This window comes from Emys orbicularis, chromosome 4 (genome assembly GCF_028017835.1).
Source record: "Emys orbicularis isolate rEmyOrb1 chromosome 4, rEmyOrb1.hap1, whole genome shotgun sequence".
Lineage (NCBI taxonomy): Eukaryota > Metazoa > Chordata > Testudines > Emydidae > Emys > Emys orbicularis.
This window is the reverse complement of record NC_088686.1, coordinates 155144355-155200753: the sequence shown is the minus strand read 5'-3', so window position 1 is coordinate 155200753 and position 56399 is coordinate 155144355. Positions and strand designations below refer to the sequence as shown.

The 56399-nt window shown below is 52.4% G+C and overlaps 1 protein-coding gene across 1 annotated transcript; it reads left to right on the top strand.

Moving 5' to 3' along the window:
* The first annotated feature begins 8043 nt into the window (after positions 1-8043).
* On the top strand, positions 8044-41373 carry LOC135877343 (integrin alpha-D-like). Its single transcript, XM_065402770.1, has 30 exons — positions 8044-8095; positions 13117-13231; positions 13376-13479; positions 13687-13751; positions 14413-14527; positions 14981-15111; positions 15370-15515; positions 16398-16551; positions 18484-18634; positions 18983-19056; positions 19420-19549; positions 19705-19853; positions 22191-22331; positions 22635-22841; positions 23264-23394; positions 31930-32087; positions 32256-32410; positions 32569-32700; positions 33254-33327; positions 34772-34913; positions 35321-35434; positions 36826-36905; positions 37067-37150; positions 37306-37384; positions 37626-37733; positions 37971-38054; positions 40353-40466; positions 40678-40770; positions 40948-41058; positions 41251-41373. Exons 1-30 carry the CDS (start codon positions 8059-8061, stop codon positions 41371-41373), a joined length of 3501 nt encoding a protein of 1166 aa, XP_065258842.1. The 5' UTR covers positions 8044-8058.
* The last annotated feature ends 15026 nt before the right edge of the window (positions 41374-56399 follow it).

The window sequence follows — 56399 nt, the reverse complement described above, 5'->3', positions numbered from 1 at the left end:
GAGTAAAGCCTCTCTCTGCTTTCTGAGCTAAAGGGCCGGGTCTGGGGTGTTTAAATGGCCCAAATCCCATTGTAGAGCTCTGCTCCTATTGCAGAAGAGTTGTCTGTGGCGGTGCCAGTGTTGCAAACCCATTGTGTAGGCTGGGTGAGACGTTCCAGTGGCCAGCAGAACGCGACGTAGCCTTCTCAGAGTTGGAAAAAGGCTCCTGTGACTGCTCCTGTCTGGGCCGACCCAGATTTCAACCCCCCTTTCATATTGGACACAGATGGCTCGAGGGCACCATTGACACACAGCACTGGGGAAGGCTGGAGCTTATTACAGCCAAAGTCCAAGTTTGCCAGAGAGAAATGATGGCACCAGCCCAAGGCAGCTCCTGGCAGTGGTAAAATCTATAGAACATTTTCAGCACGGTTTGGATGGGAGGACGTTTATGATCAGGTCAGAGCATGCGTCTCTGAAATGGCTCTTTAGAGTCAGGAATCCTGAGGGGCTGTGTGGTTAGCAGCACTGCACCGCTAAGATTTCACAATCCCACACAGGGCTGGGCGCATGTTTAGAGGGCGTTGCTGAGATGTGAATGGCAAGCACTGCCCTACACAGAGAGCAAGGAACTGGTGCTCGAGGAGGATGAGTGACATTAGGAAGAAGTGGCTGTCTCCTCTCTTCCCCATAACTTGCAGAAATGCAAATGTTCTTGACTCACCTGTTGGACCCGTGAAGGTTGGCGTTGCAGGAGTGGACTCCAGAACAACAAAAAGATTCCCAAATAGAGGACCTTGATATCAGCAGAGACTGGAAAATCATTCGGCAAACACAGCCACCGTGGAGGATAGCTTTTACTGTAGTAAGGCGAGGGGATGCTGTCTGCTCACAGCAGGAACACTCCCATCTCCAATGCAATATTTTGTAAGATCAAATCTGAGTTGGTGTGAAAAACATCCCGACAGAAAGTTGCTGTGTCAATATAGAAATACTTAAGACTGTATCATTGGTAATTTGCTAAATTATGGCTTTTCTGAGAGGGGAGGGTATTGTTCTGGGTTGGATAAACCCTAATTCAAACTGCCCTTCATTCAGGATACAAGTAAGAAACGAACCACCAAGCTCCTTTATGAAATGGCGAGCTGAAACCATAGGAGCTACTGCTCAAAATGCAGGTCATGAAAGAAAGGCCAGTCATAAACTGAGCTGTGGGCGGGGGAGGGGTTTTCTAGGTGCTCTGTGTGTGAACAAAAGGAAACAGAAGTCAGCAAGGAAACACTAGCCACAGAAGCACTGAAAGCCTGACCCTGACTAAAAGGTGAGAGAGGTTTTGGGCAGAGTGCTAGCTAGAAAGGGGGTGGGGTGAGGGTTGGTTGGGAGCAAAGAAACTGTCTCCTGCTGTTTGATTCCTGCTGTGTTCAGGGAAACAGGATTTTGTATGTTCTTTGTAAAAAAAACAGGATTGCATCAAAGGAATACCTGACTCCATCATCAATGTAACCTTCTAATGGAAAAAAACCCACAAGACCCTGAATATTGACTAGCCCCTCCATTCAAAGGAGACAACGCTATTTACAAACGTGCCCTAAGGAAGGGCTAATAGCTGCCATCAAGTGGGTCTTTGATTCATTGGCAAAGCTGATAGGAGTGTTAAGCACCTTTCTTTCAGACTAAACTGAGGGAGCAATGAAATGTCCCTTTATGTAGTGAGAGCTGGAAATGGGAAGCCACTGCCCAAGCCAGTAAGCGACAAGGGAAGGCCACTCAGAAGTTTAAACCATGAGGACTGAGGGACTTTAATACCCAGAAAGAAACTGGAGTCCCACAAGGATCAACTCTGTCCAGTCCTTTTCAATATCTACATGCAACTGCTAGGTGAAATGATCAGATGGACTCAAGTGCAAGCAATATGCAGATGAGATACAGCTCTACAAACCCTTGCCCACATACCAACACACCACTACCACCAAAAATGGCCCGTGCTTGGACGAGATCAACTCATGGTTAAGAACAGCTGGCTGAAGCTGAACCCAAGCAAGACAAGGGGTGTTGCTGGTAGGCAGAGGAAAGTACTTTGAAGAGTTCACAGCCCTGGTGCAGTCTCCTCCAGTTGGACAAGTGCACTCACAATCGGTCAGTTCAGTCCATAGTCTAGGAATACTCTTGGGTTCCCTGTTGATGCTGATCTGTCACATAGCAGCATCTGTGAGTCACCTTTTCTACCATCTCTGGTTGGCTAGAACACTCCGTCCCACCCTGGTGGACAGAAACCTGGCCTCTGTTATACACCTATTCACCATCTCTCAGCTGCATTACAGTAATGTGATGGACCGTCACCTGGGCATGAAGCCATAGGTGTTTAGGAAAACCCAACTAGTCCAGAACACTGCAGAACATCACTTCCCCAGTATGGGATACTACGTCTGAATTTAACCTGTGCTGTGCTCTCTACACTGGCTTCCCTGAGAATAGACTCAAGTTTGAGTCCTCAGGTTTTTATCTTCAGGATGCTCCGTTGCCTAGGTGAAGGATATCCATGAGATCCGGGTGAGATCCCAGTCAAGTGGCCACTCATTAGCATACCTGAGGCTGCGGGGATGGATCAATCCACTTTGCGTTGTGGAAAGCACCCGCAGGGAAGAGAGGAGGCTGGAAAGTTCTCCATCAGACTCCCTGGCACCTGCCCCCACAGCTGGGGCATCAGTCTCTCAGGAGGATACATCTCAAAACTGCCCTAGACTATAAAGGAGAGGGGCAAATCCCCAAGGGATTACTAAAATGCCAAAGGAGCTGAGCAAGTTTGACTTTGTGGGAGATCCTGACTAGGGGGTGGGCAGCCGTCTAGCGGGAAGGACGTGTGGTAAGAATCTTACTTTGAACCAAGACTGTAGTTTTGTTAAACCTGAGTCACTAGAAAGGGGGTTTCACTTCATTTGCTTGTAATCATTTCTTACTTTATCCCTGACCCCTGAACTCACTTAAAACCTCGCTCATTTTGATGAAATAAACTTGTTTTGCTTTTAGTCTAAATCAGCCATGTGCTGGGTTTGCCTAGAAGTGAATATTCAGTCCAGTTAAAGGACCAAACTGCTGGGCTTTTGTCTCTTTAAAGAAGCCATGGTCTGTATCATAGGTGCCAACTCCACGGGTGCTAAAAATAAAAGTGGGTGCTCAGCACCCATCCACCGATCAGCTGTTTGGTGGCAGGGGGCGAAGTGAGGCTGGGGCATGCTCAGGGGAGGGGACGGGAAGAGTCGGGGTGGGGTGGAGCATCCACCTGGGAAGAAGAAAGTCGGCACCTGTGGTCTGTATTACTCCTCTGACTGTCCCAGGACGGGGCTGGACATTTCAAGGCGGAAGGTTTTGGGGAATTCGGGACTGGGGGTATGCTGGGGTCACTTGGCTAGCGGTGACCCCGGCTGGTGGAGACCAGGGCGTGGCTGTATTGTAACCCGCAGGGGGCTGGAGTCAGAGCTGCTGGCTGGGAGCATCCGGACAGGGAGCTATGGCAGTGGAGCGTTTTAAGGCTCTCGCGGTTACAGGACAAGCGACGACACAACTTCTCGCTGGTCTGAATTGCAGCCCAGAAGATGCCAACAGCCTGTGCTTATTGACAGGCGACTTTCCCATCGAATATGGTGGCTCTTGTCCAGTTCAGAATGCTGGGATCCAACTGCCATGAGACTGATAGAGTCTTTCTTCCATACTGGATAACCATTTGCACCATTTCTTCTGCTTTTATGCAGTCACAGTCTCAGTCTCTTTGCCGGGGGGGGGGAGGGGCTCTCTTCTGAGTGCTCTCCCGGGGTGTGTGTGTGTGTGTGTGTGTGTGTTTGTCTTTGGAATTCTCCAGCTTGCGTCTAATCCAGATAGTAAACATTGTCTGTTGCCACAGGTGTCCATTGTTCTCATGTTGATTGGATCCGCTCTCAGCCTCTCCCGTCTCCTGTGGCGGGTTTCACTCCCGGTAGATTGGGGACACAATAGTGTAGCTATCCCATAGCTCTAAAATTGCTTCCTATACAAACAACTCACAACAATTGGCAAATTCTTACCTTTCAGCAGAGACTTCCAAGACCCCTTTCGGTGAGATGTTCTGACATTGGACATCAGGGGCTTTGTCTTATATATGCAACTATACCCCCGGTCGTCGTCCCCCAAAAAAGTGTCCTGATTTTTCACACTTGCTATCTGGTCACCCTAGGGGTAATATAGGTGCCTGGGTGTCTCTGTCTTACAGCTGTTCCGGAACTCCTGTCAGTCACAGGCCAGGTGGCTCCTTTCCCTTCCTGGCTGCAGAGTGTCCTCTGGGCCGGGCAGGGTCTCCTCTGAAGCCGCTGCAGCTGGGACCGTGCAGGGAAATGCAGAGGCCAGAGCCACCAGGAACCATTTTCCTCCCAGCAACCCCACTACCCTAGCTCCTTTCCTGGGGCCTTCCCTACCTGGTGTTCCAGCACTTCTTTCTTTAACACTCCAGCACTGGGTAAATGGAACTCAGGGTGCTCCGGTCCGGGGAGTCCTGTGTTCCTACCCCTTTCTATGGCACTGCCTTTATCCCAGCTGGGTCAGTGTCCATGTGATCCCTTATCCTGAAAACCCTGAAAACCCTCTGTAAAGCCTGCCCCTGCTTTACAGAGCCTTCTCACCCAAACACCGGCTTTGTGTAGAGGGCACCATGTACATATAGATTTTTAGATCTGTCAGGGTGTAGGGGAGGGGGGATTGATCTCAGAAAGGTGTCGGTCCTGCACATCTTGCAAATCTACAGCCTAAAAAGGATGTGAAATTGATGTGTTAATTTCTCAGCTCAGCCCCCTCACTCTGACTCAAAGGCTGGGCATGAGAAAGCTAGGTTTTTAATTAGATTGTGGATGGATATGACTCGGGTGTGAGAGAGAGACGGGGAGAGCTAGAGATATCCCAGTTAGCATTAGGTCTCTGTGCATCCTCACTATAAACCTTATTTATCCTCCCCCACCCCGCTCCAAATTGTCTCCTGCTCTGTCTTGAAACCACTTTGTGCCTCTCTCCCAGGTGAAAGTGGCTCCCTGTCATACCAGGCACTGCACGGAGCCCGGCCGAGAGCTGGGGACCCCCATGGGGCTGGGAACTGCACGGAGTCCGGCCGAGAGCTGGGGACCCCCGTGGGGCTGGGGTGCTGCCTGGAGCCTGGCCGAGAGCTGGGGACCCCCGTGGGGCTGGGAACTGCACGGAGCCCGGCCGAGAGCTGGGGACCCCCGTGGGGCTGGGAACTGCACGGAGCCCGGCCGAGAGCTGGGGACCCCCGTGGGGCTGGGGTGCTGCCTGGAGCCTGGCCGAGAGCTGGGGACCCCCGTGGGGCTGGGAACTGCACGGAGCCCGGCCGAGAGCTGGGGACCCCCGTGGGGCTGGGGTGCTGCATAGAGCCCGACTAAGGTCCAGGTCCAAACTGTGTGGGTGCTGCGCGGACACACAGTGAGAGACGACCATTGCCCTAAAGAATTCCGTCTAAGTAGACAAAGGAAGGCTTTTTATCCTTAGTTGGGGAAAACTGAGCCCCAGAGAGATTCAGTAACTTGTGCGATCTCATACAGGGAGTCCGTAGCAGAGCCAGGAGCAGAACCTATGTTCCTGAGTCCAGTTTAATTCCTGAACCACAAGCCCAGCCTATCTCTGTAGTGGGCTCGCTGGTCTGTCAAATTTAATCGAGACACAAGCAACAGAAATATGCAGCTACGGTGGTCAGTAGGGGATGATGCCGTTTTTATAGGGGTATCTGGAAACACCATATAGGATTCTGGTGCAGGAAGAGAATTCTCTGTTGCTCTAGGATGGACCCCAAAACGCCCACAGGACAGTGACCCTTTCCCATTCAGGCCTGTGTCCTGCTCTTCAAACACGGTGTGCCCAGGTTTTGGATTGTATCTTTGACAGATGCTCTGAGACAATGTAGACAGCCCCATTCACAGGAAAAGATGGGTTTGAATAGTGCCTGAGCTAGAAGTTTTCCCTGCACATTTCCTGCTTTGGGGGATTTTCCCCAATACTGTGTCCCACCCCAAAGGCAGCTGAAGGAGCTCCAGGGGAGGGATCGCTATACAAATGGTCAGCCTGGAAAGCGCATTGTTGTTGTTGTGTGGGTTTCGGGGCACTAGGAAATGCATGAGGGTCCTGTTGTGTGTTTTTTTGAATGGGGAACAGGGTCCTGGCTCTGTGTCTGTTTTTTCCAATTCTCCTTCTGCCGTGGCTGGTGCTGGATCACACGTCACAGGCTGGGGGGCCAAATGGCCTGTGAGGCTGGGTTACAGATAAGCAGGGCTGGCTTCAGGGAAAATGGTGCCCTCGGTGAACTTGTACTTGGGTTCCCTTCCTTGGAGTTGGAGAACAGCAGCGTGGGGCGCAGTGTGCGAGGCCCAGCTTCTGGCCCCAGATCCCAGCCAGGCTGCATAGGAGTTTCTGAGGCTGGGGGTTCCCCCGACCATTCTCCCCCGACCATCTAGCCGGAGAAGAGCGGTTGTGCAATGTCCACTCGTGCCCACGGGAAACGGGGACACGGGCCGGCCTGCTCGCTCTGCAGGGGGCAGCTGTCACCTGTGCCTCCCTGCCAGGCTGGTAGCTCCGGGAAGTTCCGCCCACCCCCCACCTGGCTGGCCAGGGGCTCCAGCCCTGGGCTCACCCGCACTCATCCCCTCTCTGGCAGCCCAGACCTGCCAGCTTGTGGCACTTGGACGGCACCCACCCTCCCCAATCACGGCACCCTGGGCGGTCACCCAACCACAAGGCCGGCACTGCTGGTAAGAATTGGAGAAATTAGAAGCCTCGTTGACTCTCCTGTCTGCTTTCCTCTGGACCACAGAGTGAATGGGCATCAGCCGTCTCTGTAGTGGGGCCCGGGGGCTGTTTATACAAGATCACTAGCCTGGTGCTGAGATGCAGCTGCCTCTGGGGTGGGGCACAGGGGCTGTTTATACAGGGATTCCTTGCCTGGCGCTGAGATGCAGCCACCTCCAGGGTGGGTACAGGGACTGGTTAGCTGTCATCCAGCAATGCAACTTAGAAGAAGTGAAGCTGACACTAGTGTAAACCCACCCCACTCCCTGAGTTTCCTCCATCATGGCCCTGGCCTTTCAGAGCCCTGCTTCACTCCTGTCAGCTGCCACAGGATGCAGCTGCCACGGGGCTGGGGTACGAGCTCCCCACTGGTGCAGATGAGTTGGGAGCCCACCGGGGTTCGCTCCTGCGGGAACGGCTGTGAGGGAACATTTGTCCAGTGGTCACCACTGGGAGTAAGAAAAGTGTGTCGTTGTGTCAGTGCAGGGGTGTGTGAGTTGGTGTCTGTGTGGTGTTTTTGTGTGTGTGTCTGTCTGTCTGTGGAGCATTGGATTGTGACTGTCCCTGTCTGGTTGTCTCCGTGTCATATTGTGTGTGTGTGTTTGGGTGACTTAGTGTTGTTTTGTGTGTGTGATTTGTGTGTCTCAATATTGTCACGTGTCTGTCTCTGTCTCAGAGTAGTCTGTGTGTGTGTCTGTCTGTCTGTTTAGCTGTGTGTGTCTCTCACTGCAGTTGCGTGTCTAATTGTGTATCTGTCTATCTCAGTGTAGTTGTGTGTCTGTCTGTCTCAGAGAAGGGGTGTTTGTCTGTCTGGTTGTGTGTCTGTTTGTCTCAGGGTAGGTGTGTTCGCAGTATTTTCCCCAAGAATTGAAATTAGAGGGGTGTTTGAATTTACAAAGTGTGCGGGGGGATGGAAAATGACTAAATTAGCAACATCACATGTAACTAGTTGACCACTGGTGGGGGTGGAGAAGAAGGGTATGGGGGAGTTCAGGGTGTTCGTGGTTGGTCTTTTTTGTTTTTTTGTCAGTCTCTATGTAGCTGCGTGTGTGTCTGACTAGTTGGGTGTCTCAGTGTACTTGACTTTCTCTTGTCTCTATTCTTTTCCCTCCCTATAACACCTCTGAGTCCCCACCTCCACCCCCATCAGTGTTTCTCTCTTTTCAATATCACTTCTCTTTCCTCTGCACTCTGCTGCCTCCTCTCCAGGCAGCATCCTTGAACCTCTCACTTCCCGCTCCACACACACCCCTCACCCAGCACAGGATGGACCCCCTGCCTCTGCTCCTCTACCTGTGCACAGGTAAGTGCCAGCCAGAGGGACTGGGAAAAGCTGGGCTCCTCCACATGGGTGCCCAGCGAGTACCCCTCTGGCAGGGAGATGGGAGCAGCTGGACGGTTGGGACTCCTGGGTTCTATCCCTGGCTGGCTCTGGGGGGTGGAGAGGTGGGTCTGGTGGGTTACAGCGGGGGGCCTGTGTCTCAGGAGTCCTAGGTTCTCTCCCTAGATTTGGGAGAGGAATGGGGCTATAGTGGCTTAGAGGAGGTGGGGGGCTGATAATCAGGACTCCTGGGTTCAGTTCCCTCTGTGTTCTGTTCCCCCAGACTCTCTGGGATGGGAGTGGGTCACAGATGCGACTCCCCTTCTCTGTGGGGTGTTTGTGCTCGGTAGGATGTGGGGGGAGGGTCTGGCAGGTGTGAAGTGGATGCAGTGTTTGCAATTGCACAATCCTGCTGTAAAACCACAGCCGCTTCCCCCTGCTTCAATGTCACGTCTCTCCTGTCTGTGTGGCCTGGACCCATCAGGGAATGGAGGGGGGCCGACTTTGGGGTGGCTGAGAGTGAGGGGGATGAGCTGGGAAGGGGGGACAAACTGGAAGATGGGGTCTGAAAAGGGATGAAGGGAAGAATGGGGGAGGCCACCTCAGCTCCTTCCCCAACCTCAGCTCCTTGGTCCCCAGGCCCCATCCCCCCAGCTCCACAATTCTGCACCCCACTTTGCCCCATATCTGCTCCTCCTAATGTTCTGGGGGTCTTTAGTACCTCCCAGGCCTGGAGGGGGCAGCTCCCAGGGGATTCTCGGGGAGAGATGGCCACAGTGTGTTAGGGATTCACTGTTGCCACTGATGGGCTGTTTGGTGTTTCTTGTGTGACATGAGTTTGGTGGGTCTCAGCTGTGGCTCCCACGGCACAAGCTTACCAGGCCACCCTGCATTAACTGATAGACTCGGCAGAGAGACCGAGAACTGCCTGGGCCAAGGAGCTCCCAGTGTGATGCTGCGGCCAATCCTTGGATGCGTAAGAAGGGGAAACTGGAGTAGGAGCAGAGAGGTTATTTTACCTCTGTATTTGCCAGTGGTGCGAGTGCTGCTGGAATCCTGTGGCCAGCTCTGGTGCCCTCAGTTGAAGAAGGATGTTGATGAATTGGAGAGGGCTCGGAGAACAGCCATGGGAATGATCAAAGCATTAGAAAACCTGCCTGATAGATTGAACTCCTTGAGTCTATCACTATTTAGATTAACAAAGCGAAGGCAAAGTGGTGCTGATCTCAGTCTATAAGTACCTGCGTGGGGAACAAATATTTGATGATGGGCTCTTCAGTCTAGCAGAGGAAGGTCTAACAGGATCCAATGGCTGGAGGCTGAAGCAAGGCAAATTCAGACTGGAAATGAGGTGTAACATTTCTGACAGTGACAGTAATTAACCACTGGAACAATTTACCAGGGGTCGTGGTGGATTCCCCATCACTGGCAATTTTACATCAAGGTTGGATCTTTTTCTAAATGTTCCAGGCTAGTTCAAACAGGGATTAATTCAGAGAAGCTCCCTGGCTCGTGTTACACAGGAAGTCAGGCTAGATGAACACAGCGGTTCCTTCCGGCGTTCTATTCTGTAATTCTATGAAGGCCGATCTGCCCCTGCGACCCTATAGAAACTCCCCTTCCCCCTATGAATCTGGGTCAGCAAGAGATAAATCAAGGGCTTCATTCACCAGTGCTAAACGCACTCATTATATTTATTCTTCACATGGAAGTTTCTGCTGCTATGCATATGAATGCATGAAACGTTTTGCATAAAATGGCCCTCCAGGGCTAGACACAAGGGAAACTTGAATGATCTGGTGGGGAGGGGCTGGGAGTCAGGACTCCTGGGTTCTATCCCCAGCGCTGGGAGGGGAGTGGGGTCTGGTGCTCAGTCTCAGAAAGGTTTTGGAATGAACTTGCTGAGGCTACAGTAATGATGAGACTTTACAGAGGATAATTAAGGCTATTACTGTTGGGTGGTCAGGACATTCCAGATCATCTCCACATTTTCAGTTCAAGGCAGAACTGTCTGTTGGTGATGGCAGAGGAAATAGAATAGTAGCGCCGAAGATGTTACAAGCTGACATGCTCACAGGAGGACATGAAGGACACTTGGACCTGGAGAAATGTCAATGCAGAGCCGGAGAGAGACAGTAATGGCCACAAATGAACAGTGAGATAGCGAAATTGTTAAAATGTGTGCAACCGGCCCCCAATGCCAACCTAAACAGGGTAAAAGAGGCTATGTTGGTAAGCAATGAACAGTTAAGGGCATAATCTAAAGTTGGTGTGAATCTATTTGCATATGCCGGTGAGGGCTCTGTTTTGACACTGGATTATAATTCTCATTCTCTGCAGAATATTAAAAAATACTACACCAAAAACATGGTATAATACATATGAAATCGATATTTTGCAGGCATAAAATCCCTGAAGTTATTTGCCCGGCACTGAGATGCAGCCACCTATGGGGTGGGGCATGGGAGCTGTTTGTACAAGGATTCCCTCACCCACCGGCACTGAGATGTGGCCACTTGTTGGGTCTCTCTGGGAGTGGATGGGGGGGAGGTGTGACTCTCCCTCTCCGTGGGGCACATATGCTTGGTAAGATGTGGGCTGGGGCTGCGGTTGGTGGGCAGGAAGTGGACATGGTTGGCACAGTCCTGCTGTAAAGCCACCACAGCTTCTTCCTGATTCAAAGTCACATCTCCGCTGTCTGTGAAGCTGGGACCTCTCAGGGCATGGGGGGAGGTCACACGTTGTGGTGGCTGAGAATAAGGTTGACAGACTTGAGGCTGGAACTGGGGAGTTTGAGGCACATTGGGAGACAGGTCCTAAAAAGGGATGAAGGGAAGATCGGGGGAGCCTGCCCCCGCCCTCTGAGCACCCCCTTTGTCCAACCAGCCCCACAATTTTCCAACCTCATCTCCCAGCCCCAGAATTCTACACCCCACCTTGCCCCACATCTGCTCCTCCTACAAATCTGGAGGGTCTTTACCTCCTCCCAGCCTGAAGGGGGCAGCTCCAAGGGGACTCTCCTTCCCAAGTCTGGGCTTGCAGGAATGGAGAGGGCAGAAGGGCCAGGGGAGAGGAGAGCTGAGCCACCCTGAGAGATTATTACACTCCCTACTTCTCTCCCACAATTCCTCTCAGCCCAGCTTGCCTCCTGCGGCAGCCCTGATTGGCTACCAGGAGGTGGAGGAGGTGGGGAAGATCAGCGAATTGTAGAGGGGTTTCCCCACTCACCCACTTCTCCCAGCCAGTCCCGCGGGCAGAGGTGGGGAGTTAGTTAGCTACCCTATGCATGAGGGATTCAGTGTTGCCATGCACTGCCTGTTTCTCATGTGACAGGAGTTTGCGGGTCTCAGCTTGCATGAACAAGGGAATCTTGGGCAGGAAGAGAGAGGTTACAGTAGAACCTCAGATTTACGAACACCAGAGTTACGAACTGATCAGTCAACCACATATCTCATTTAAACCAGAAGTACGCACCCACACAGCATCAGAGGCCAATAATAAAAAGCTAATACAGCACAGTGCTGTGTTAAACATAAACTTCAAAAAATATAAAGGGGAAGCTGCATTTTTCTTCTGCATAGTAAAGTTTCAAAGCTGTATTATGTCAATATTCAGTTGTAAACTTTTGAAAGAACAACCATAATGTTTTGTTCGAGTTACGAACATTTCAGAGTTACGAACAACCTCCATTCCCGAGGTGTTCGTAACTCTGAGGTTCTATTGCATTTTACCTCTGTATTTGGCCCTGGTGCAACCCCTGCTGGAATAGTGAGTCCAGTTCTGGTGCCCACAATTCACAAAGGATGTTGATAAATTGGAGAGGGGTCAGAGAAGTGCCATGAGGCTAACGAAAGGATTGGAAAACCTGCCTCATAGTGATAGACTCAAGGAGATCAGTCTAGTTAAGGGAAGGTTAAGGGGTGACTTGACCCCAGTCTATGAGTACTTATGAGGAGGACAAATATTTAATATTGGTCTCTTCAATCTAGCAGATAAAGGGCTAACACGATCCAATGGCTGAAAGTTGATGTTAGACAAGCAAAGGCCATGTCTACACTAGCGAGTGTACAGCGGCACAGCTGTGCCGATGCAGCTACACCGATGTAAGATCACTCGTGTAGCTACTCTATGTCGACAGGAAAGAGCTCTCCGGTCAATGTAATTAAACAACCTCAACGAGCTGTGGTAGCTCTGTTGGTGGGAGAAGCTCTCTATCGACATAGCGTTCTGCACAATACCACTTATGCCAGTGAAACTTATGTCACTCGGGGGTGTGGTTTTTTCAGACCCTTGAGTGACATAAGTTTTGCCACCGTAAGTGGTAGTGCAGACATAGCCTGTGACTGCAAATAAAGACTACATTTTTAACAGGAAGCATAATTCAACATTGACCAATCACATACAGTTTGCCAAGAGTTGTGGATTCTCCATCACTGGATATTTTAAATCGTGATTGGACGTTTTTCTGAAAGATCTGCCATAGTTCAATCAGGAATGTTAATGCAGGGAAGTTCTCTGGCCTGTGTTATCCAGGAGGTCAGACTAGACAATCACAATGGTCCCTTCTGGCCTTGGAATCTCTCAGTCTATGAAGTCTGATCTGACCCTTCTACCCCTACAGGAAGTGCACCCGCTACAGATCAGCATCAGAAAAGCGGATGGAGATAAATCTAGGGCTTCATTCACCAGCGCTAGCTCCACTCATGATATTTATTTTTACGTGGGTGTGTCTGGTGCTATGCAAATGAATACAGGGAATGATTTGCATAATATAGCCCTTGAGGGCTAACGAACAGGGAGCAGGTGGTGAGGAGCTGGGAGTCAGGATGCCTGGGTTCTATCCCTGGCTTTGGGAGAGGAGTGGGATTTGGTGGGTTAGAGCGGGCGGGGTGTGTGTGTGTGGAATTCAGTCCCGTAGCCAAAAGGAGCTGGCCCTTCAGACCCAACTACTGGCCTGTTCTCCATAGGGGGAGCTCTAACTGGTGACTGTTTAACCCCTGCAGTGCTGGCACCGAGCCGTGGATTCAGTGTGGAGGTGGAGGAACCCATCACCTTCCAGGAGGCAGCAGCGGGCTTTGGGCAGAGTGTGGTGCAGTTCGGGAGTGCCAGCGCTGGGGGGTAAGGGCCGAACGTGGGCTCAGGGCCCCATATGACTCATGCCCAACGCTGAGGGGCTTGTCTGGCTGGGCTGCCCCTCCTGGGACCCACTCCTCTCGGTGTGATGGGGCATCTCCCTAGCCCCCCTCTTCTGTCTCCCTGCAGGCTAATTGTTGGGGCCCCGCTGCAGATGGGAGACGTGAATGATACCGGCAAAGTCTACAAGTGCGACCCGGGCTCCAGACGCTGCCAGGAGATCCCCATCCAGAGTAGGGGCACCCTGTGCTATGGGGTGCAGCAATAGGATTGGGGTGGGAGTCAGGACTCCTGGGTTCTGTCCCCAGCGGTGGGGTGGGGTGGGGTCTAGTGGTTAGAGCTGGGGGAGCTGGGAGTCAGGAATCCTCGGTTCTATCCTCCACTCTGGGACAGGAGTGGAGTTTATTTGCTCAGCCTGGTGTGCTTCTCTCCCCTGTCAGGGCCCCCCAATGCCATGAACATGTCCCTCGGTTTGTCTCTGGCTGCCCGAGGCTCCAAGTTCCTGGTAGGTACCACACTCAGGGGAAATGGGTGCTGGGACTGGGGTCCGACATTAGTTCCCTCAGCATTCCAAGGGACAGCTCCCCCCACAAATCCCACTACACATGGATGATAGTAACTGGGCGGTGTCAGGTGACAATTGGGTGATGTCACCATGACTATACGATAATTGTGCAAGGGCTGTTGGTAACTCCTGTAACTGGAGCGGGGGGGAAGGGGGGGTGCAAAAGGATGCAGTAGGGAATGGTGGTAGCCAGGTATCCTTACTTTGGCAACAGTGACCATGAGATGATGTTGTGAGGGATGGAGGCAACTGGCTGATGTTGCCATGGTGACAGTGACTGGACAGAAGCAGGAAGCTGACCATAGCAGGAAGCATTGTAACTGGATTGTCACCATGGCAGCGACTGTGCCTGAACATAGCAGGGAGCATGGCAACCAGGTGTCATTGACATGGCAACAGTGACTGGCTCCTGCCATAGCAGGGAGCGTGGGAACCAGGTGATGCCCCCGTGTGGGTCCCGTCTGCCCCAAGTGGGTCCCCTGCCCTGGCAGGGCCTTTCTCTGCATATCCATGGGGGGGAGCAGACCCCTGGATCTATCCCCCACCCTCAGTGCTCTGTTCAGAGGGGCACCTACTGACCCCGTGCCTTCTCGTGCCCGAGGTGTGCGGCCCCACGGTGCACCGGGCCTGCGGGGAGAACATGTACGTCAATGGCTACTGCTTCCTCCTGGACCAGAGCCTCCAGCAGCGCCAGCGCATCCCGGACACCCAGCCAGGTGAGGGGTGACACAGGGTGTGTGTGTGGGATCTACACTCTGGGGTCACGGGTGCGTACAAGGGCCATGGGAAGGTGGAGGGGATATGGGTCTAGATGGGCCCATGGGCCTGATATGGATTGAGACACCAGGTTAGGTGGGCCCATTGGTTTGATTCAGGATGTCAGTAGGAGCTGGGAGCCAAGACTCCTGGGTTCTGTCACAGGGGAAGGGGGTGGGGTGTATTTTTTTCATCCCAGTGCATGTCATGGTCTATGCTCAGGACCCCTCAATGGCAGGGATGGGATGATATTGCGACAGAAGGGCCCATTGGTCTGATCCGGGGTTGCAGGGAGGGGGCAGGATACCAGGTTAGATGGATCCATTGGTCTGGTCTAGCTCTTTCTACTGGGTTTTCTCCATGTTTGTGGCGTTGAGTCAGGAGTCGGACGTATTTTTTCCTGTCCCTCTCAGAGTGCCCCAAACATGTCACAGACATAGCGCTCCTCGTCGACAGTTCGGGCAGCATCGCACCTGTGGACTTTAGAAAGATGAAGACGTTTCTCTCTGAGATCATGAAGCGTTTCCGCAGCACCGACACGCAGGTAACGGGCAGAGGCTGAACCCTGACTATTTACCCTGCCCCTTGCAGTCAGTGCTGATCCCAATGCCCCAGTGCGGCGCTAGAGGGCGCTGTGATGCAGGGGGAGCAGTAAAGATTTTGCATCCAAAACCAGGAAAAAATTCCAACAGAACCAGCTACGTCCCAACTGCCTCAGCCCTTAACTGAGTCTGATTCTTGCTTTTCTTACTCTGCACCCCTTGGGTTGTTTTTCTCTCTTCTCCCCTGCCTCCCCTTGCAGTTCGCCCTCATGCAGTACTCCAATAAATTTGAATTTCACTTCGACTTCATGGAGTACAGGAGAAGTCACAACCCCGATCACCTTGTCCAGGGGGTTGAGCAGCTTCATGGAACGACGTACACGGCCACAGCCATCCGGAAAGTGGTGTAGGTATTGCCCTGCTCCCCGTGCTGACTCTACAGAGAATGGGCTGTAAGGATAGGTGAGCTAAGCGATAGGGACTCAGGACCCCAGGGTTCAGGGCCGGTGCAAGGAAGTTTCGCGCCCTAGGCAAAACTTCCACCTTGCGCCCCCCCCCAGCCCTGCGGCAATTCCCCACACCCCCCTCCACCCTGAGGCACCCCCCCCCCATGGCAACTCCCCCCCTGGGGAGCCATGTGGCAGCTCCCCACCCCAGCTCACCTCTGCTCCGCCTCCTCCCCGAGCATGCCGCCCCCACTGTAATTCTCCTCCTCTCCCAGGCTTGCGGCGCCAAACAGCTGATTGGCGCTGCAAGCCTGGGAGGGGAGGAGAAGTGGAGCAGCGACTGCACGCTCGGGGATGGGGCGTAGGAACGCTGTTAAAAAAAAATTGGAGGCACCGCTTTTTGGCACCCCCAAATCTTGGCGCCCTAGGCAATTGCCTAGTTTGCCTTAATGGTAGCACCGGCCCTGCCTGGGTTCTATCCCCAGCTGTGGGAAGGGACTGGGGACTAGTGGTTAGAGCAGGGGGGCTGGGCATCAGGACTCCTGGGCTCTGTCCCCACTCCGGGAGGTGGGTGGGCACTAGTAGGTTAGAGTGGGGAGGGAGATGCTGGAAGCAAGAACTCCAGGGGTCTATTGCCAGCTCTGAACTTCTGTTGCTGTGTGACTTTAAGCAAGTCACAGCCTCGCCGTGTGCCTCAGTTTCTCCATTGGTTAAATGGCGGCAATGAGAGTGGCCTCCTTTGTAAAGGACTTTGAGATCGGCAATGCCAAAGCAGTGGATGAGCACTAGGTGTTATTATGTATCAATAACCCTCCTATGCCTTCCCCACCCCCCTTTTCCAGGCGGGAGCTGTTCACCTCTGGGAGAGGCGCTCGGGATGAGGCCACCAAGGTTCTCATTGTGATCACAGATGGGGAAAAATACAATGACCCACTTTCTTATTCAGACGCCATACCTGAGGCTGAGAGAGCTGGGATCATCCGCTACGCCATCGGGGTGAGCTGCGGCTGTGCGGAGAACTAGTATGGATCTGAGCCCGTGTCCAAGGACAGGGGATGGGGAGGGGGTTCCCATCACATAAGGGAGAAGAACTGACCCCCTGGGTTGTAACTGGGCCAACGTGTGACATTATAGGAGAGCTGGAGCGGCACTTTCTAGTAAAAGGTTGGGTTTTCTGACTGCCCTACAGTCCATGTGCTGACTCAGGTTGCCATGAATTTTGGTATTCCTCGTGGGGATGCAGGTTAGGATTAGTGGTCTGAATTTGGGATCATTTGAACAAGGGGTTTCTGAGATACAGCCCCCCCCCCCCCAAGTTAAACAGCAAAGTCACCCGTTCTTATAAAGTCTTTTTTGCGCAGCCCCGGGGCTCAAACAGCTCTGATCCTCCCCAAACTGGTGTCAGTCACTTGACATTTATCTCCCTTAAACTGCTGAGCCAAAGAGATTGAAATGGGCATCAGCAGCAATACAAAGGGCAAGTTTACATGACACACTTAAGTCAACTTAAGTTACGTTGTCACACAGCCACCACAGTAATTAAGAACATAAGAATGGCCATACTGGGTCAGACCAAAGGTCCATCCAGCCCAGTATCCTGTCTTCTGACAGTGGCCAATGCCAGGTGCCCCAGAGGGAGTGAACCTAACAGGTAATGATCAAGTGATCGCTCTCCTGCCATCCATCTCCACCCTCTGACAAACAGAGGCTAGGGACACCATTCCTTACCCATCCTGGCTAATAGCCATTAATGGACTTAACCTCCATGAATTTATCTAGTTCTCTTTTAAACCCTGTTATAGTCCTAGCCTTCACAACCTCCTCAGGCAAGGAGTTCCACAGGTGACTGTGCACTGTGTGAAGAATCATTTTTTCATGTCCACACTCACCTCCTCCTGTCAGCGATGTGCGTCCTCACCAGGAGCGCGTGTACTGACTTAACTGTCAGTGTCAGGCATGGGGGGGCACTGACAGCCGGCGCCCCCAGGCGATATAAGCAACGCAGTGCCTATACGGATACTGCACCAACCTGTCTCCATTCAGCTAAGCACACTGGCTCTGGCAGAAGTGGAGTTATGAAGTTGGTGTGGTGGACATGTTACATGAGTGGGAGCTACATTTTAGCGAGGCTGCTTACAGAGTTAGGTCGACGTCAGCCTTACATCAACAAACTCGGGTTTAGAGTCATAGATTCCCAGGCCAAAAGGGACTTTTGCAATCATCTAGTCTGAGTTCCCATGTAGCACAGGCCAGAGAACTGCCCCAAATAATCCCCGATGGAACCAGAGCCGATCTCTTAGAAAACCAGCCAGTCTTGAGATAAAAATTGCCAGGGATGGAGAATCCACCACAGCCCGTGGTGAGCTGCTCCAATGGTTAATTCCCCTCACGGTTAAACCTGACACCTTCTTTCCAAATTGAATGCGTCTAAATTCCGCTTCCAGCCATTGGACCTTGCTCGACCTTTGTCTGCTGCTTACTTTGGGCCCAGCAACCGGGAGGTGCCTGACTCCACCACTGATCTGATGGCACACAACCCACCCAGACCAGCGCAGTGATCCCATCCCTTCACCCCTAGCCCTAAGGCGTCCCCCAGAGACAGTGCAGCACTCACCCCTCACTGCGCCCTGGAGAGTGCTGCACTGTCCAGGGCCCCAGAGCGCTGACAATCCCCATGGCAAGAAGCCCCCTATGCCCCGCTGCTGATACAACCGACACAACTCGGTGCTGAAATGAGTCAGGCTCCATAACTCCAGGCTCCAGCGGCCGCCTCACCCTCCACTCACTGGAGCAGCTTATGACGCTGGCTGAGCCGTGTCTCTCTAGGGCCCAGCACGGCTCGGGGCAGGTGGATGTTGGTCCAGGGCTCCCGGCTGTGACTGATGGCAATGCCCTGGTCTCCCCTGTATCTCCCTCTACTCCATTAAGGTCAGCGAGGCCTTCTCCAGTGATACTGCCCAACAGGAGCTCCAGGAGATCGCCTCTGAGCCCACCGACGAGCACGTCTTCCGGGTGGACAGTTTTGACGCCCTCCAGGGCATCCAGAGCCAGCTGCAGGAGAAGATCTTTGCCATCGAAGGTACCAGGGTCGCCCTGGGGCTCTTGAAATGGGTTTTCAAGGCAGAGATGGGACGGGGAGCTGCTGGGAATCCAGAGCTCAAATAGGTCCCAAATATTCTCTTTCCCCATCTAACATGTATCCATTAATCTATCTCCATAAATGCCCCTGATGCTTTTCTCATCCGGGGGCCCCCGGGCAGGGGCCTGGCTGGCTCAAGGGGTTGAGGAATGGGATACAGGGCCTTTTCTCTAGGGGGTGCTGGATCCAATCCAGCCTCGAGGTGGGGAGAAGGGCTGGCTCAGGGAATGGGACACGGGGCCTTTTACTGTCTATGATGGTCTTTCCCATGTCTGTCTCTGCCCCCAGGCACCCAGTCCCAGAGCGGCAGCTCCTTCCAGCTGGAGATGTCGCAGGAAGGATTCAGCTCCCTGCTGTCCCCTGTGAGTGATGCCTGGACCTAGGGTGTGTCCCACGCTGCCGTGCGTTGGGGCCCTGACAGCGCTTTCAAGCTAAGAAGGAGCTGGTTGGCTTAGTACTTGCAGGGGAGACAACCCTTTACTAGTCCAGAGTGCTGTGGGAGCTGTGAAGGGGCACCCTCCCCTCCCACTCAGGGCAGGCACTAGGGGGGCTGTATGTGCAGCGGGGGCCAGTAGGAGCCCAGTAGGGGGTGCTCACTCCCCTGGCCATCAGCACCAACCCCAGTGTCCCAGCACGATGCTAGGGGGCGCTGTGCTGCAGGTTCTGGCCTTTCTGTGCTGTCTGTTTCCTGAATTCAGTCCCCTTTGCCGTGCGTGTCGATTTAGGACGGGCCTGTGCTGGGAGCGGTGGGAGCCTATGACTGGTCTGGTGGGATATACCTGTACGGGAGCAGCGGGAAGCTGAGCTTCATCAACGTATCCAAAACCTCCACTGACATGAATGATGCTTACCTCGGTAAGAACAAACCCACCAAGCTTCCCTTACCTATTTAAACAGCCCCCGCACCCCACCCCAGAGGTGGCTGCATCTCAGTTCTGGGAAAGTTCTGTGCAGCACTGTTGAATGGCTGTTTCCCATCTCACCTCCCCATGTCCCTCTCTTCCTTTGAGGTTATTCGTCTCAGGTCATCACAGCCAATGGGCAGAGCAGCTACGTGGTCGGGGCCCCTCGCTACCAACATGCTGGCAAAGTCGTCCTGTTCAGCCGAGATACCAAGGGTGGGGAATGGACACCCAGATCGGAGGTGTTGGGAAAACAGGTATGGGGAGCGTTACTGGTAATATGGAGTGTGGGTGTGAGAGAGAGAGGGGGCTTGAGGAAGCCTGTAAGATTTTGACATCGTGTAATATTTATGTTTGGCTCCACCTTCAGGACCGATTCAGTCAGAGCCTCAGTCAGGGCATAAATTTGACTGGTTTAGGGCATTGCACCGCAGCTGACATTCTGCAACTCTTCCACATCCCACTTCTGTTACCCTCACTTATAGTCTAGACAGAACTCATGAGACTGATACAGACAGAGGCCCAGATCCACCAAGGGACTTAGGCGTTGTGATGCTGCAGGCACCTATCCCTGCCGGTGATCCATGAAGCAGGGGAAGATAGGCGCTCTTCCACCTAGCCCACATGTCGGGCCTCATCCAGTAGACATGCTCAGAGCCACCAAGATCTTCACAAACCAGCCAGAGGAGACAAGGGAGAGCCTCCCTTATAGCCTGGGGTTAGAATCCTCATGTCAAGGCTGTATCCCCACTTTGAACTTTAGGATACAAGTGTGGGGGCCTGCATGAGGACTTCTAAGCTTAACTACCAGCTTAGATCTGGTCCGCTGCCACCATTCCCGTCCCTGGGAAGCTTTGAGAAACCTTTCACCAATTCCCTGGTGAATACAGATCCAAACCCCTTGGATCTTAAAACAAGGAGAAATTGACCCTTCCCCCCTCCTTCCTTTCACCAGCTCCTGGTGAATACAGATCCAAACCCCTTGGATCTTAAAACAAGGAGAAATTGACCCTTCCCCCCTCCTTCCTTTCACCAACTCCTGGTGAATACAGATCCAACTCCCTTGGATCTAAAAACAAGGAAAAATCAATCAGGTTCTTAAAAAGAAGGCTTTTAATTAAAGAAAAAGGTAAAGATCATCTCTGTAAAATCAGTATGGAAAATAACTTTACAGGGTAATCAAACTTAAAGAGCTCAGAGGACCCCCCTCTAGTCTCAGGTTCAAAGTACAGCAAACAAAGATAAACACTCTAGTAAAAGGTACATTTACAAGTTGAGAAAACAAAGTAATACTAAGACGCCTTGCCTGGCTTTTTACTTACAAGTTTGAAATATGAGAGACTTGTTTATAAAGATGGGGAGAACCTGGATTGATGTCTAGTCCCTCTCAGTCCCAAGAGCGAACAACCCCTTAAACAAAGAGCACAAACAAAAGCCTTCCCCCTCCCAAGATTTGAAAGTATCTTGTCCCCTTATTGGTCCTTTGGGTCAGGTGTCAGCCAGGTTACCCGAGCTTCTTAACCCTTTACAGGTAAAAGGATTTTGGAGTCTCTGGCCAGGAGGGATTTTATAGTACTGTACACAGGAGAGCTGTTACCCTTCCCTTTATAGTTATGACACCTCACTTAGGACATGGACAAAACCTTGTTTGAGTCCCTGCTTTGCCTGATGAGGAAAAAGGCTTTAACCAGGGCCCCGCCATCTCTCAGGGAGTGCCCTGACTGATGGGCTGTAGGGTGGTTGTGATTTGCACACATTCTGCAGCCCAAATGATATTTAATTAGTCAATTAAAGTGGAACAACTTTAACAGGAGCGACTGAGGGAGCCCACAGCTGAGGGGTTAAGGCACTGACCTTAGAAATAGCAGATCCCTGTTCAACCCCGTCTCCTCTGACCACACATACTAGATGGTGCCCTGCAGGTGGAGGAGCACCTGTCTTCCCCCAGTTTGTGGATCATGCTGGGGTGTGGTGTGAAATGGGCAACTGGCTGCTTAGAGTAAGACAGCAGTGCACATGCCCTGCCCTTGAGGCAGCAACATAAGGAGCTTCTACTCCAAAAACTTAGGTACCAAGTCAGGTTACGCACCTATGGGGTCAGCGGCAGCCATGCACAGGTTTTGTGGATCACAGTGGCACCTAAGTCTGGGGGTTAGGCACATAAGTACCTTTGTGGATCTGGGCTAGAGAGACTTGGGCAAGGAACATAACATTACTAGTGATATTAACAGTGTCTGGAAAGGATCACACTACAGTAACAAAGTGAATTTCTCCAAGATCTAACTGCCTATACATTCCAGCTGAACAGAGCTTATAACAGTGGCTCAGTCAGTGAATAAACTTTACTTGTGCTAGCACAACCTCTAAAAAGAATTGCACCACAATTAGTATTCAGCATGTCTCCAAGTTCTAACTGCCTAAATGTTCAAGAACACTTACAGTGATAGCGCCACGTGCTGTGCAGTGGAAGGGTGAGATTAAGGTTGGAATGAGTATTGGGACTGAATCCTTATCCCCATAGGGTGAGAAGGGTCCCAGTGCGAGAAGAAGAAGGAAGTGACTAAATTGAAGGGGTGACTTCTCTGCCTCTCCAGATTGGCTCTTATTTCGGGGGTACACTGTGCTCTGTGGACCTCGACAGAGATGGGAACACGGACCTGCTTCTAATTGGAGCCCCCATGTACTATACACCTCTGAATGGAGGACGGGTCTATATCTGCCCGATTAACTGTCCGGTAAGAAAGAGGAGTGGAGCCCGGGGGAAGATGGATGACCTGAGGTTCTTCTTTGCCTGCACTGCCATGGGATTGTGATGCTGGGACTATTAGCATGGCAGTAGCTGGCGCAGTGCTCCAGGGAGTAGGGTGGGGGGATCATGAGGGGACGCTCTTCCCTGCTGGCCACAATACCCCAGAGTGGCACCAAGGGGTGCTGTGCTGCAGAGAGAGGGAAGGGGGGGTCAGTAGGGGCAGGGATACTCTCTGCTGGAAGTCAGTGCTAATCCTTTCCCCATGTGTCTCTTTGGATGGGGCCTCCAGGGGGCGACGCTGATCTGCAGTAAGACACTGCAGGGGCAGACGGGGCAGGCATTCGGGCGCTTTGGGGCCAGCATGTCCGAAATCGGGGACATTAGCGGGGACGGACGGATGGATGTGGCCATTGGGGCCCCCCTGGAGAACAGCAATCGTGGGGCCTTGTACATCTTCCATGGGGAAAAGGGAGGCCTCAGTCCCCAGTACAGACAGGTGAGCCCAGCTCCTGCGGGGAGGGGTCACCACAGAGCCCCGAAGAGACATCATGGGGCCCCACAGCCCCCTAGTACCTATTAGCCTGTAGCTGCTGCTTTCCCTTCCCTCGCCCTCCGCTGCCCCCTAGTGCCCATTATACAGTACAGCCGCCCCTTTCCCATCCCTCACCCTCCGCTGCCCCCTAGTGCCCATTATACAGTACAGCCGCCCCTTTCCCATCCTTCACCCTCCGCTGCCCCCTAGTGCTTATTATACAGTACAGCCGCTCCTTTCCCACCCCTCACCCTCCGCTGCCCCCTAGTGCCCAGTATACAGTACAGCATCCCCTTTCCTGTCCCTCACCCTCCGGTGCCCCCTAGTGCCCATTATACAGTACAGCCGCCCCTTCGCCACCCCTTACTGCTCTCTTTGCCCCACAGCGCATTGAGGGGTCGCTGTTTCCCAGCAGGCTGCACTACTTCGGCCAGGCCGTCAGTGGCGGGACAGACCTGACGGGGGACGGACTCCCAGATATCGCGGTGGGAGCACAAGGGCAGGTCCTGCTGCTGAGGTGAGTTACTCTGTCGTTGCACTGCTCCACATGACAATCTCAGGCCTTGTCCACACTACAGAGCTTTTTTTAATAGAAGTTATGTCAGCGATCAAGAGACGCTATAATTTCTTCGCTATTGCATGTTCACATTACTCTCCTTCTGTCGGCAGAGCTCATCCACGCTTGGTGCTGTAGCATTAACAGTGAGAGTAGTGCACTGTGTGGGTACCTATCCCAGTGTGCATCTCGCCTCAGCCCCTCATGGGTGCTAGCTCAATGTTCCATGATACATTATCTCCTGTCCCAACATTCCATGGTCTTCCGATCACTTTTAGTAGCATTTTTAACACCACCTGTTTACTCTGCACCCACCATCTCTGTGTGAAAGGATGGATCCCGCAATACTCTCTACTGTTATGGTCACTGTTATGAACACATCATGGCTCATCATACAGTATATCATGAGCTCCCAATCTGAACAGCAATCAGAGTTGCCTGACCTGCTGTGTGCAATGGAAAGAAACAACACCACATTACTTTTGGCATTCATGGAGCAGCTGAACACGGTGGACCATTGCTTTTGGTCTCAGGAAACAAGCACTGAGTGGTGGGATCGCATCATTGTACAGGTCTGGGATGACGATCAGTGGCTGCAGAACTTTCAGATGCAGAAAGCCCCTTCCTGGAACTGTGTGCGGAACTCACCCGAGCACTGCGGTGCAAGGACACCAAAATGAGAACAGCCCTCTCAGTGGAGAAGCACGTGGCGATTGTTGTGTGGAAACTGGTGACTCCACACTGCTACCAGTCAGTCACGAATCAGTTTGGAGTCAGGAAGTTGACCATGGGTGCTGTGTTAACACAAGTGTGCAGGGTCATTAATCGCATCCTGCTACGAAGGACCGTCACTCTTGGCAATGTGCGTGAAATAGTGGATGGCTTTGTGGACGTGGGATTCGAAAAATGCAGCAGGGCACATATTCCAATTTTGGCCCCGGACCATCTTGCGATGGAGTATATCAATAGAAAAGGGCACTTCTCCATGGTATTGCGGGCACTTGTTGATCACTGCAGGCATTTCACTGACATTAGCATGGGGTGGTCCAGGAAGGTGCATGACGCACGCATCTTGAAGAACACTGGTCTGTACAGAAAGCTGCAAGCAGGGACTTTCTTTCCACACCAGAAGATTCCAATGGGGGATTTTGAAATGCTCATAGTGATCCTGGGAGACCCTGCCTACCCATTACAACCATGGCTCATGAAGCCTGACACAGGAAACCTAGACAGCAGCAAGGAGTGCTTCAACAATAGGCTGAGCAGGTGCAGAATAACCCTGGAATGTGCGTTGGCAGATTAAAAGCGCGCTGGCGATGCCTTTATGGCAGGTTAGATCTAAGTCAGAAAAAGATTTCAATAGTCATAGCTGACTGCTGCACACTCCATAATCTTCGTGAGGCTAAGGGTGAAAAGTTTCCCCTGGGGTGGAGTGCTGAAGCAGACAACCTGGCTGCTGATTTTGAGCAGCCTGATACCAGGGCTATTAGAGGGGCACAATGAGGGGCAATTTGAATGAGGGAGGCTTTGAGGCAAGATTTTGAGATTGCAAACCAGTAATGTATATTTTTATACAGCAATATGCCATGCTTCATGTAACTCAGTTATCTTATTTGGCCTTGCACTTGTGATTCCTGACGGATTTGTAGTAAGCAAATGATTAGAATTCATGTATATGTTACTAGCAGCAACAATCACTATGTGTAGGCATGGGCGGTCATTGAACCGCAGGCTCGGGGACGCTAGCCCCTGGCCCAGCCCGCTCCTTCTGCTCCTGTGCCTACCCCTCCTATCCCCCCTTCCCTGCCAGAGCCCAGAGGCCCCCCCACCCAAGCCCTGGGCCGTCTGACTGCCTCCAGCCCTGGAACACCGGGTGAAGCACCCCCCAGGCTTGGAGTGCCGGGCAGGCAGCGTGCCCCCCAAGCCTTACAGGGCTGGGAGGGTGGGCAGTGTGCCCCCCCAGACCCGGAGTGCCAGGTAGGCAACGCCCCCCCCAGTCCTCGAGCGCTGGGCATGCAGCACAGCCCCCAAATCCTAAGCACTGACTCCAGCTTCCTGGCTCCAGCAAGCCTGGCTCCAGCTTCCTGGCGTCCCTGGCTGCAGGCCGGCCCCCATTAGCCCCAGCCCCAGACTGGGGCCCCGGCCAAGGCGGGAGAGCCACAGCAGAGTGCAGCAGGAAGCAGGAGGGGACCTGGGGGTGAAACATGGGCAGGGTCATGTGGGGCTGTCTGGGGAGGCTCAGCCTTCCCTGGCCTTTGATACCCGCAGCCCATGTGTGTAGGACACAAATAAAGTTTGGTTATCTTTCAGAGAGTTTGTTTTTATTAAACGCCAGTTAACATGCACAAAAGGCTTGGTGGGAGGGGAGATAAGAGTGCAGGGAAGTGGAGTCTCTCATAACTGTGCATAAGTCCAGCTATCAATTTGGAAGCTGTCTGAAGGATTAGAGTGAATTGGATCCCGAGACATTCCGGGAAGTTGCAAGGAATATTTGGGAGGAGTTTGGGGAGGGCATGGAAAGCAGTTTTGTATCGGCTACGGGGGGGGAGGGGCAGTGGGGTGAGCATGCATCTGTTCTGCCTGGAGTGTGATTAGGGACTTCAACATCTCTGTTTGCTCCTCCATCACTTTTATCATCCTCCCATGGGCCTTTACAATGTACTTCTCACGCCCTTTCTGTCCCGTCTTCCCATTTCTCTCAGCACCATGCATTCTTTTTTTTTCTGACTCAGAGAATTGGAGCACCTCTCTCAACATGTCCTCCTTGCTCCACTTTCATTGCTTCCTTATCCAGCATAGGTGCTCTGCCGGTGTGTAGTGGGGTCCCCTGAATGCCACTGCTGCAGATGCACAAGAAACAATGCACAGGAGCATGATTGTTAGTTCACGTACAGCATTGAATCATTACAGTAAAATACACCTCTTGTAACATACCAATCACTTTCACAATGTCCCTTGGCAAGCACACATCTCAGTGAACACCCTAAAGATGTTGAGTATGGCCTAGGTGGGGGTGGGGTGGACATTTGAAATGGGGCAAAGGGTGTTGATGAGGCTTTCAGAGGATCAGTGAAGGTGACTGGGGACAATATTGTAAGTAGTGCCACCATTTTCCACATATGGGAGTCATTGAAGCTGATATCTCACTCCTGAGGGTAAGCAAGGGTTCATCTACTGCATGCATCCAGGTTCAGACCCGGTCCCTATGCTGCTCACCTGTGTGCCTCTTTGGTCCCTGCACAAGTGATTGCCAAGTGGTGCGGGAAAGTTTCCTACAATGGGGAAGGAACAAAGCAGTTCTGCCAGGGAACCTTTGGCAGAGGATTGGCAAGTGCCTCCAGGGTAGTTTCCTAGAGATCTCTCTGGAGGGTTCCCATGAAATCAGGGTGTGGATCAACACCCTGTTCTGCTGCACTGCTAAGCTGCACAGGGAAATGCGCAGCACACAGAAACACAGCAAGTCTTGCACATTTCTGTCTCTTCATTCGCCCACTACGACAGTATTCAGAGCAAAGGACAACTGTCCGCCATGTAATCGAGCAGTATCTGCTCAAAAGGATCACTTACCAGGGGTCTCTTCTCCTGCATCGTACTCACCAGAGACGGACTGCCTGGACTATCTACATCCCTCCAGAGTGGAAAAGAGCTCCTGACTCACCGTGGTACCGGACACTAACGTGGGGTCCACAATGTCCTGCAACTTGACCTCCTCGTCCACAACTTTGTCCTCAGGGTTAGGTCCATTTTCCATTTTCTTCTGCCCCACCAAAGTGTCCACGGGGCTCTTTGCGGTGGAGGTGGAGTTGCCACGAGGATGGTTTCCAACTCCTTGTAGAAGCGGCAGCTCTTGGGCGCAACACCGGAGTGAGGGTTTGCCTCCCTCGCCTTCTGGTACACCTGCCTCAGCTCCTTTATCTTCGCTCTGCACTGCACCGTGTCCCGATTTGTAGCCCTTCTCACAGAAGCCATGAGAAATGTGCCCCTAGGTCTTGAAGTTCCTATGGCTGGAGCAGAGCTAGGACTGGACAGTCTCCTCTCACAATATATTCAGCAGATCCAACAGCTTCACAGTGGTCCAAGCGGGAGAGCGTTTGCCCCATGGAGCTGCTATGGTCAGCTGGGGAGATGTGATGTGAGCTCTCCACACTGAGCAAACAGGAAGTGGAACTTCAAAAATTCCTGGGCCTTTAAAGGAGGAGAGTAGATGCTTTTTTACGTGGCCACAGAGCAGCGGGGTTCGGACCGCTGATTAGTGCAGTCAGGACGTAGATTTGCCAAATTTCTCGTCACACAGAACTGAATGCCTTCCCCTTCCCCACAGCCCCATCCCTGCCCTGCCCCTTCCCCAAGTCCCCACCCCCGCTCACTACATTCCCCCTGTCGGTGGCTCGCTCTCTCCCACCCTCACTCACTTTCACTGGGGTGGGGCAGGGGTTGGAGTGTGGGAGGGGGTGAGGGTTCTAACTGGGGGTGCAGGCTCCAGGGTGGGGACAGAAATGAGGGGTTCAGGATGCGGGAGGGGGCTCCGGGCTGGGGCAGGGAGTTGGGGTGCATGAGGGCTCCGGCTGGGGGTGCAGGCTCTGGGGTGGGGCTGGGGATGAGAGGTTTGGGGTGCAGGAGGGGGCTCCAGGCTGGGGTGTGGGGTCAAGGGATTTGGAGTGAGGGAGGGGGCTGCGGGTTGAGGTAGAGGGTTGGGGTGCAGGAGGGGGTGAGGGCTGGGGGCTGTGGGTGCTGGCTATGGGGTGGGGCTGGGGATGAGGAGTTTGGAGTGCAAGAGGGGCTCAGGGCTGGGGCATGGACTGACCTCTGGCGGCTCCTGCTCAGCAGTGCGGGGGTGGGGGGGCTAAGACAGGCTTCCTGCCTGTCCTACTGCCATGCGCACCCCGGAAACAGCCAGCAGGTCCGGGTCCTAGATGGGAGGGGCAGGAGGCTTCACACACCGCTCTTGCCCACAGGCACTGCCCCCCAGCTCCCATTGGCCGGGGAGTGCAGAGCCAGCACTCAGAGAACACCCCCTCCCCCCCCCACGCCTAGAGGCCGGACCTTCTGACCAATTCTGGTGTGCAGCGCGGTGCCAGCCGGGACAGGTAGGGACCAGCCGGCCTTAGAGCCACAGCACCGCCAACTGGACTTTTAACAGCCCGGTCAGCGGTGCTGACCGGAGCCGCCAGGGTCCCTTTTCCACCGGTTGTTCCAGTCAAAAATCGGACACCTGGTCACCATATCAGGAAGGGCATTGTGGGACACTTGCTTTCTTAGCCTGTAAGGTCCCTGGGGCAGGAGGTGTGTACGCGCACACACACACACACACACACACACACACACACACACACACACACACACCCCAGGGCCATGCTCCTGTTTGGGCGACAGCATATTTTAAGTCTTAATTGAGAAATGCAGCCTCAGGGGCACACAATGCGTCTTGCTGCTAAAACTGCTTTAATGTCACAGCACATCCTCCGTGAGTGGGGAGAGCCCATCCCGTGGCCTCGAGGGATCTAGCTGGATCCCTTTGGCTTTCTTCCATGCTCTCCTGCCCCGTCTGCCTTGGAAAGCATTTCCTGCTGGGGAACGGGTGCCACCACTGAGCCAGGATGGGTGTGGCTGTGCCAAGGGCAGAGCGGTCTGGGCTGCGCCCGGCTGACTCAAGCAGATTCCAACAGGAGAGGTTGGATCCGCACCCCTGACTGTGGGGGCGGGCGCGCCGAGGAGACAACTAACGCTGACCAGTCGGACCGTTCCCGTCGCTTGCCGATGAATCTGTGTCTCAGACATCCAGCCTGTGCGCTACGTGCGGGGAAGGGCTGCAACATGGCTGTGCAGCCCCAGGGTCACGGAGACAACCCTCCCTCCCAGGGACGCCATCCTGCCAGCTGAAGCTTAGAGGGCTGCAGGAGGGACTAGTTCTGGGGAGCGGGAGAGACCTGAGGGGAAGGAGCGGGATAATACAGCTGAAGGCTACACTGCAGCAATGGGATGGACGGGACCGCTCAGCAACATGACAATGGCGACACGTGCAGCAGGGGCCATGCCAACGTCCTTCCAGCTCTCCCGATGGCCCTCAGTCCTGACCTGAAGGTCTCCCTATTGCTCCAGCTCTGGACTCCACCACACATCCCTGCCGGTGCCCCTCACTCCCGACCCGCAGCCCTCTGCTAGCCCAGCCCCGGGCTCCCAGATGCCCCTCAATCTCCATCTGCAGCATCTCCTGCTTCTTCAGTCTCGCCCCCTCTTCCCTCCTGAGTGCAGACGTCTGGTTGAGTTTATTCAGTGCCTTGGGCCCAAGTCCCTCAGTAAAGAGGCTGAGGCCCCCAAACTCATTTCACTTGTGAGCCAACTCGGATTTCTAAAGGGGGTTTCTTAACCCGCCTCCCCCACTCATCCTGCCCCTTAGACAAACGCCAATTCACGGATTGTTCTACTTTCACTGGCTAGTGTGGTGTCTTAAGGAGGAACAGCCCCAGATTTTGGCACCTGTAAACCATCTGCAGGTGAGGCACTCCCTTAAAATGGCTAAAGGAGTTGGCGGATGTGATTGCAGAGCCATTGGCCATTATCTTTGGAAACTCATGGCAATCCGGAAAGATCCCGGATGACTGGAAAAAGGCTAATGTAGTGCCCATCTTTAAAAAAGGGAAGAAGGAGGATCCGGGGAACTACAGGCCAGTCAGCCTCACCTCAGTCCCTGGAAAAATCATGGAGCAGGTCCTCAAGGAATCAATTTTGAAGCACTTAGAGGAAAGTGATCAGGAACAGTCAACATGGATTCACCAAGGGCAAATCATGCCTGACTAACCTAATTGCCTTCTATGATGAGATAACTGGCTCTGTGGATGAGGGGAAAGCAGTGGATGCATTATTCCTTGACTTTAGCAAAGCTTTTGATATGGTCTCCCACAGTATTCTTGCCAGCAAGTTAAAGAAGTATGGACTGGATGATTGGACTATAAGGTGGATAGAAAGCTGGCTAGATCGTCGGGTTCAACGGGTAGTGATCAATGGCTCCATGGCTAGTTGGTAGCCGGTATAAAGCGGAGTGCCCCAAGGGTCGGTCCTGGGGCCGGTTTTATTCAATATCTTCATTAATGATCTGGAAGATGGCGTAGATTGCACCAGCAGCAAGTTTGCAGATGACACTAAACTGGGAGGAGTGGTAGATACGCTGGAGGGTAGGGATCGGATACAGAGGGACCTAGACAAATTAGAGGATTGTTCCAAAAGAAACCTGATGAGGTTCAATAAGGACAAGTGCAGAGTCCTGCACTTAGGAAGGAAGAATCCCATGCACTGCTACAGACTAGGGACCAAATGGCTAGGCAGCAGTTCTGCAGAAAAGGACCTAGGGGTTACAGTGGACGAGAAGCTGGATATGAGTCAACAGTGTGCTCTTGTTGCCAAGAAGGCTAACGGCATTTTGGGCTGTATAAGTAGTTGCATTGCCAGCAGATCGAGGGAGGTGATCGTTCCCCTCTATTCGGCATTGGTGAGGCCTCATCTGGAGTACTGTGTCCAGTTTTGGGCCCCACACTACAAGAAGGATATGAAAAAATTGGAAAGAGTCCAGCGGAGGGCAACAAAAATGATTAGGCTGGAGCACATGACTTATGAGGAGAGGCTGAGGGAACTGGGATTGTTTAGTCTGCAGAAGAGAAGAATGAGGGGGGATTTGATAGCTGCTTTCAACTACCTGAAAGGGGATTCCAAAGAGGATGGATCTAGACTGTTCTCAGTGGTAGCAGATGACAGAACAAGGAGTAATGGTCTCAAGTTGAAGTGGGGAGGTTTAGGTTGGATATTAGGAAAAACCTTTTCACTAGGAGGGTGGTGAAGCACTGGAATGGGTTACCTAGGGAGGTGGTGGAATCTCCTTCCTTAGAGGTTTTTAAGGTCAAGCTTGACAAAGCCCTGGCTGGGATGATTTAGTTGGGGATTGGCCCTACTTTGAGCAGGGGGTTGGACTAGATGACCTCCTGAGGTCCCTTCCAACCCGGATATTCTATGATTCTATGACACCTCCTGGGAGCCAATTATAGCGACATAACCAAGCACAGTCTTTACACTGGCACTTTGTCGACAAAACTTTGCCACAAAAAGCTTTATGCCTCTCATCGAGGTGATTTTACGTTGTCGGCAAAACAGGAGAGTTTTGTCACCAGAAGTTGCATTAGTGTGTAAACCTCCACTGTTTTGTGGACAAAAACTGCCTTTTGTTCAAAAAAACTCTATAGTGTAGACAAGGCCTTAGTATACTGTCTGAGTGTGAGTCTCTGTGACTGCTGCCCCCTGCTGGAGAATGGCACAATGACCGCTCTGTTGCTCCCTTCTCTACCCCCCAGCATCTCCTCTAGCAGAGCTGTGTGTCCATAACCAATCTCCCTGGGGTGCTGTGAGCACATCCAGGCTGGGTGGGAGGCTCTGGGGAGGGAGGGTGGGACGGGGTCTGGCCCCATTGCAGAGAGCAGCTGGATGATGGTTCTGTTCCCCCCATGGCAGGTCCCGGCCGGTGCTCAGAGTCGGGGTCTCCATCAGCTTCCAGCCCCCCACGATCCCCACCTCGGCCTTCGACTGCCAGGGGCAGGAGCAGCTCAGCACAGAGGCCAGCAGGGCAAATGTCTGCTTCACCATCACTAAGCGCACCATGGACAGCCTAGGTCAGACCAAACCCACCCCCTGCTTCCCTCCCACCCCGAGCCAGCCACTCCCCTGCCCTGGAGATGTATCGGAGCCAGCACCCCCTAGAGGGGAAAGGCCCCGTGTCCCATTTCCCCTTGGAGTTCCTGCTCTCAATTTCTCTGTCCCTTGTTTCCCCTCCCCTGTAGGCGACAGGATCTCCAGCACCATCCAGTACAGCCTGGCCCTGGACCCCGGGCGGACGAAGATCCGAGCCGCCTTCAACTCCACCGGCCCCGTCCTCAGCAGGGAGCTGCGGCTCGGCATCGAGACAAGATGTGAGACGTACCGGATAACAATACCTGTGAGTGTGGGAGGGTCCCAGCTCCTTCCTCTCCCACTGTATCTGCCCCTCCAACCCTGCCCCTGGCTCCCAAATCACCCAGAGAACAAACCTCTCTCCTGGTCGCACCCAGCCCCCCTTTCCCTTCAGTGACCCGACATATCTCTCTGTCTCCCCAGCTCTGCCCAGAGGACACCCTGACCCCCATCACCCTGCACGTCAGCTACACCCTGACGGGGGAGCCCATCGCTGCTGCCAGCGACCTCAGACCCATCCTGAGCGAGGACTCCGCGCCAGTGTCTGCAGGCTCGGTAAGGTGCCATAGCCAGGCCCCACGCTGGGTCTGCTGCAGGGATCGAACCAGTGACCGTTTGAAAGCAAGAGTCTGGAAAATTCAGAGGCAGCAGCAGCCTCCTAAACCCCTTTACACAGTGCAGCCACTAGAGGGCAATAGAGATGGATGCTGAGTTTGCCTTGGCATCTCCCCTCCATGGGAACATTCCAAGTTCTCCTCAACGCTCCCAAAATTTTGGTCCAAAAAACCAAATATTTTGGCTAAAAAAAGTGATTTTTGCTGGACAATTTTCAATATTTATTTTGGCCAGGGCCTCCTAGAGGGGAAAGACCCCATGTCCTGTTCCCCATCCTCCTGTGTGAAACTGCTGCCGGGCAGAGAGTGAGGAGGAAGGGGGCGTGTATGTGTGGGGTGGGGCTGATGATGGGTTTAGCTGTCCCCCAGTGCAGGGGACTGGGAGGTGCTGGGGTAACAGGAGGGTCCCTGGGTCCCTGCAGTGTCGCTCTGGCAGGTGGTGCTGCAGCCCCCTCCCCACCCACTCTGATCCTGTCCTCCTGGTCTCCCCCCAGCTCCCGTTTCAGAAGGACTGTGGCACAGATGACCGCTGCCATGACCAGTTAGAAATCTCCTTCAATTTCTCTGGGTAAGTCACTGAATCCTCCCCAAAACACCTACCACGGTGGGACGCATTCGGCTTGATCACGCTAAGATCTTCAACACCCAGCAGGAGATCTTGTCAGATTTCCAGTGCTGATGGATCCTGGGTGGGGGGTGTGAAGGGTGGCCCATCCCCACTCCAGGGTGCCCCCTGATGTACTAGGGTACCACTGAGCCAGCCGGTTCCACCAGCCAGGGCTCCCTAACACTGTTCTGCTGAGCCAGGCCCTCAAGCCTCCTCCAGCACACACCCAGGTAGGGACACACCCAGCTGCAGAAAGACACAGACACTGAAATCAGCTCTGCATGGAAAGACTCAGGCTGTGGCTGCACTCGAAACTTCAAAGCGCTGCCGCGGGAGCGCTCCTGCAGCCGCGCTTTGAAGTGCGAGTGTGGTCGCGCACCAGCACTGGGAAAGAGCTCTCCCAGCACTGTAGGTTTTTTCAGTAGGTTGTGTGTTTTTTCACACCCCTAAGCGAGAAAGTTGCAGCGCTGTAAAGCGCCAGTGTAGCCATAGCCTCAGCTCGGGAATTGTCAGGTCCTCAAGTACACACAGGAGTACCAGCACTCAAGTATCCTCAGGAGTGTAAACCCAAAATTGTATTGTCTTGCGCTGCACAGAAAACTGTACAGCGTAAGCTCATGAAAATCACCACCTCCCTAAATGGGGAGGAAGATATGCACAGCTTTTTGCCCCCCAGTTATGAATTGTACAAACTGGTTTAAAGAAAACAAACTCAAGTTTAATAACTACAAAGGATAGATTTTAAGTGATTATAAGGGATAGAAAACAGATCAAAGCAGATTACTGAGCAAATAAACAGACATGCAGACTAAGCTTAATACACTAAAGAAACTGGCTACAAGTGGTAATTTCTCACCCTAAATGTTGTTTTAAGCAGGTTGCAGAGTTTTTTGTAGACAAACCGCTCTTGCTTGCAGCTTAGAACCCCAGATATTCCTTTCACAGGCCAGACACCTTCTAGCCTAGGTCCAGTCCTTTCTTCCCCCAGATCAGTCTTAGATATTTTCAGCAGTCATCTTGGCCAGGGATTCAATGAAGAACCAGCCCTGATAAACTCACTTCCCTGCCTTATATAGCATTTACATGTGGCGGGAATCCTTTGTTTCCCTGTTTGATCCCCATCCCCAAACAAATAGGACAATCACATTCAGTAAATCTTCACCTTTCCAATGAGACCGCACATGACCCATCTTGCATAAAATACAAATTAGTTATGCCATATTCATATCACAACAATATCTCTATGAAGAATATGGTCCGTAGGGTCACAGGGTGCACTGCTGTGGGGAAGATGCACTGCTGGAAGCTCACAGCACTGAGGTCACCGGCTGGGCACTGCAAGAAGAAGTTCACAGAACGGCCAGGGCACTGCCCTGAGGAAGCTCACCCCTTTCTTCCCCCTAAGCTTGAGCACCCTGGTGGTGGGGGTCACCCCTGAACTCAACACCACCGTCTCCATCCAGAACCACGGGGAGAATTCCTACAGCACCACGGTGCAGTTCTTCTACCCGGCGGCGCTGTCCTACCGCCGGGTCCTGCTGCTTCAGGTACCCCAATGCACACCGGGCATGAGGGGCAGACTCTGCAGGGGGCACCGTGCTGCAGGGAGTGGATAGGGAGCTCAGCATGGGGTACTGTGCTACAGGGAACAGGCCAGGGGGCTCCTCAGGTTTCCGAGCTGTAGAGAGCGGGCGGGGTGCTTGGTAGGGGGTGCTGAGCTGCAGGGAGCAGGCCAGGGGGCTCGTCAGGTTTCCGAGCTGTAGAGAGCAGGGGGGGGGTTGCTAAGTAGGGGGTGCTGAGCTGCAGGGAGCAGGCGGGGGGCTCGATAGGGGAGCGGAGTTGTGGGGAGCAGGTGGGGGGGCTCGGCAGGGGCGCTGAGTTGCTGTGAGTGGGCAGGGGGTTTGGCAGGGGTGCTGTGGTCTACATCTTTGACTGGATAGTCTCTCACGGTCAGTCTAACAGGCGGGCCATGGTCGTTAAGTGCAGCTCGGCCGTGGGCTCCGAGGAGCAGACTCAAAGGAACAGTACCTGCCACATCAACCACCCCATCTTCGGGAGTGGAGCTGAGGTAGGGACGGGCCCTGGCCTCAGCCCTGGCCTGTGAACTCCCCAGGTGTGAGCTAGGGATGCCAGGCATGCAGTTTTCAACTGAAACGACTGGTCGAAAAGGAACCCTGGCAGCTCCGATAAACACTGCTGACCGGGCTGTTAAAAGCACGGTTGGTGGTGCATCAAGCCTAAGCCAGGCTCCCTGCCTGCGCTGGCTCCATGGGGCTCCCGGAAGTGGCCGGCATGTCTCTGCAGCCCCTCGATGCAGGGGAGATCAGGGAAGCTCCGTGCACTGCCCCCCACCGCCAGCGCCGGATCCGCAGCTCCCATTGGCCAGGAACTGCAGTGAATGGGAGCTGTGGGGGTGGCGCCTGCGGGCATTGGCAGCGTGCACTGCACGGAGCTGCCTGCCCGCACCTCCACCTAGTGGCCCGGACCTTCCGGGAGCAGCACGGAGCCAGGGCAGGCAGGAAGCCTGCCTTAATCCGCTGCGCTGGTAACCAGGAGCCGCCTGAGGTTAGTGCCACCTTGCCAGAGCCTACACCCCAAGCCCCCTCCAGCTCCCTACTCCAGGTCAGAACCCCCTCCCACACCCCAACTCCAGCCCAGACCCACACCCCAACCTCCTGCCCCAGCCCTGAGATCCCTTCAGCACCCAAGCTCCCGCTCATACCCCAAACCTCCTCCCGCACCCCAACACCCTGCCACAGCCCTGAGCCCTCTCCCACACCCTGAACTCCTCATTTCTGGCCCCACCCCAGGCCCACATCCCCAGCTGGAGACCTCACCCCCTTCCACACCCCAACCCCCTGCCCAAGCCCAGTGAAAGTGAGTGAGGGTGGGGAAGCACGAGCAACTGAGGGAGGGGGCTGGAGTGAGTGGGGGCGGAGCCTCAGAGAAGGGGCAGGGCAGGGGAGGGGCCTTGGGGCAGGGGAGGGGAAAGGTTGTTCAATTTTGTGCAATTAGAAAGTTGGCAACACTACCGTAAGCCCAGCTGTGGGCAGAGAGGGGAAGTTCCCTGGGGTCAGCCCAGCCCGTGACAAGAGATGTGCTGGGGAAAGTGCCTGGGGAGCCTGAGCTCACTCCGGGCTGGGGTCAGTCCCTGCCGGGGCTGCAAACCAAGGGCCAGACTTGCGGGGCTGGAAATCAGGCCTCACTGGGGGAGAGAGGGGAGGGGCTGTTACCTCACCCCTTTGGGGTCCTTAAAAGGATGGTTAATGGGGTGTTGCCATGGCACGGAGCAGGTTGAGGTGTCTGGATCCCAAACCGGATTAACACCTTTGCCTCCCTGGACCCATTTATTCCATCTAAGTTCATACAACAGTCCCCCTGATCCCCTGTGTCTGCCCCACCCCCGCAGTCTCTGGCAGTTCCCCAGGCCCTGACTCTCACCCCACCTGTGTTTTCCAGGCCATCTTCATTGCCACCTTCGATGTGTCCTCTGAGGCCAACCTGGGGGACAGGCTGCAGATCACGGCCAAGGCCAGAAGGTGAGGGGGCTGTGCAGGGTCAGGAGGCAGCTGGGGGGGCAGTGGGAGGGGTCCATGCACAGAGCAGGACAGGGCAGTGGCCTGTGATGCAGCCTCCCTGCACAGTTATCTGCCTGCGTCACCTCACATCTCTCTCCTTTGCTCTCCCTTCCCCCCTCCAGTGACAATGGCGGCCCCATCACCGAGCGCATGATTGACCGGGCAGAGCTGCCAGTCAAGTACGGCATCTTCATCATCCTCACCAGGTAGGTCAGTGTGGAGACGGGGGGGGGGGGAGAGCGCCCCCTACTAGGCCCCCTCCCCACTCCCTGCAGCACAGCGCCCCCACCCACCGCCACTCTCCATCCCCATCCATCACACTCCCGTCTCTTTCGTTCCTTCCATCCTTTTCCTCCCCCAGCCTCGAAGAGTCAACCAAGTACGTCAACTTCTCTGCCGAGGAGGCAGGGACAAGTGTGCCAGTGACACATCGGTACGAGGTGAGGCTGGGGGCACAAAGTGTGAGGGGGGAGATGGGGCAAGAGGGAGGGAGTGGAAGTGGTTCAATGGGATCTAGTGGGTTAGTCATGGAGGGGGAGGGGTGCGGGTGGGAGATGGCAGGGAGCCAGGACTTCCCAGCTCTGGCAGGGGAGTCGGGTCTGAGGGTCAGAGCAGGGGCTGGGGATCAGAGCTCCTGGGTTCTCTTCCAGCAGTGCCCTATGGTGAGTCTGTTTCTTTCAGGTCAAGAACCTGCGGCAGCGAAGCGTCCCCATCTCGGTGATGTTCAAGTTCCCCGTGGAGCTGAGCGGGGTCCGGGTGTGGGATGCCTCTGAGGTCGTCCCCTCCAAGGTACCTGCCTCTCCCTGCCCTTGTGTATGTGTGAGATGGGCCCAGTGACACCTGCTCTGCCCTACAGCGCCCCCTGCTGGGACAGGCTGCCTAGGGGAGATAGGCCACATGCCCCCCCCCCCGGTAGCCAGCAAGTCCCCTGTCCTGGGGCCAGATTGTAGCCAGCACCCCTTAGAGGGGAAATGTCCCATGTCCCCTTCCCGCCCCCGTTAACACTGTGTGTCTCTCCCTCCCCAGCCCCAGCTGGCTCAGTGCACCAGTGAGGTGGGAACGCCCGGTTCAAAGGACTTTGTGAAGCACATGAGCGAGTGCCCCCTGCTGGTGAGTACAGGTCAGTGCGGGTCCCAGCAGCCCCTTCCCTTGGCACTAGTACAGACAATAACGTCGAATTCCGTCCACACTAACCCAATTCCGACCCCCTAAGGCCGATTTTATCGCTAATCCCCTCGTCGGAGGTGGAGTAAAGAAACCGGTTTAAAGGGCCCTTTAAGTCGAAAGAAAGGGCTTCGTCGTGTGAACGTGTCCAGGCTAAATTCGATTTAACGCGGCTAAAGTTGACCTAAACTCGTAGTGTAGACCAGGCCTGAGATCCTCATGGCCATGCTGAGTCCCTGTCAGAGGTGAAAGTAAGCCGGTACGGGCTGGTACGGAGTACTACCGGTAAAAAAAGGTGCAGCAGCAGCATACCGGCAAATAAGTGGAGCATTCAGTACTGGCTTACGTTCACCTCTTTGGGCTGCATAAAAAAACAGTTTAAACTCAAAGCTAATAAAAGCTTGGAAAGGGAAAACTCACTGTCACATTGGTTTCTCTCCTCCCTCCTCCTCCAGCCAGGCCGTTCCCCCAACCCCTCGCACTCAGCAGGGGCTGCAGCGGCTCCCCTCTAGCTTGCAGCAGGGCGCAGGGGGACTGGCTGAGGGAGAAGCCTGCCCAGGACGCCTGCTGCCTGCCTAGGAACAGTTTAAACTCAGCTGTTCACTCCCTGGTTCAACCCCTGGGATTAGGGGCCGTTTCTGGCGCCCTTGTTAATTTCACTCACAGTTGTTGGGGGGCGGGGGTGAGAATAGAATAAGCATTTGGCTGCACAATTTAAATCCAGAGCTAATAAAAGCTAGTGGAAGGGAAAAAGTCACTGTCACATCGGTTTCTCTCCTCCCTCCTCCTCCAGCCCCAACAACTGTCAGTGAAATTAACAAGGATGCCAGAAACGGCCCCCAAGCCCAGGGGTTGAACCAGGGAGTAAACAGCTGATTTTAAACTGTTCCTAGGCAGGCAGCAGGCGTCCTGGGCAGGCTTCTCCCTCAGCCAGTCCCCCTGCTCCCTCCTGCAAGCCAGGGCCGGCTCTGGCTTTTTTGCCGCCTCAGGCAAAAAAGCCTCCGGCCTCCCCCCCCCAGCACGGGGGGGGGGGAGGGCGGCCGGAGCCCCGGGGGGGGGGCAGTGAGCCCCGGCCGGGGCTCTGCTCTCCCCGGCGGCCGGGGGGAGGGCGCCGGGGGGGAGGGCGGCCGGAGCCCTGGGAGGAGGGCGGAGTGCCCGGCCGGGGCTCCGCTCTCCCCGGCGGCCAGAGCACCGGGGGGAGGGCGGCGAGCCTCGGCGCTTGGGGCTCCGCTGTCCCCGGTGGCCAGAGCGCCAGGGGGAGGGTGGAGTGCCCAGCCGGGGCTCTGCTCTCCCCGGTGGCCAGAGCGCCGGGGGGAGGGCGGCGAGCCCCGGCGCTCGGGGCTCCGCTCTCCCCGGAGCCGGAGCGCTGCGCCGCCCCGTTCCAGGTGCCGCCCCAAGCACAAGCTTGGTGGGCTGGTGCCTGGAGCCGGCCCTGCTGCAAGCTAGAGGGGAGCTGCTGCAGCCCCTGCTGAGTGCCAGGTTAGGGGGAGGGGAAGCCTGGAGCCTAGCCCCGTTGGCAGCCTGGCTGGAGAGGGAGGAAGAGAAACCAATGTGACAGTGAGTTTTCCCCTTCCACTAGCTTTTATTAGCTCTGGATTTAAGCTGTGCAGTTAAATGCCTATTGTATTCTGCCCCTGCCTTGGTCTCACCTCCCACCCCCCCAACAACTGTGAGTGAAATTAACAAGGATGTCATAAATGGCCCCTAATCTGGCGGGAGTGAACAGCTACATTTAAACTGTTCCTATGCAGGCAGCAGGCGTCCTGGGGAGGCTTCTTCCTCAGCCAGTCCCCTGCGCCCTGCTGCAAGCTAGCGGGGAGCCGCTGCAGCCCCTGCTGAGTGTGAGGGGGCGGGGGAACGCCGTGCCTAGCCGCGTCGGCAGCCTGGCTGGAGGAGGGAGGACAAGGTGAAAAATGTGACAGTGAGTTTTCACTTTTTCAGGCTTATTCCAGTATTAAAGTTTTATTACAGACAGTACTGGTAGTAGTAGCTTTATTTTCTATATCGAAGTCATGCAATGGGAGGTATGAAATATGTAGGAGAGGTGGGTTGCTTGCCTTTGGACTGTACCAGTAAGAAATGTAACTTACTTTCACTCTGGCCCCACCCCTTCTGCCTGAGGCCCCACCCCTTCCAGGGTCGGGGGGGCAGAGTGGGCCTCGTACCGGTAAGAACTGTATTTTACTTTCACCCCATGTCCCTGTACACCCCCTGCCTCACCCGGCGATACCCTTCCACCCCCAGGACTGCTCCGTGGCCACCTGTAAGAAGATCCGGTGCAGAATCGCCTCCCTGGAAATGCAGCAGCCGCTGGAGTTCATGATCAAAGGGAACGTCAGCTTCCAGTGGGTCTCCCAGGTATGAGAGCTGCCTCTGCCCCCCGGCCCCAGGCGAGAGATCCCCCCATGTGAACAGCCCCTGAGCCCCTCCCCAGAGGTGGCTGCATCTCATTGCTGGGCAAGGGATCCCCGTGTGAATGGCCTTTAAATTGCTCTGGGTCCCTCTGGGATGACGCTCCAGCCTGGTTTGTGTAATTTCTGGTCAGGGACGGTGAATTTCTCTGTTCCAGACTCAGCAGCAGAAAGTGAGTCTGGTGAGCAAGGGCCGGATTGAATACGAGGAGAAGAAATACACCCAGAAGGAGGGATACGTCCAGCGCCAGGTACCAGAGTGACTGCGCCCAGGATAGAGAGAGCATCAGCTAGTGGTTAGAGCTGGGAGCCAGGACTCCTAGGTCCTGTCCCTGCTCTGGGAGGAAGTGGGGTCTGGTGTGTTAGAGCAGCGGCGGGCGATGGTGCTAGGACTCCTGGGTCCCCATCTCACAGCTCCTCTCCCCCAGGTGCAGACGGTGGTGGAGCGCTCCGAGGTCTATAACTACCTGCCCATCATCGTGGGAAGCAGCGTGGGGGGCCTGGTCCTGCTGGCTCTCCTCACTGCAGCCCTCTACAAGGTGAGTGGAGCAGGGCTTGGACCCCTCCCCCACAGCCCATCACCTGGGGGCAGGGCCTGTGGCTCTCCCAGATCGTGGCAGAGGTACAAAGGTTTTTCCTTCATAGGTTACCACAGCCCATCCCTCCTGCTCCTCTACTGTGATCCTGTCTCTGTCTGGCTCTCACCGTCTCCCCTCTCTGTCTCCTTCCAGCTTGGCTTCTTCCAGCGCCAGTACAAGCAGATGATGGAGGACGCTGTGGAGGGCGAGGGGCCTGGCCCGACCCAGAGCGCCGCCGCTGGCAACCCCCCTGTTGCCGATGCCCCTAAACAATAGCCCCCCATACACCAACGACCCTGGCTTTGCCTCCCCCTGGGCTGCTCCAGATCCACCCCCGCCCCATTATGTTGCCACCTCCAAGATGCAGAAAAATTGGTCACTGGCCACCCTCCCACCAACAAAATGCATCCTAGTGCCAACTGGAGCCAATCGTTACTCAAATTAGGCTTGGCCAAATTCTCTTTGTCTTTTTATAATTTTGATGGAGAACGCTGAAGTTTAAAAAAATGCCTAAAATAAAGTTCCATCAGTTTAAATTTTGATGTGGAAAATTATGGGTTTTAAACAGGGCCGCCCAGAGGATTCAGGGGGGCTGGGGCAAAGCAGGAGAGCGGACATAAAAAAAGGCACCACCCGCTGCGGCACTTGTTCTCACCGGGTGGCGCTCCGAGTCTGCGGTGGCGGGTCCTTCACTCGCTCCGCTTCTTCGGCAGCACTGAAGGACCCGCCGCCGAAGTGCCACCGAAGACCCGGAGCACCGCCAAGTGCGTAAAAATTAAAAAGGCGCCTCTAATTCTCGGCCAGGGCTCGCGGGGCCCGGGGCCTGAGGCAAATTGCCCCACTTCCCCCCCCCCCCCCCCCCGGGTGGCCCTGGTTTGAAGCAACTGTTTTTTCTCTTTTTACCAATTTAAATTATCCCAGTTGTGGAAATTTGTGTGCGTGGGGGGGGGGGGGAAGTCGGGCCATACGTGGAGGTCAGACAATTATTTAATGGCGGTTGAGATTAAAAAAGTTAAAGCTTTATAATGTTGTATTCACCGCGCACACCAACTGCTCGCAAAATATTTCCATTGCTAATAATTGAAATTTGTAGATAAGCAAAGTAAGAATAATGCTACTTGAGAACTTCTTAGAGTTGGATTTGAGGAAATTGACTTTGTATATTTTGACATGTGATGTTAATTTTTGTTTGAATAGTTATAAAGCTTGACCTTTTTAAAATCAACATCTGTTGTCATTACAGAATTAGGTTTTGATCCCCACAGGAATTTTCCACAACTGAAAATTTAAATCAATAAAAATTGAAAAAGATGGTTAGAAATAAACATCAATACTGTCTGTGTATTCTGCCAAGCCTATTTATAACCTTTAAAACCACAAATTGTCAACATCACATGTCAAAATGTACAAAGTAATTATCCTGAAAGCAGCCCCAAAGACACCAGCATGGCCACAAGTTTTCTCCACAGTAAGGTGGGACTCGAGTAAGCTCTCCAGGAGCATTGTTCATTCTTTATCTAGCTGAACATTTGGATTGTTATCGATGGAAACATTTTGCCATTGGTTTGTATGCGTGTGTGATGGAAGTGATGGTTGCTGACCATTACCGCTAAAAATTTCATTGACCCAAGCCTACTTAAAATGCGGTCTAAGTGGACAACAAAAATCCCCAGCCCCTCTCTGTGTGTTTCTACGTTCTGTTAGGAAATGACAGATCCTCGGAGCTGCTTGTTCTCCTACCCTGGTGAGCAGCAAACAAATACATGCAAAGGAAGCTCAAACAGGTGAGGAAAAGCCAGCAGGAAAGATCCTTCCACATAGACTCTGTGTGCCCTGGTGCCCAGCTGGAAATGTTTTTCAAGCATGGGCCTGAAACTATAAAAAGGAGGGACAAACAGCTTAAACCCCTCCCTGCCCACGGCATTCACTACACCTGAAGAGAGAAAGGAAGTATTTACCGGACACAGAGGAAGGGGGCCTGACCTGCACAGTTTGGTCAGGAAGGCTGCTGAAAGCATGTGGTGAGACACTTTGCTTGAATCTGATACAGTTTGTTAAGTTAGGCACTAGTAAACATTTCATCTTTTAGTTTCTTTGTAACTCTTCCTGACTTTTATGCCTCATTTCTTGGACTCCCTTAAAATCTCTCTCTTTGTAGTTAATAGACTTGTTTTATCTAATCCAGTGTGTTTGAATTGAAGTGCCTGTTTGGTAACTGTTTGGGGTGACAAGGTGTGTGCATAGCATAATCTTTAAGGAATAATGGAATTAATATAATTTGTAGTGTCCAGGAGAGGGCTGGGCAGTACAGGACATACATTTCTGGGGGGAAATCTAAGACTTGGGGTGTGTTGGGGTCACCCTTCTGTATAACCCAGGCTGGGGAGAGCCTGATGTAATCCAGGTGTGGCTGGCAGGCTGCAGTTACACACAGACACTCAGGGTGTGAATTGTATGTTCTTAGGTTGTTTGTGAGCGGTCCAGGTGGGAGCTGTTTCAGCAAGGCTTTGTGAGGCACCCAAACCTGCAGGGCAGGGGTGACACTGCTGCTCATTAGCCTGGATTCTACCGTGGTTTGTCACAGATGCATAAACAGGAATCTCAAGCAGGAGTAAAGGGGTCTATTCCCTCTGTGTTTGGCACTGGTGCGAATGCTGTTGGAATGCGGTCTCCAGTTCTGGTGCCTAAAGTTTAAGAAAGTTGTCGCTAACTTGGAGAGGGTTCAGAGAAGAGCCATAAGAATAATTAGAAAACATGCCTAATACTGATCAACTCAAACTGATCAATATATATAGCTTAACAAAGAGAAAATTAAATGCCCACTTCATTACAGTCTATAAGTATCTATTGAGGGAACAAATATTTAATAATGGGCTCTTCAGCCTAGCAGAGAAAAGTCTAACAGGATCCAATAGCTATAAGTTGGAGCTAGACAAATTCAGACCGTAAATAAGGAGTAAATTTTAAAGGTGTGAGAACATAAGAATGGCCATAATGGGTCAGATCAAAGGTCCATCTAGCCCATTATCCTGTCTTCTGACAGTGGCCAATTCCAGGTGCCCCAGATTGAATGAACAGAACAGGTAATCATCAAGTGATCCATTCCGTCTCCCATTCCCAGCATCTGGTAAACAGAGGCTAGGGCCACCATCTCTGCCCATCCTAATAGCCATTGATGGACCTATCCTCCATGAATTTATCTAGTTCTTTTTTGAATCCTGTTATAGTCTTGGCCTTCACAACATCCTCTGGCAGAGTTCCACAGGTTGACTGTGCATTGTGTGAAAAAATTCTTCCTTTTGTTTGTTTTAAACCTGCTGCCTACTAATTTCATTTAGTGATTCCCTAGTTCTAGTGTTATGAGAAGGAGTAAATAACACTTCCTTATCTACTTTCTCTACAGCAGTCATGATTTTATAGAGCTCTATCATATTCCCCCTTAGTCATCTCTTTTCCAAGCTGAAAAGTCCCAATCTTATTAATCTCTCCTCTTATGGAAGCTGTTCGTACCCCTAATAATTTTTGTTTCCAGTTTTTGTACCTTTTCCTATTCCAATATATCTTTTTGAGATGGGGCAACCACATCTGCATGCAGTATTCAAGATGTGGGCATACCATCAATTTATCTAGAGGCAATATGATATTTTCTGTCTAATTATCTGTCCCTTTCTTAATGATTTCCAACATTGTTTGCTTTTTTTGACTACGGCTGCACATTGAGTAGATTATTTCAGAGAACTATCCACCATGACTCCAAGATCTCTTTCTTGAGTGATAACAGCTAATTTAGATCCCATCATTTTATATGTATAGTTGAGATTATGTTTTCCAGTGTGTAATTAACCATTGGAACAATTTGCCAAGGGTCATGGTGGATTCTCCATCACTGAGAATTAGTAATCAAGGTTGGATGTTTTGCTAAAAGATCTGCTCTAGGAATTATTTTGGGGAAGTTCAAGAAAGATGTTTCTAAATTGGAAAGAGTTCAGAGAAGAGCCATGTGAATGATTAGAAAACATGCCTAGTACTGACAGATTCAAAGAGCTCAATGTATTTAGCTTAGCAAAGAGAAGATTAAGGTGTGACTTGATTACAGTCTATAAATATCTACATAGGGAACAAATATTTAATAATGGGCTTTTCAGTCTAGCAGAGAAAAGTCTAACAGGATCCCATAGCTGGAATTTGAAGCTAGATAAATTGAGACTAGAAATAAAGGTGTAAATTTTAATAGTGTGAGTAATTAAGCATTGGAACAATTTGCCAAGAGTTGTGGTGGATTCTCCGTGACTGAGAATTAGTAATGAAGGTTGAATGTTTGTCTAAAAGCACTGCTCTAGGAATGAATTCGGGGCAGGTCTCTGGCCTGTGCTATCCAGAAGTTCAGATTAGATGATCACAATGGTCCCTTCTGCCCCTGGAATCTATCAGTCTGTGAAAAGTGGTGCCCATATTGACTTGGGAGGATAGTGTGAGTCACAAAGAATCAGCTGTTCTTTCAGCACACTGGTGACTGCATTCTCACGCTTGCTCACAAAGAAGTGGCCCTACGAGGGCAGGACAAGAGTGAAAAGTTGCTCCAAAGGGGAAACTATTTTGTCACCCTTGATTTACTTCATCGGTGGGACGGAACCTTCTGCGACAGAAACACCCCCATGTTGCAAAAATGATCCCAAAGGAGATGCTAGGGGTGGCTGCATCTTGTGTCAGTGATTACATAAAAGACAATGACTCTTGGACGAGCAAATTTGCTCTGATGCCTGACAAAGCTAAGGACATCTCCAATATTGAGCAGTTTTTTCTCTGCGTGCGCTATATAGACGTCGATTCAAGAGAAGCTGGATGAAATCGAGAAGGCCGGGCTCTCAGTCCAAAATTGCATAGCACAATGTTGCAATGAGGCCAGTGTCAGGTCTAGTACAATGAATGGCATCCCAACTATTGTAAATGCAGCGAGCCAGTATTCACTACGTGGCACATAGGTGGAATCTGATTGTTTCTAACTTAGTCCAAGGGATCCCTCAGATCAGCAAAACGTTTAGACTTATGGAGAAGGTTCACTCCTTTTTCAGCATTGCTGCAAAGCAGCATAACATATTCATGAGGGTCCAGGAACTCCACGGAGTATGCCAGTGGGAGATTCCAGCCTTGAGTGACGCATGGTGGATCTGCCTATGTGCCTCTTTAGATGTGTTTGTGAACCTTTTCAATTGCTTCCTAGACACGCTGGAGAGATTGCTCAAGTGTGAGGAATGCTGGCTGGTTCAAGTACTAGGCAAAAGACGCAGATGGGTTGCTAGCAGAGATTTCATCCTTTAAATTCATTGCACTAATAATCGTGTTAAGCATCTGGCAGAAACATAACCACTCTATGAGAGCCCACAGAAGGACGTCATGCTTGGTAGAGCATTGTCACACATGAACAGTGTCATGGTGAATCTGTTGGAATTGTTATCACCTGTAGGGCTGGGTAAGGTTTGGGTTGATGTTACTGATATGGCATGTAAGGGTAATGTAGGGATAGAAGCCCTGGAATTATGGAAGCAGGTGTCCAGAGTATCAAGTCAATTAAATTCCAGCTATGTGTAACCCTTCTGCCCATCTGAGTTGGCAGCAACAAGGTCCGGGTTCAGTATCTAGGGGTTCTGTTTCAATAACGCAATGCAAAACCGGCTAGAGCCCCCACCCAGTGACCTGGGACAATTACATACCACCCCCCTGGGCGCCTGTAGGAGGCCATACTTCCCCTCTCGCAAGCACGGAGTCTGAGTGTAGCAGAAAATGTTTAACAACATGAGGTAAACTACATCAGCAGTAAATTGGAAAAACACCACAAACAGGATTTGTAACACAAACCCTGAGCAAAAGACCCACCCCAGCAAATTGGGCTGTGTCCTTTCCCTTTGGTTCTTGAATCCAGCAACCCAAAAATCACCCAAAGTCCCAAAAGTCCAACAACCCAAAAGTCTCTGCCCCTGGTCAGTGCAGCCCCAGAGTTCAAAAGTTTATCTGCACAGTTTTAGTCCCCCAGCCTGGGTGGCCATGGGGGGGGGGGTGGAAGGGGGCATGCAGGGTGTTATGGGGCACCTTACGTGGTCCGAGGCCAACTGCCCGCCTCTCCGTGGGGTTCCGCTGCAGCCTTCACCACGAGCCACTCCACTCCACCAAAAAGAACAGGAGTACTTGTGGCACCTTAGAGACTAACAAATTTATTAGAGCATAAGCTTTCGTGGGCTACAACCCACTTCTTCGGATGCATATAGAGTGAAACATATATTGAGGAGATATATATACACACACATACAGAGAGCATGAACAGGTGGGAGTTGTCTTACCAACTCTGAGAGGCCAATTAAGTAAGAGAAAAAAAACTTTTGAAGTGATAATCAAGATGGCTCAGTACAGACAGTTTGATAAGAAGCAAGTGTGAAAATACTTACAAGGGGAGATAGATTCAATGTTTGTAATGGCTCAGCCATTCCCAGTCTTTATTTAATCCTGTGTTGATTGTGTCTAGTTTGCATATCAATTCCAGCTCAGCAGTCTCTCGTTGGAGTCTGTTTTTGAAGTTTTTCTGTTTTAAGATAGCCACCCGCAGGTCTGTCATAGAATGGCCAGACAGGTTAAAGTGTTCTCCCACTGGTTTTTGAGTATTATGATTCCTGATGTCAGATTTGTGTCCATTAATTCTTTTGCGTAGAGACTGTCCGGTTTGGCCAATGTACATGGCAGAGGGGCATTGCTGGCACATGATGGCATATATCACATTGGTAGATGTGCAGGTGAACGAGCCCCTGATGGTATGGCTGATGTGATTAGGCCCTATGATGATGTCACTTGAATAGATATGTGGACAGAGTTGGCATCGGGCTTTGTTACAAGGATAGGTTCCTGGGTCAGTGTTTTTGTTCAGTGATGTGTGGTTGCTGGTGAGTATTTGCTTTAGGTTGGGGGGTTGTCTGTAAGCGAGGACAGGTCTGTCTCCCAAGATCTGTGAGAGTAAAGGATCATCTTTCAGGATAGGTTGTAGATCTCTGATGATGCGCTGGAGAGGTTTTAGTTGGGGGCTGAAGGTGACAGCTAGTGGTGTTCTGTTATTTTCTTTGTTGGCCCTGTCTTGTAGGAGGTGACTTCTGGATACTCGTCTGGCTCTGTGAATCTGTTTTTTCACTTCAGCAGGTGGGTATTGTAGTTTTAAGAATGCTTGATAGAGATCTTGTAGGTGCTTATCTCTATCTGAGGGATTGGAGCAAATGTGGTTATATCTTAGAGCTTGGCTGTAGACAATGGATCGTGTGGTGTGTCCTGGATGGAAGCTAGAGGCATGTAGGTAAGTGTAGCGGTCAGTAGGTTTCCGGTATAAGGTGGTATTTATGTGACCATCACTTATTAGCACAGTAGTGTCCAGGAAATGGACCGCTTGTGTGGATTGATCTAGGCTGAGGTTGATGGTGGGATGGAAATTATTGAAATCATGGTGGAATTCCTCAAGGGCTTCTTTTCCATGGGTCCAGATGATGAAGATGTCATCAATGTAGCGCAAGTAGAGTCGGGGCGTTAGGGGACGAGAGCTAAGGAAGCGTTGTTCTAAGTCAGCCATAAAAATGTTGGCATACTGTGGGGCCATGCGGGTACCCATAGCAGTGCCGCTGACTTGAAGGTATATATTGTCCCCAAATGTGAAATAGTTGTGGGTGAGGACAAAGTCACAGAGTTCAGCCACCAGGTTAGCTGTGACATTATCGGGGATACTGTTCCTGATAGCTTGTAGTCCATCTTTGTGTGGAATATTGGTGTAGAGGGCTTCTACGTCCATAGTGGCCAGGATGGTGTTTTCTGGAAGATCACCGATGGATTGTAGTTTCCTCAGGAAGTCAGTGGTGTCTCGAAGATAGCTAGGAGTGCTGGTAGCGTAGGGTCTGAGGAGAGAGTCCACATAACCAGACAAGCCTGATGTTAGGGTGCCAATGCCTGAGATGATGGGGCGTCCAGGATTTCCAGGTTTATGGATCTTGGGTAGCAAATAGAATGTCCCTGGTCGGGGTTCTAGGCATGTGTCTGTACAGATTTGTTCCTGTGCTTTGTCAGTCCCGCGAGCCGCTCCTGCTGCCCCACGAACTGCTCCACTCTACCAGCTCCTCCAGCCATCCCAGCAAACTGCTCAGCTCCACTCCACTCGCCGCTCCATGGGCCGCTCCAACCATCCCACGAACTGCTCTGCTCCACCAGCCATCCCGCGAACTGCTCTGCCAGCCACTTAGCAATATAGCTTCAGGCTCCCCCACTAGTTAGCACAGCACTCAGTGATCTCAGCTCTTTAGAGATTCCAGCTTGTAGTAGGGGAACCCCAGTGCTGGTGCACCATTGGCCCAAACTGAATTCCACATAGCAACCTGTAACTAGACTCTCAATAGAATCAAAATTAGCTCTGCTATTCAACGGTGGAGAGAGGAGGTGGTGCAATTGGTGTGGCAGGCCCATATCATCAGGTACAAATACCTGTCCCCATCCTCTCTCAATTCACTGTGTTTTGGAACCCATATCCCTTGTCTAGCGAGTGCTACTTAGGTGATGGTGAGACCCTCTGTCATAAAACAGTTTCATTGTCCTTGATTCACATAATCAGGGTAACAACACTTTATTCCTCCTGCCCCAATAACAGAGAAACTGGGGATCCCACAGCAGCCAAAGTGACCATTTGGGGCTTCCGTGGGCTCATGCTAGGCGGGGTGGGTGTGCCTATGCAAACAAGATCAGCCCCTGGATTTCTTTTCCACACTCGCCATAATTCACCACCAGATGTCAGGGTAGAGCTCATCCTGACTCTGCTTACATCTGTAATGTCTGAATCAGTGCCAGCCTTAGGGAAAATGGTGCCCGCAGTAAACATGTATTTTGGTTCATCTGGTCCCTGTGGGCGATGTGCCCCCCACATTGCCCCTGACCCCTGTAGCCTCCCCAGGCTCCCCGCCTCCCCTCACCGAGGGACAGAGACTGGCAGTCCTGGGAACCTTCCTGGTTCTGGAGGCTGAGACAATGGGCTTTGGGAAAGTATAAGGGGACCCAAAAGACATTCTCGTTTCCAATGAATTGGGGAGAGCACCCTCTGATTCTGTGACCGCTGGGACCCTAGGCCTAGGGAGAGCTAGAGATGCTGGTAACTGGGGCATAAGTGAGAAAATTACTCAAGCAAAGATTGCAACTCACTAAGATTAAGTTTTAGGCCCTTGAAAGTGTATTTGGTTCGTAGCCAGACCTGTCCCTTTTTCTCTTGCTTAGTATCACTTAAAACAATGTTCTGTGTTAATGATCTTAGTTTTACTATAAACCATCTCTGTGCTGTTGTATTGATGTATGAAGAGAGTCCGCAGCTAAGCTAACAGGCTGGTGTGTGGACACATTCTCTTTGGAGGCAGCAAAGAAAAATTTCTGTGAGTGTCCAGGGAGAGGGACTGAACACTGCAGAGAAACATCTCTGGGTAACTCAGGAACTGGGGCCGCTGACCATTACTGGCAAGGCAAGGTAAACACTGGCAGAGCTTTGAGGAGTTGGCTGGAGAGGTGGACAGACGCGTGGCAGGGAGCTGCCACCCAGTCTAATCTCCAGTAAAGCTCACTCCTTCTAAGACAGAGGAGTGACACAGTGGTGCACAGTTCTGGATGTCCTGTAAAGAATGTCACACTTTGTGCCCGACCCGGAGGCAGCTACATCTCAGTGCTGGGCAAGGGATCCCTGTATAAATGCTCAGCCTGGAAAGCCCGTTGTTGTTGTGCAGGTTTGAAGGCACAAGGTGATGAACAAGGGTCCCGCTGTCTATTTTTGAATGGGGAACAGGGCCGTGGCTCTCGGTGTGGTTTTGCCACTTCCCCTTCTGTGGTGCAATCAGATGCCAAAGGCTGATTCCAGATAAGAATTGGGGAAATTAGAAGCCACTCTACTAGGTGCTGATTAGGCTTCAGCTGGAGAACTGTGTCCAGTTTTTGTCACTGCTGTATAGAATGGATGCAGAGAAACTGGAAAGGATCCAGAGACTACCAAGAAAGATGATATACGTAGTGGAATGCAAGCCATATGAGCAAATCCTGAAGGAACTGGGTATATTTAAGCTTGGAAAAGAGGAGATTAAGGGGAAACATGATAGTGGTCTTCAAATACTTGAAAGGCTGCTATAAAAAAGGTGGAGAAAAGTTACTCTCTCTTGCCACAGAGAGCAGGACAAGAGGCAGTGAGTTGAAACTACAGCATAGCAGAATTAGATTAAATCTCAGGAAAAGCGTCCTAACTGTAAGAACAGCAGGACAATGGAACAGACCTCCCTTGTGTTACCAGATTTGCCTGTTACTTTGGGGTACGCTCATTTATTAGGGTTACTCTTCTGGGGGGGTTCTGTAATTCTGTCAATGTACTGCTTGTGTTACTTGTGTTCTCATATGGAGCTCTACTTCTCCCTGCTGCAAGTTCCCTCCCAATGGAGCTATCCTGCAGGACCGAGGTTCCCCAGGGCTGGGTTCCTCCAGCCCCAGAATCAGATGAATACGAACACACACAACACCAGAGTGCATTGGAGAGGACCGGGTCAATCAGCGCTCGCAAGTTGACCCCTTATATGTCCCTGGACTCAGCAGACTGGGTCAAGCAGCACTTCCAAGCTGCCACCCTCATATGTCCCAGGTTCAGCACATCCCTATCCCCACTTTCACATTACAATTGTTCTGGTAGTAACTGTGATGTTCCCCTCTGGTGTTCTCTGGACCCATGATCTGCTAGGCCACCCCAATCCTTGACTCTGGGAGCCAGCCTTACCCTGCTCTGCTGTAGAACCCCCACTCCGGGCTGTTCACACACAGCCTCTGGCATGTAAGCTGCTCCCAGTTATGTGAGTGAGCACTTTTGGCCAGCTGCTCCTTAGATTGTGCAACCGAATGACACTAGCCAATATCTCTGGTCCCAGACACACCCCTAGGAACCTCTGTCTTCCAGTGTCCAGTTATAAACTGCTGGACGCTGCAAGCTTATATGAGTTCGTCAATTTAACAAAGGTCGAGTGCCTGGGTGCACAGATTCTGACCCAGCCATCCTCCTAGTGTCCTGGGCATCCTGCCCCAAGTGACCAGTGGGGAGACATTCCTGTACCCCCATTATTCCTTCCCCAGTTTCCTCCTCTGGGCCCGGTTCTAAGACACATTTCTCTGTGCTCCCTAGGAAGGTTCTGTCTTTCCTTCAGCTGCAGAACTCTGCCCGCTAATAACTGGGGCAGTTTCCTTAATCCCTGACAACACCTCTCCTGCCCCTGCGCCTGAGGGCATGTTGCCTTCTGCTGGAAAGGAGCTAGTCTCAGCCACTCCCATACTTGGGAGCACCCTGCTTCCCTGGGTTACAGAGTCACAGGAACCTAGGGTGACCAGATGTCCCGATTTTATAGGGACAGTCCTGATTTTTGGATCTCTTTCTTATATAGGCTCCTATTACCCCCCCCCCCCCCCCACCCTGTCCTGATTTTTCACATTTGCTGTCTGGTCACCCTACAGGAACCCTCACCCATCTCAGTGGTTTCTGAGATCCCCTGCCTCTTCTCTGGGCTCCCCTCTGGGACACATTGTTCCATGCTCCCTAGAGCCGGGTCTGTCGCTGGTTCAGTTGTGACCTGCTGGCAGCTAACAACCTGAACAATTCTCTCCCTGGCAGGCATTACACCCCCATCCCTTCCTGATGTAGTGTTGCCTCCAGCTACAGTGCAGGGGTTGATCTCAACCACCCTCCCACCTGGAAGCATGTGGTTTCTCCCTGCTGCAGAAGAATCAAGGAGACTCTCTCTCATTCTCTCAGCAGTTCCTGAGACCTGACCCTTTCCCTTGGGGGTCCCAGCATAAAACTCCCTCCTGCTGCAGGCAAATACTTTAACCTGAGTTACATGGAAAAAAATCATTCCCAAGAAGCAGGTCAACTAGGAGGTGTTCCATTACCACCACCACCCCCCCAGTCAAAACACTTTCCAAACCTTCCCACACCACATGAATTTTAGCTAGTGGTACCAGGAATCTGCTTTCGCCCACCCCCACAATCTCTGCCATTTGGCCAGGCAACATACTGGCCTTTGGGACTACACTCTGCTTAACCAGAGAGATCTGGGCCCCTGTATCCCTCTGCCCCAAGTATTCCCGGATATCAATTTGGACAGCCTTAACATGCTCCATGTCTGGTTCTGCAGAGGCTAACCTCACAGAACCAACATGATCGGTTTCAATTGCGTGGGGGGGGGGGTTCTGTGTTGAGGACAGCAGAACTAGCATGAGCTATTGGTTGCCTACTTCCTCCCAGCATAGGGCATTTATTTCTCAGGTGATCAGTGACATTACATTGATAGCACCTTTTGGGCTCTTCTGCTTTTACAGGAGATTTGGGATGAGGATTAGAGGAATGGTTTTGGGTAAGAGAATGTTTAGGCTCCCAACCCCCTTCTCTCTTCCCAGGGGCAAAATGGGATCCTCCCTTTCCACCAGTTTTAAACCCCTCTTTCTGTGGCCTGCCCTCAAGAGACGCCGGATTCTGTTTGAAGGCATCAGCAAAAAAAGCCATCTCCTCCACAGACTTTACATCTTTGTCCCATAGACACTGCTTCCCATCAGCTTTACATATGCCTAGGAAATGCTCTTGAGCAACAAGATCCAACATCCCCTCAAAACTTGCCACCTCTTTACCCCTCACCCATTTTCCCAACAAATCTTTCATTTTGTTTACATATTCCCCATTACTCCTGCCAATATCCCTCTTAAGATTCCTAAATGCAACTCGATATGTCTCAGGGGTAATCTGAAAACTTTGCAAAACACTATCTTTAAATTTACAATAGTCTAAAGCATCGTCAATAGGCATTCCATTCAATACATGTCGAGCTTTACCCCTTTCCTTCTGCTTGAGATTCCTGGAGACTCATGTTTGAGGCCTCAGGTTTTTATCTTCAGGATGCTCCATTGCCTATGTCAAGGGTATCCACGAGATAGTCTCAAGCTCAGGGTTGAAGGTTGGGGCTGGCAGCTCACGACCTGGGCCTGATAGAGCTCTCTACAATAAGGGTAAAGTTTGTCTGTGCCAGAGACAGAACTTTCTCAGGGGCTGGTTTGTGGAACGAACCCCCCAGGAAGTAAGGACCATCACAAATCTCCCCACCTATCGTTCCAAGTGCCAGGTGCACGGCGACGGCTCTGACCTGCCTTTGCTGATATAACCATGTAGTATTAATACCAAAAACAGGAAAAACCCTACCAAAACAAGCCACCCCACTGCACACACAGTTCCTCACCTTGGATGAGAGGGGGAACAAACCCCCTGTGACAGATGCCACATCAGTTATGAAAGGGGGGGAAAATTGCTTGAGCCCTGGCACCGCTTTCATTACCAATTAAGCACAGCCCTTAAAGAAACAGAAGCCTGGGGGTTCCCCCGCTCCTGCCAGCATTAACTGTTCCCCCAAGACCAACTTCCTCTCTGCCTTTTCCTCCGCATTCATTCCCTCCAGAAGTCCCAGGAACCTTTAAAGGCATGCTCAATAGAACAGAGGTTGACCAACCCCTAGTCCCTACTACTCTTAAAGGTACAGACCTCCCTGTTACAAACCTCTATCGATTCCAAGGCCACTGTGATAATTTCGTCAGACCTCCTGTATAACACAGGCCAGAGAATGTCCCCAAAATAATTTTTGCAGCTGAACTTTTAGAAAAACTTCCAATTTTGGTTTTAAAATGGACAGTGAAGGAAACAGGATTTTTTTGGACAAAAGAAAGGCTGATGCCTCCATCCGGGTGCAATCGCAGTCAATTGGCCACTCATGAGCATATCTGAGGCTGCAGGGACGGATCAATCCACTTTGCGTTGTGGAAAGCACCTGCAGGGAAGAGACCAGGCTGGAAAGTTCTCCATCAGACTCCCTGGCACCTGCCCCCACAGCTGGGGCATCGGTCTCTCAGGGGGATACATGTCAAAACTGCACTAGACTATAAAGGAGAGGGGCAAACCCCCAAGGGATTTTTCACCTAAGATGCCAAAGGAGCTGAGCACGTTGGACTTTGTGGGAGATCCTGACTAGGGGGTGGGCAGCCGTCTAGCTGTGGTAAGAATCTTACCTTGAACCAAGACTGTAGTTTTGTTAAACCTCAGTCATTAGAAAGGGGGTTTCACTTTATCCCTGACCCCTGTACTCACTTAAAACCTCACTCATTTTGATTAAATAAACTTGTTTTCCTCTTATTCTAAATCAGCCGCGTGCTGGGTTTGCCTAGAAGTGAATATTCACTCCAGTTAAAGGAACAAACTGCTGAGATTTGTCTCTTTAAAGGAGCCATGGTCTGTATCATAGGTGCCAACTCCGTGGGTGCTAAAAAAAAAAAGTGGGTGCTCAGCACCCACCTGCTGATCAGCTGTTTGGTGGGAGGCACTGGGGGGAAGGGGCGGAGTGAGGGTGGGGCACGCTTGGGGGGGGTGGGAAGAGATGGGGTGGAGCACCCACCTGGGAAGAAGAAAGTCGGCACCCGTGGTCTGTATTACTCCTCTGACTGTCCCAGGACGGGGCTGGACATTTCACGGCAGAAGGTTTTGGGGAAATTCGGGACTGGGGGTATGCTGGGGTCACTTGGCTAGCGGTGACCCCGGCTGGTGGAGACCAGGGCGTGGCTGTATTGTAACCCGCAGGGGGCTGGAGTCAGAGTTGCTGGCTGGGAGCATCCAGACAGGGAGCTATGGCAGTCGAGCATTTTAAGGCTCTCGAGGTTACAGGACAAGCGATGACACAACTTCTCGCTGGTCTGAATTGCAGCCCAGAAGGTGACAACAGCCTGTGCTTATTGACAGGCGACTTCCCATCGAATATGGTGGCTCTTGCCCCCTGGTTAGCTCTTGCAGCTCTTGTCCCATTCAAAAAGCTGGGATCCAACTGTCATGAGACTGATAGTCTCTCCTCCATATTGGATAACTATTTGGACCATTTTTTCTATTTTTATGCAGTCACAGTCTCAGTCTCTTCGCCGGGGGGGGGGCTCTCTTCTGAGTGCTCTCCCGGTGTGTGTGTGTGTGTGTGTTTGTCTTTGGAATTCTCCAGCTTGCATCTAGTCCAGATAGTAAACATCGTCTGTTGCCACAGGTGTCCATTGTTCTCATGTTGATTGGATCCGCTCTCAGCCTCCCCCGTCTCCGGTGGTGGGTTTCACTCCCGGTACGTTGGGGACACAATAGTGTAGCTATCCCATAGCTCTAAAATTGCTTCCTATACAAACATCTCACAACAACTGGCGAATTCTTACCTTTCGGC

Excerpts from the sequence above, each read along its gene's own strand:
- LOC135877343 (XM_065402770.1), top strand. The coding sequence starts at position 8,059 with ATGGACCCCCTGCCTCTGCTCCTCTACCTGTGCACAG. Across the intron at positions 14,528-14,980 it reads CATCCCGGACACCCAGCCAG|AGTGCCCCAAACATGTCACA; the intron begins GTGAGGGGTGAC and ends TGTCCCTCTCAG. Across the intron at positions 34,914-35,320 it reads GCCGGGTCCTGCTGCTTCAG|TCTAACAGGCGGGCCATGGT; the intron begins GTACCCCAATGC and ends TCTCACGGTCAG.